Here is a 62,682-nt window from a genome sequence, read left to right as displayed (position 1 = left end):
ATTTTTAAAAAAACATAAAAAATATGTTAAGTATCTGTATGGTTTTTGTGGAAGTCCTAGCAGGAAACATATTTTTAGCTTAGCTGTATATTTTCATCACAAAGTTATTATCATGTGAATGTTTATATTAGAACTAATAAGCACAACCTTAATTTTTTTTAAAAAAACGCCTAATGTGAACTACTAGAGACAACACTGTAACATAGTTGGACCTCTGGTTGATGCAAGTTTCTGCTTTAAATGAGAATTTCTTTGCTTACAAACTTAGTCTTTCAAGTTCCATAACTCATTGTTTCAAATGTTTTATGTTTCTCCCTAACAAAAAACCATTCTCACTTATTTCCATTATTGTAATCTACAGAGATGACATGTAGACATAATTCTTTTGAAGGTAAATAATAAGCTGTGAAAATACTTTTCTCTACAAGGTACCTCTCCACCACAAAACACCATTATTAAATTTATTGGATTTCCATAGTACTTTTTTTCAATAAAAATATAAAGTATTTCATGCTCATCCTAGAATATATAAAATAATAAATATAATCTTTTTAAAAGTAAGGAATGTAATAATTACATTCATCTTAATAAAACCTTTAACATTTAGTGACAAAATAACACATACCTCTTTTGAGTCTGCAAAAGAACACTGGAATTGTTATATAACATAATTAAATGATAACCAGGCAGTCTTGGTAATCTTGAATTGGTCTCTTGTAAATGAGATGTCGTTAAGTCCAGAGTCTTTATGTTTGGTATCCATCCCATTACGTTAAAATAATTTTGTTATTAAAGTTTATGTTCCAGAGATCCTTTATGTTAAGGGATAGCCTTTACAATATGCTTTGCCTCAGTAATTGGTATGCTAACATAATCAGTGTTGAACACTCCTAGCTTATGTGTGCCCAGATGAAACAGACCAATTTATTAAAATGGGAGAATATATAAGCTTTTTGAGATGGTCCCCTAAAGGGTTCTGATGACCCAGCCATGTTATGATAGGGAGGTGGTGCTGGAATCTAGGATGACAGGGTTTTGGACTCAGGAGGTGACTGGGACATACATTATGGGTTAAAAAGGATAGTTTCAATATTGCCAATTGGTCCATATTTTAAAACAGAGTAGCGTTCTCTTTGGAATACTCAGATAATGCTCAATAGAAAGGGATAGCAACTGGAACAAGGCATAGGAAAACATTTTTAGTTCAGGGTACCTAGTGCTAGACCATTGACTCTACAAATTATACAATTTCTTCTGTGAGGCCTCCAAATTCCAAATAACAATATCCACTTCTCATTCTAGGATCCAAGGTTCTTAGACCTTTCTTAAACAGTATCAACTTTACAAAGCTAATTCTTTTGGAAGGACAGGGTGAACCTGAACAAAGTTGGTAAGATTCTCTAATCCAATGATATTCTACGGTTTTAATTTAGTTCTGTGTTTTCTCTAAGTGAAGCCTTATTAGTCTCAAGAACATTATTGAATAGAATTCCAAGTCTAGCCAGTTTTTTTTTCCTTGATTCTCACAAGGGGAATAGAAAGATCTGAATAAGAGGATTCTTTTGTTCCTCCACCGTCATGAGACATAATTTTTTTTCCCCTGGAAGTAGGCATATTTAAGAATTGTCCTATATTTTCCTTCAAAAACTTTTAAAAAGATGTCAGGGATTTAGTTCAAATTAAACCACTGGGAAAAGGGGATCTTAAATTAAACCAGTGAGGGGTAGGTAGGTAGGTAGGTAGGTGAGGGGAAGGGTGAGGAAGAATACAAATGAGACAAAACTGGCCATGAAGTGATGATTGCTGAAGCTGGTTGATAGCTATCTAGGGCTTCATTATATTCTATCTTTGCAAATGGTTGAAAGTTTTCTGCAATAAAAGCTATCATATCATATATATGTGTATATATATATATACACATTTCTATACATATATTATACATATACATATATATAATACATATCTCTAAGGGAAGTTCAAAGTACAAACTGGTGGTTGTCCTGTATGAGATACGAGTTGAATTTGAAAGTCCTACCTGAGTAACAATTTCCTCTGCATCATGGTATAGGTCATTTAGAAGTGACAATCATACAAATCCATCTCCACATAATGACTGTGAACTGTTCTGGAAGAATTATTTTGTGGCAATTCCCAAATTATTTCTCCTTCTCTAAGGGTACTTTGACCTGCATTTTTAGATGAAATCTGTTTTACCATATAAGGTGAGCCTTGCTGGTAAAATGTGTATTTTTTTTAAATGTGTATTTTTTAAGAAAATCTTGTTTGTAACATGGACTGAATACTTTTTTGATTTTTAACTATATGCTTAAGTAATTTATTTTTTTTATATAATTTATTGTCAAATTGGCTTACATACAGTACCCAGTGTTCATCCCAACGAATGCTCTGAATTCTTATCTGTTGTATCTTGACTGAAGTTTTCTAGACCAAATTCATAAGTGAAAGAAAGAAAATGCATCTATTTTTCTCCAGCTACACTGTAACTATGAACTGGAATAACCTCTTCACATGGCTCTCTGCTTCTTTCAGCTTCTCTACAATGCCTTCCTCACATAACCTCCAGAGTGATCTTCAAAATGTAAATCATATTAATCCCGTAAAATCCTCTAATGGTTTCCCATATCAATTTCTCATCTCTTATCAGTCAGTCTCCCTCACTGTGGTCCAGCCAAAGCTTGTTCTATCAGGTTATTTGTATTTGCATGCTTCTTTGCCTTGTATGCTCTTCCACAAGATCTTAATGACTCGTTCCTTCTTGTCACTCATGTCTCAGCTGAAAATCCATGTCTTCAGTACAGATTGCCTCTATCCACTCATGCACAGCTATCTATTTAAGCAAATTTGCCAAAGCATACCAGAATTACACTGGAGGATTTTGTCTACCACATTATTAATCCTATGGTGGTAACACATGGGAGCTTACTAGAAATGCAGAATTGTATGTCCCATCCCACACCCACTGAATCAGAACATGTATTTTAACAAGATCCCTAGGTGAACCCCATTAAAATTAAAGCTTAAAAAGCACTGGTCTAACATGTAATGACTAAATGATTTCTTCTTTTTCTGTTAGTGATCACTAAAGAATAATTAACCCAATTGACAGTTTTAAGCAATAGGGCTATATATCTAAGTACATGAATTCTATTAAATGTTGACTGCTTTAAATATAGCAGGTTAAGTGTCATTTGCAAAAATCTTTCCCAAATACTTGATTTAATGCTTTTCCTTTTGTTTTTTTTTGTTTTTTTTTATATGAAGTTTATTGACAAATTGGTTTCCATACAACACCCAGTGCTCATCCCAAAAGGTGCCCTCCTCAATACCCATCACCCACCCGCCCCTCCCTCCCACCCCCCATCAACCCTCAGTTTGTTCTCAGTTTTTAACAGTCTCTTATGCTTTGGCTCTCTCCCACTCTAACCTCTTTTTTTTTTTTTTCTTCCCCTCCCCCATGGGTTCCTGTTAAGTTTCTCAGGATCCACATAAGAGTGAAACCATATGGTATCTGTCTTTCTCTGTATGGCTTATTTCACTTAGCATTACACTCTCCAGTTCCATCCACGTTGCTACAAAAGGCCCTATTTCATTTTTTCTCATTGCCACGTAGTATTCCATTGTGTATATAAACCACAATTTCTTTATCCATTCATCAGTTGATGGACATTTAGGCTCTTTCCATAATTTGGCTATTGTTGAGAGTGCTGCTATGAACATTGGGGTACAAGTGCCCCTATGCATCAGTACTCCTGTATCCCTTGGGTAGATTCCTAGCAGTGCTATTGCTGGGTCATAGGGTAGGTCTATTTTTAATTTTCTGAGGAACCTCCACACTGCTTTCCAGAGCGGCTGCACCAATTTGCATTCCCACCAACAGTGCAAGAGGGTTCCCGTTTCTCCACATCCTCTCCAGCATCTATAGTCTCCTGATTTGTTCATTTTGGCCACTCTGACTGGCGTGAGGTGATACCTGAGTGTGGTTTTGATTTGTATTTCCCTGATAAGGAGCGACGCTGAACATCTTTTCATGTGCCTGTTGGCCATCTGGATGTCTTCTTTAGAGAAGTGTCTATTCATGTTTTCTGCCCATTTCTTCACTGGGTTATTTGTTTTTCGGGTGTGGAGTTTGGTGAGCTCTTTATAGATTTTAGATACTAGCCCTTTGTCCGATATGTCATTTGCAAATATCTTTTCCCATTCCGTTGGTTGCCTTTTAGTTTTGTTGGTTGTTTCCTTTGCTGTGCAGAAGCTTTTTATCTTCATAAGGTCCCAGTAATTCACTTTTGCTTTTAATTCCCTTGCCTTTGGGGATGTGTCGAGTAAGAGATTGCTACGGCTGAGGTCAGAGAGGTCTTTTCCTGCTTTCTCCTCTAAGGTTCTGATGGTTTCCTGTCTCACATTTAGGTCCTTTATCCATTTTGAGTTTATTTTTGTAAATGGTGTGAGAAAGTGGTCTAGTTTCAACCTTCTGCATGTTGCTGTCCAGTTCTCCCAGCACCATTTGTTAAAGAGGCTGTCTTTTTTCCATTGGATGTTCTTTCCTGCTTTGTCAAAGATGAGTTGGCCATAGGTTTGTGGGTCTAGTTCTGGGGTTTCTATTCTATTCCATTGGTCTGTGTGTCTGTTTTTGTGCCAATACCATGCTGTCTTGATGATGACAGCTTTGTAGTAGAGGCTAACGTCTGGGATTGTGATGCCTCCTGCTTTGGTCTTCTTCTTCAAAATTCCTTTGGCTATTCGGGGCCTTTTGTGGTTCCATATGAATTTTAGGATTGCTTGTTCTAGTTTCGAGAAGAATGCTGGTGCAATTTTGATTGGGATTGCATTGAATGTGTAGATAGCTTTGGGTAGTATTGACATTTTGACAATATTTATTTTTCCAATCCATGAGCAGGGAATGTCTTTCCATTTCTTTAAATCTTCTTCAATTACCTTCATAAGCTTTCTATAGTTTTCAGCATACAGATCCTTCTCATCTTTGGTTAGATTTATTCCTAGGTATTTTATGCTTCTTGGTGCAATTGTGAATGGGATCAGTTTCTTTATTTGTCTTTCTGTTGCTTCATTGTTAGTGTATACGAATGCAACTGATTTCTGTACATTGATTTTGTATCCTGCAACTTTGCTGAATTCATGTATCAGTTCTAGCAGACTTTTGGTGGAGTCTATCGGATTTTCCATGTATAATATCATGTCATCTGCAAAAAGCGAAAGCTTGACTTCATCTTTGCCAATTTTGATGCCTTTGATTTCCTTTTGTTGTCTGATTGCTGATGCTAGAACTTCCAGCACTATGTTAAACAACAACGGTGAGAGTGGGCATCCCTGTCGTGTTCCTGATCTCAGGGAAAAAGCTCTCAGTTTGTCCCCGTTGAGGATGATGTTAGCTGTGGGCTTTTCATAAATGGCTTTTATGATCTTTAAGTATGTTCCTTCTATCCCGACTTTCTCAAGGGTTTTTATTAAGAAAGGGTGCTGGATTTTGTCAAAGGCCTTTTCTGCATCGATTGACAGGATCATATGGTTCTTCTCTTTTTTTTTTGTTAATGTGATGTATCACGTTGATTGATTTGCGAATGTTGAACCAGCCCTGCATCCCAGGAATGAATCCCACTTGATCATGGTGAATAATTCTTTTTATATGCTGTTGAATTCGATTTGCTAGTATCTTATTGAGAATTTTGGCATCCATATTCATCAGGGATATTGGCCTGTAGTTCTCTTTTTTTACTGGGTCTCTGTCTGGTTTAGGAATCAAAGTAATACTGGCTTCATAGAATGAGTCTGGAAGTTTTCCTTCCCTTTCTATTTCTTGGAATAGCTTGAGAAGGATAGGTATTATCTCTGCTTTAAACGTCTGGTAGAACTCCCCTGGGAAGCCATCTGGTCGTGGACTCTTATTTGTTGGGAGATTTTTGATAACCGATTCAATTTCTTCGCTGGTTATGGGTCTGTTCAAGCTTTCTCTTTCCTCCTGATTGAGTTTTGGAAGAGTGTGGGTGTTCAGGAATTTGTCCATTTCTTCCAGGTTGTCCAATTTGTTGGCATATAATTCTTCATAGTATTCCCTGATAATTGTTTGTATCTCTGAGGGATTGGTTGTAATAATTCCATTTTCATTCATGATTTTATCTATTTGGGTCCTCTCCCTTTTCTTTTTGAGAAGCCTGGCTAGAGGTTTGTCAATTTTGTTTATTTTTTCAAAAAACCAACTCTTGGTTTCGTTGATCTGCTCTACAGTTTTTTTAGATTCTATATTGTTTATTTCTGCTCTGATCTTTATTATTTCTCTTCTTCTGCTGGGTTTAGGCTGCCTTTGCTGTTCTGCTTCTAGTTCCTTTAGGTGTGCTGTTAGATTTTGTATTTGGGATTTTTCTTGTTTCTGGAGATAGGCCTGGATTGCAATGTATTTTCCTCTCAGGACTGCCTTCGCTGCGTCCCAAAGCGTTTGGATTGTTGTATTTTCATTTTCGTTTGTTTCCATATATTTTTTGATTTCTTCTCTAATTGCCTGGTTGACCCACTCATTCGTTAGTAGGGTGTTCTTTAACCTCCATGCTTTTGGAGGTTTTCCAGACTTTTTCCTGTGGTTGATTTCAAGCTTCATAGCATTGTGGTCTGAAAGTATGCATGGTATAATTTCAATTCTTGTAAACTTATGAAGGGCTGTTTTGTGACCCAGTATATGATCTATCTTGGAGAATGTTCCATGTGCACTCGAGAAGAAAGTATATTCTGTTGCTTTGGGATGCAGAGTTCTAAATAGATCTGTCAAGTCCATCTGATCCAGTGTCTCATTCAGGGCCCTTGTTTCTTTATTGACCGTGTGTCTAGATGATCTATCCATTTCTGTAAGTGGGGTGTTAAAGTCCCCAGCAATTACCACATTCTTATCAATAAGGTTGCTTCTGTTTATGAGGAATTGTTTTATATATTTGGGGGCTCCGGTATTCGGCGCATAGACATTTATAATTGTTAGCTCTTCCTGATGGATAGACCCTGTAACTATTATATAATGTCCTTCTTCATCTCTTGTTACAGCCTTTAATTTAAAGTCTAGTTTGTCTGATAGAAGTATGGCTACTCCAGCTTTCTTCTGGCTTCCAGTAGCATGATAAATAGTTCTCCATCCCCTCACTCTCAATCTAAAGGTGTCCTCAGGTCTAAAATGAGTCTCTTGTAGACAGCAAATAGATGGGTCTTGTTTTTTTATCCATTCTGATACCCTATGTCTTTTGGTTGGCGCATTTAATCCATTTACATTCAGTGTTATTATAGAAAGATACGGGTTTAGAGTCATTGTGATGTCTGTATGTTTTATGCTTGTAGTGATGTCTCTGGTACCTTGTCTCACAGGGTCCCCCTTAGGATCTCTTGTAGGGCTGGTTTAGTGGTGACAAATTCCTTCAGTTTTTGTTTGTTTGGGAAGACCTTTATCTCTCCTTCTATTCTAAATGACAGACTTGCTGGATAAAGGATTCTTGGCTGCATATTTTTTCTGTCTAGCACACTGAAAATCTCGTGCCAATTCTTTCTGGCCTGCCAAGTTTCAAAAGAGAGATCAGTCACGAGTCTTATAGGTCTCCCTTTATATGTGAGGGCACGTTTACCCTTTGCTGCTTTCAGAATTTTCTCTTTATCCTTGTATTTTGCCAGTTTCACTATGATATGTCGTGCAGAAGATCGATTCAAGTTACGTCTGAAGGGAGTTCTCTGTGCCTCTTGGATTTCAATGCCTTTTTCCTTCCCCAGTTCAGGGAAGTTCTCAGCTATTATTTCTTCAAGTACCCCTTCAGCACCTTTCCCTCTCTCTTCCTCCTCTGGGATACCAATTATGCATATATTATTTCTTTTTAGTGTATCACTTAGTTCTCTAATTTTCCCCTCATACTCCTGGATTTTTTTATCTCTCTTTTTCTCAGCTTCCTCTTTTTCCATAACTTTATCTTCTAGTTCACCTATTCTCTCCTCTGCCTCTTCCATCCGAGCCGTGGTGGTTTGCATTTTGTTTTGCATTTCCTTTAAAGCGTTTTTCAGCTCCTCGTGACTGTTCCTTAGTCCCCTGATGTCTGTAGCAAGAGATTCTCTGCTGTTCTGTATGCTGTTTTCCAGCCCAGCGATTAATTTTATGACTATTATTCTAAATTCACTTTCTGTTATATTATTTAAATCCTTTTTGATCAGCTCATTAGCTGTTGTTATTTCCTGGAGATTCTTCTGAGGGGAATTCTTCCGCTTGGTCATTTTGGATAGTCCCTGGTGTGGTGAGGGCCTGCAGGGCACTTCCCCTGTGCTGTGGTGTATAACTGGAGTTGGTGGGCGGGGCCGCAGTCCGACCTGATGTCTGCCCCCAGCCCACCACTGGGGCCACAGTCAGACTGGTGTGTGCCTTCTCTTCCCCTCTCCTAGGGGCGGGATTCACTGTGGGGTGGCGTGGCCCGTCTGGGCTACTTGCACACTGCCAGGCTTGTGATGCTGGGGATCTGGCGTATTAGCTGGGGTGGGAAGGCAAGGTGCACGGCGGCAGGGGGGGGCAGGCTTAGCTCGCTTCTCCTTAGGTGATCCACTTCAGGAGGGGCCCTGTGGCAGCCGGAGGGAGTCAGATCGCTGCCGGAGGTTTGGCTCCGCAGAAGCACAGAGTTGGGTGTTCGCGCGGAACGAGCAATTTCCCTGGCCGGAGCCGGTTCCCTTTGGGATTTTGGCTGGGGGATGGGCGGGGGAGATGGCGCTGGCGAGCGCCTTTGTTCCCCGCCAAACTGAGCTCTGTCGTCTGGGGGCTCCGCAGCTCACCCTCCCTTTGTCCTCCAGCCTTCCCGCTGTCCGAGCAGAGCTGTTAACTTATGACCTCCCAGACGCTAAGTCGCGCTTGCTGTCGGAACACAGTCCGTCAGGCCCCTCCGCTTTTGCAAGCCGGACTCAGGGGCTCTGCTTGGCCGGCGAGCCGCCCCTCCGCCCCGGCTCCCTCCCGCCAGTCCGTGGAGCGCGCACCGCCTCGCCGCCCTTCCTACCCTCTTCCATGGGCCTCTCGTCTGCACTTGGGTCCGGTGACTCTGTTCTGCTAATCCTCTGGCGGTTTTCTGGGTTATTTAGGCAGGTGTAGGTGGAATCTAAGTGATCAGCAGGACGCGCGGTGAGCCCAGCGTCCTCCTACGCCGCCATCTTCCCAGAATCCCTCTAATGCTTTTCCTTTTGAATGTATATTGGTCTATTTGGAACATAATTAAATTCTTTTCTCAGGATTGTGTTACTTAAGCAGGTTAGGAATTTTCAGTTTTCTCTAATCTCAAGTCTTAAGATGAACACCTTTATAGCATTTCATCATGGTTTTAGCAGAAATATACATTTTTAAGGACTAATCATGCCATAGTCATCATAATTATTTAAGTTCTTAGCTCGTGTTGTTTTGAATGCACAAAATCTATTAGACATTACATTATGGACCAAATTACCTGTAACAATTTTAAGTAAAAAGTCTTTTAATAAAGAGTGAACATTACAACATACTTTAAATAAATTCATAAAACCCTGAAGTGCAATAAATGCTTTTTATTGTATGCTCATTTCAATGAGTAACATTTAGAAATAATAATCCCACATAACAATGACAATCTTATTTTACAGCGTGTACATCATTTACAGCCACATAACACACTATTTTAGATTTTCCAAATTTAATATTCTGAAGTTAAGAAAGATAAAAAATTTATTCTCAAGGAACAGATCCTTATCTGGTGCAAAAACAGAAAGGTGAACATTATTTAAAACACAAAGTCACAATATAGCATAAAGTAAAATTACATTTTAGTTATGTTGAACAGCTGAGTGTAAACATGAAGCAACTATAACTTAAAAGTACACATCATATGCATTACATTTATGAACAGGAGTTTCATTAAATTTCCCTAAACCAGCTTTTTATATTAAGCGCCATTTTGATTTGCAGCATGCTAACACAAAGCATTGTTAAAGGGATGCATATTTTAAATTTATACACTGTAAACTGAATATCCACCTCCAAACTCTACTGGCAGCATAGTGTTTTGTTAAATACTGCATATATACTGCATCATATTGAAAATTCATGTTAATAATATGGTATATAGATTTTAAAAAATCAACATTTCCAATAATGGCATAAAATTGCACCTTTAAACATTAGAGCAAGTACAAATAGAACAATCATACTTGCTAAGACTGCCCTAAAAAGAAACTTCTAAACATAGTATTTAAGAAAACTGTTCTCCCAGTTTAAACTTTAGATCATTAAGAAATATAGTGCTAACTTTATTTGCAACACTACTGTTGCATCTGTTTTAGAAAGCCACATTTGACTCAAACATACTTTTGTCATATATGCCATACTGAAAAATCAACCTGAACATCAGAAAAAAGAGAACTGTAATCCTAAACTTCACTTTACACTTCAGGAAAGAATGCTATATTTTAAACATCCTATCCTGTGATAAAATCTTAGCAGCTCTGAAATTCTTTTTAATAGTACTGAATTAATATAAGCTGTTTTCCAGTGGAATTTCTTTTAATGGATACATAAAACTTTTGCCATTTCTGGAATTCAATTTTCAGGTACCATAAAAAAGGCCCAATGACTAAGTGACTGATGCATGACTAAATTTTATTTCCCCACTTCATTTCTAAAATCACATAAAAGTGAGGCTTGCTTGCCATAGCAAAGCATTGTTAAACTCAATTATGTATGATCTTTTCAGAAGTATTGATCTCTAGTATGATCAGCCAATAAAGTCATTGTCTTTGCTCTTCCCTTCTGTAGTTTATGCATATAACACTATTAAATAGACACTTAAGAGTTTTTCTGCAACCATTCTATGGTGCTTCTTGAATTCTTTAAGTAATTTTCAAAGGGGTATAAGATCCCCTGTCATTTCAAATATTTCAAGATCTCTAATACAAAGAATGTAAAGTTATGATTTACTATCAAGCTTTGGAACTAGATGAAACAGTTCATGAAATTTTCATCCCATGTAGTGTATCATATTTTCTAAATAGCTTCTTTCTTTATATTGATCTTATTACATAAGAGCCTCCTTGTGGTGCCTCATAATATGCTGATTTTTTTCTGATGGTCTTCGGAATCCCTTCTTGCAGAATTCACACCTGTGTGGATAGTCTTTTGTATGTATTGATATCACATGTCGTTTAAAGCCCGATGCATCTGTAGTGCTGTATTCACAATACTCACATTGGTAAATCTTCCTTCCAGTGTGGGTCTTCATATGTTTTTTGAGTTCATTTTGTTGCCTGAACCCTCTTTTGCACCTTTTACACTTCAATGACTGATCCTTAGTATGAACTGAAAGGATATGACCACTAAGAATAAATGGATCTGATGTTTTAAAGTCACAGTGCCTACACTGATGAATCTTCCTACCCTTATGGATATCACTATGCTTTTTGAGCTCAGAAGGACGATGGAAACCTTTTTCGCAGACCTCACATTTGTGAGGAAAATCCTTAGTATGGACAGATATGATGTGCCGCTTAAGGTCACTTGAGTTGGTGCTCTTATGGTCACAATGAGGACACTGGTGTGTCTTATGTCCTTGAAACAAATCCAGATGGCGTTGAAGCTCCCTCTCATCACCAAATGCTTGAGGACAATGCTCACATTTATATGGCAAATTGTTACCATGTTTAGACTTAATGTGAGTTTTCAGATTTGACTGATCTGCACACCTGAAGACACAATACTGACACTGATATGGCTTCTCACCAGTATGGGTTCTCATGTGTTTCTTGAGTTCAGAAGGATGTCGAAAGCCCTTACCACACTCAACACAAACATGAGGAAAATTTTTGCTATGAACAGCCAGTAAATGTCTGTTTAACAGTCCTTGTTCTGCAGTTTCATAGTCACAGTATTTGCACTTGTGCATCTTCGGCTCCTTGTCTCTTAATATAAGTTTATTTGAACTCAGTGGACTAGCCTCTCTGTATCTTCGTGTGTATTCTGTAAATTCATGGGTTTTGTCAACTTTGTTTATAAGCTTATGGCTTTCCAAGTGGTTATGGAAACTCACTTTCTTGTTAGTTGTGAAGTCACAATCTGTACACTGGTATTTTTTTCTCATCAAATGATCAGGATGATTCTTCATGTGTCTTTTCAAGAATCCCCTGGATTTAAACTTTTTTGTGCAAATATGGCAAGGGTATACTGTCAGGGGCTGTCCATCAGGGCCTATTATAACAGCTAGATAAAAAAAAAGGAAGTTATGACAGTTGGCCAGATTGTTTTAAAGGGTTTTACAACAAAGGTGCCAAAATTAACTGACATTCACAATGTGAGAACTATACTAGTAGAATAAAATCCTGTAGAATAAAATGCACATTAAAAGTGATTTGTGATAAAATACCTCATTTAAAAAGTAATGAGCATCACCATAGTATAGACCATTCACCTGTCAAAATGTTATATACATTTTGTAAACCAGAAATAGGCAACCTCTGTGAAACCAACCTGAAAATTCTCTTTGAAAACAACATTTGGGTAAAGAGCATACAAGCATAGTTTTACTAAATGTCAAGCACTTAAAAAAAAACCCAACTATTTAAATCAAACGCAAACAGGTATATGGGAATAGGACTACTCTGTAACAATGGACTCCTTTTCCTTTGTTTACCAAAAAATGTTTCCACGTTTCAAATCATTATAATATTCATAAAGTATTAGTATTTTTACCTGTTTGCCACTGCCTGGTTTCTCCCCTTCTCCTCTTCTTGGCTTTTTGTTTAAGTACTTTATTTGTATTAATGCTATCACAAATTTGAAGGTACTGTGCTGCTGTACTACTTCTGCTTTCTAATGTTGAGTCCAAAGTATTTCCTGAAAAAAAAATGATACACTATTAAATTACATAATATTTATACTTTTTGGTTTTGGATAGATGAATTACTAGAGATGACATGGCATTAAGTTACCATTGCGGTACTAAATTCACAAAGTATACCCATATTCTTTCTTTTATACCCTTACACACACACACACACACACACACAACTACAAACACTTTAAATATCATGTGAAATTAACTTTAAACTATCTCAATTTATTCATCCTAACAGAATAAACTAATAAGGTGAATGTAACATGAGACAATGAATTTTATGACCCAAACAAAATATTGGCATCAGATCAATTTCTCACCAATGAAGGCCGATGATGTCAGGCTCTGCGCTGACAACGCAGAACCTATTTGGAATTTTCTCACCCTGCCCGCCTCCCGACCCTCTCCCTCTCTCTGAAAATGAACGAATAAACAAACAAACAAAAAAAACTTAAAAAAAGAAAATAGTTCTGCCCCAAAGAAGACATTAACAAGCAAATGGTATCAAGGAGAATTTTTACTTTAAAATAATTTCTATTTTAACCTTGGCTGCAGCAACTTTTTACTAGACATGTCTCTGGAGGCAAGGGAAACAAAACAGAAGCAAAAATCAACTATTGGGACCTCATCAAGATAAGAAGCTTCTGCACAGCAAAGGAAACAATCAACAAAACAAAAAGGCAACTGACGGAATGGGAGAAAATATTTGCAAATGACATATCGGAAAAAGGGTTAGTATCCAAAAATCTATAAAGAACCTATCAAACTCAACACCCAAAAAACAATCCAGTGAAGAAATGGGCAAAAGACATGAACACACTTTTCCAAAGAAGACATCCAGATGGCTAACAGACACATGAAAAGATGCTCAACATCATTTATCATTAGGGAAACACAAATCAAAACCACAATGAGAGGGGCGCCTGGGTGGCGCAGTCGGTTAAGCGTCCGACTTCAGCCAGGTCACGATCTCGCGGTCCGTGAGTTCGAGCCCCGCGTCAGGCTCTGGGCTGATGGCTCAGAGCCTGGAGCCTGTTTCCGATTCTGTGTCTCCCTCTCTCTCTGCCCCTCCCCCGTTCATGCTCTGTCTCTCTCTGTCCCAAAAATAAATAAAAACGTTGAAAAAAAATTAAAAAAAAAAAAAAAACCACAATGAGGTATCACCTCACACTTGTCAGAATGGCTAAAACTAACAACACAGGAAACAACAGATGTTGGCCGGGATGCGGAGATACGGAACACTTTAGTGAGAATGCAAACTGTGCAACCATTCTGAAAAACAGTATGGAGGTTCCTCAAAAAAGTAAAAATAGAACTAACCCATGACCCAGCAATTGCACTACTAGGTATGTATCCAAAGGATACAAAAATGCTGATTTGAAGGGGCTCATGTACCCCAATGTTTATAGCAGCACTACCAACAATAGCCAAATTATGAAAAGAGCCCAAATATCCACTGAGTGATGAATGGATAAAGAAGATGTGGTATATATATACAATGGAATATTACCCAGCATCAATCAAAGAGGATGAAATCTTGCCATTTGCAACAACATGGAAGGAATTTGAATGTATTATGCTAAGTAAAATCAGAGAAAGATAAATATCATGTGATTTCACTCATATGTGTATTTAAGAAACAAAACAGGTGGACAAAGGGGAAAGGAAAAAAATAAGATAAAAAGAGAGAGGAGGTAAAAAGAGACTTTAATACAGAGAACAAACTGAGGGTTGCTAGAGGGCTGTTGGGTGGGAGGATGGGCTAAATGGGTAATGGGCATTAAGGAGGGCATTTGTTGGGATGAACACTGGGAGTTTTATGTAAGTGATGAATCATTAAATTCTACTCCTGAAATCGTTATTACATTATATGGTAACTAACTTGGATTTAAATAAAATTAAAAAAATTTTAAATAAATAAAAAAACACCATTACATTTAAAAAAACAAATAAAATAAAATAATTTCTATTTTATAATTTTCTCCATAGCAGCCTTTTATGATTCATATTGTAAGTTGCCCAACATCTGTATCATGAGATAAAGCTAAAATGAACTGCACTTGCAGAATACCATGCATTATGTTTGTACCTAAATTAATCAATTCCCCAAAGAGGAAAACTCTTATGTAACTAACTAGATAAGATATGACCAGGCAAGTAAGAGTCTAACCTATGTGTCCATACACACAAACCAGTAACTGGTTATTTTCCAAACACTATATAAAAACTGGCTATTTAACTTATATGTCGCATATAATGTTCTCTTACCTGATGCTTGACAATCTTCATACCTCCGGGAAACTCTTCTTTCATCTCCTAAAAAAAAAAGGCTAATTAAAAACTGATATGCTGAGTATAATGATTACTAGTGGATCACATCTTAATCTACAAAACTCTTACTTTGACCATTGTTCCTTGGATTAAACTTTTTTGTTGTTGAGTTCTTCCACTCCCATAGATTAGATATAATTTCACGCACTGAAAATAAGGGCTACTGTTAGCATCCTTGGAACTGTTAAAATCTAGAACAATCTTATTTTTAAAATAAAAATTGAGTATATATTTCTGCAGAATACACTCAAAATTGAAGATGTTCAATAAATGACTGTTGAATGAATGAACCTTTGGAAAAACTGAGATAAGATAATGCATTTGAACACCAAAACTTTTCAAAATAAAGAGTATACCTGGACCATCTTGTAAATTAAGTAGGAATGAGGTTACATAGAAAGAAAAAAAAAAAACCCTGATAAATTTACCTTCCGTTAGATCAATTTACCTTCCATTAGATACTTTCTAGAAGAGCACACCTGGTTTCCTGTTTCTTTTCAAACCCCCCAAATCTTATTTGTGGTGTTAATACATGAAATAAGTTTTTGAAAAAGGGGAAGGATCAATTTTCAAAGGATATTCCTATTTTAGAAAAATAAAACTTTTTATGACACTCACTTATACAGGTAGGATTTTGAATAAAGCCTACTGAAAAACAATAATGCATTAAGCAAGGCTTATTTTAAATAACACAAGATATATGGTAGGAAAATCACGTATGTAACTAGAGATTAATCAGTCCACAGCAAAACATTTTATATTAGTCAACTCATGAGGGCCATTAGCACAGCATATTTAATGACCTAAAGGCTGATCAAATAGATATGTTATGTACTTAGCAGGTGAAAAAATGCCAGTGTCCTACCATATGCCGCAGCCCAGACAACAGGGACAATTGTTTTATTAACATCAGAGTCCTCAAGCTGAGTCTCAGGGAGAGAAGTTCCTTCCTCTTCCCCTACAATGACTTCCATGTAAACTTCATCTGCTATTTCAGCGCAACCTAAATTTTAGAAATAATTGCTTGTTTATAACCCCAAATATTTAATAAATGGGTAAAAAAATTCCAAACAATTAAAATTTTTCCAACTGTCAAGATTTCAATTTTGTTAATTTTAAAATTACATTAGGCACTTGGGAGACGAGTGCCTCTAGGAGACAATCATTTATTAAAACTCTTATTCTCCTCTTAGAACCTATCCTATGAAAATGACTTTTAGATTATATAAAACATTTGCGCTTGGAATATATTGACTAATTTTATAGTCCACTGGGCATTACGAGCTTGTAAAAAATGCTGCAGTCCGTAATTGTGCTTGACTGATCTTTAGAACTCAGAAAGCATTTCCCATAGAATCAATACTAGAAAGTGATCCTTGCTACCCCATATACTATAACTTAAATGCAGTTCTGTACACGCATTGAAAAGTAGTCAAAAATACTAGTAATTGAAAAAAATTTAAATAAAAATAATCAAAGTCATATATATGTATATATAAAACATAATGTATATATAAAGTGGTCTTCATGAGTATGTGGACATCCTTTAACAGGCAGGATTTTCAGAGACTCTACTGAGAAAAGAAGCATTAAGTGAGACTCACTTTTTAAAAATATAGTATTGGAGTAAAAAAATATAAACCTAGAGAATCATTTAGTATATTTTATGTGACATAATCATTTCGATTTAAGCTGTTAGGTAAAAAAGTGGCTTTGAATTTATGCTTTTCCTTTGATTCACATATTGGGAGCTTCTATTCACTATGGAAGCAATGTGGAAAAAATGTGAGAAAAAAGTGTCCCTTTTCTCCCAAGTTTCCCTTCTTTCAATTAACGAGAAAGAGACACTGGTCTAAGCTTTCCACTTAGACAAGGAATTCTGGCATCAGTTAACTTAAGCTTCAGTCTCCCAACTTTTATTGTGCCCCTTTACTGACCAATGAGTAAAAAATAATAATAAAGAATTTAAAGACCAAATAGAAATTACTTCATTTAACACTTTTCCTCTCCAATCAAATCCTCTAGACTTACTTGTTTTTAGATTATCAACTGTGGTGTATTATTCATGTTTGGGATTGGAATTCAGCTTCCCATGGCTTCTAAGGAAGGAAATCTGAGGCGTGGAGGTCAGAGCACAGTCTAGGAAAAGCTGAGTATTATCTAGGTAATGCACTCAAGTGGAGGCTTTTGCCCTTCCAGGGCAAAACAGTTTTGTCTCAGCATGGAAAGAAGACAGAAAAAGCCATAGTGAAGGGCTGCATTCCTACACTGAGGTGAGAAGAAAATAGGCAGAGTATAACGTGCCCTCATAAGGAAATGGGCAGCATGGCAGGAAAGGAAATCTGAGGAGTTATTTTCACCGTATGGTACTCAGCCCCAAGAAACCTTAAGCAGCAACTACTTGGAGACCATCAAAGGCATAATAAGTAAAGATCCTGGGAGCTTAACTTACTTGGGAGAATACTTACTCATCTAATCCTTCAGTGACAGAAGGAGAACAACCAGTTAGCCTTTCCACTGCTAAATCCAGAGAGGCCAATGGTGTTCACTGCCATGTGGAAAGAACACTGGCAGTAGAGTTAGATAGCTAAGAGTTGAAATTGTACATTCCTCCCTTAATATTATAATGATCTTGGGCAATTACTTAAGTTCCCTGAGCACTTTTTTCCTCCCATAAAACAAAGATAATACCACCTACCTCGGAGACGAGTTGTGAGTATTAAACATTTATGCAACATATCCAGTAACACAGACAAAATAGATGCCCAATAATTACCTATGTATTTGTGGGCTCTAATGAAGTCAGGAACTCTATGTTGTGTGTCTCTGTATCCCTAGTATCTGAGACATAGTATTTCATGTTTGCTGATTTGAATAATACATGTATGCATGAATGGTCAAAAGGACTGTTTTCTTTTAAATTAATTACAGCAAAGGTCTGACTTATTTTATTGAACTTTGCTCCTATATAGTGCTTGTATCTCTGAGATTGCTTATTTTTTTTTAAAGAACGCATGATGGCTACTGATAAGTCACTACAGTGCCCCTTTTTCTTACTAATATCATCTTCTTCTTGAGAAGAATCTTTAACTGCCATGTAAACCATCTTCTCCCGCTGCATTCGACTCTGGTCAAGCACTCCAGCTACAGAATGTCCATTGGTGTACTCACTCTCTGTGACAATTTCTGTTCCACCTTAAAAATTAAATCACATATCAATATAAAGAAATATCATGAAATAATTCCCTAAGTCAATAAGGAAGATATATAAGAAATATTTTCCTTTGGAAAAATATTCCCCAAAATATTCCAATATAATGTCTAAGTGTCAAGAGAATTTTGTTATAAAATACACTCTGAATTTTCAGTAACCACTGAGAAATAACAACAAATGTTAACATTTACATCATACTTATATGCAAAGCACTATAGAAGTCTTTAATATGTATTTTACCCATTTAGTCTTCACAATAGCCCTATGAGGTAGTTACTATCATCATGGCCATTTCATGGATGAGGGAACTAAGGCAGAAAAAGGTTAAGTAACTCACCAATAACCACTCAGCTAAATGGCAGAACTAGGATTAAAATCCAAGCAGCCTGCCTCTAAGCCTGCCCTTAGATACTCATTATAACTTCCTACTCTAAATCAAAGCCTCTCCACTCATTTGTTTTGATAATCCCAACCATAACATTCTACTTATGTTGAAAGAATCCAAGAATGATATATTCTGCATTCCTGCTTATTCACATACAATTTTTTAATATTCCATCCCCAAAGAAGTCTATAAAAATCTGCACTGGGGTGCTGGGGTGGCTCAGTCGTTAAGCATCTGACTTTGCCTCAGATCATGATTTCACAGCTCATGGGTTCGAGCTCCGGGCTCTGTGTTGACAGCTCAGAGCCTGGAGCCTGTTTTGGATTCTGTGTCTCCCTCTCTCTCTGCCCCTTCCCCTCTTGTGCTCCATCTATCTCTCTCAAAAATAAATAAACATTAAAAAAATCTGCAGTTTATGGGGCGCCTGGGTGGCTCAGTCAGTTAGGTGTCTGACTTTGGCTCAGGTCATGATCTCGCAGTTAGTGAGTTCAAGCCCCGCATTGGGTTCTGTGCTGACAGCTCAGAGCCTGGAGCCTGCTTCAGATTCTGTGTCACCCTCTCTCTGCCCCTCCCTTGCTTGCACTCTGTGCCTCTCTCTCAAAAATTAAAAAAAAAAATAAATAAAAATTTAAAAATCTTCACTTTAAAAGATAGTCACCAGAAAAGAGTAAGTTTTCATTCATAACTATTACAGCAATAAATTAAAATTAGTCTTTGTACCTATTTCAACATCATCTTCAGCCTCAGCTTTAAATATATACACTTTTATTACTTCTGAACCAAATCCATCTTCTTTAACATCTTCCTGTGAACCATCACTGCCAATTTTTAATGGTGTGTTCCCCATATGCTCTAATTTTTCCCCAACATCATCCACTGTAAAATATAAAGAAGAAACTATTTTAGACAAAAGTATAACTGACATTTAGTGGATGTCATAAGAGCAACATGAAATGTGTTGATCACCTATCCACTGTATTCACTTTATGACCTATTATGCAACTACTGAAAGTGCTTTGTTTCATGAAAAAACAATATACAACATCAGATATACTACACAATTGTAACTACAGAAAAAATTTATTCAGAGATTTTAATTTATATATATGAAATACTTAATAACCACAGAGCCTTAATTAAGATGGCTTTGGAAACAAATAATCTTCCATTACATTCAACATTTTAAGTTAAATCCTAACACCAAAATTAATAACAGAAAAAATCAGAACATAAAAATACATAGTACTCATAAAATAAGCTCACATAAACAATTCCCAAACTAAATAGCAGTATTTTTAAAACCAATCAGCATATGAAATTTAGAATTGGGAAAAGAGTAAACATCACCTGAATGATTTTATAAAAAGGCCTTTTCAGAAACTATAAAAACAATATCTTAATACTCTTAATTTCTGTAGAGTCAATGGAAGACAACTTCAAACCAGAAATTTTGTATACTTCTATATTCACAAACATATGCTAGACTTAAAAATCATATAGAAAGGTAAAGCAACAATATTTGAGAGTATTACTTACATTTTAAGTATACATAACATTTTTATTCTCTACAGTGTTTAAGAATAACATTTATTTTCACATGAATACTATGCACAAACTATGCGATAAGTACATATCAATAAACTTTGTTCTTTAATCATAAATATTAATATATTCCTTCAAATATTATATGACTACCATTTTTTATTTCAATGCTATACCTATAAAAACTGAAATATAATCTAATTGAAAATCTGCTTCTACCTATTATGTATATTATAGCATCATATATGAAACATAAAATCCTAAAGCCTCTGACTATATCTAAACAATTCCAGAGCTACTGAAAAAAGAATAAACTGACATAAAAATTATTAATTCAGTATTCTTAAAAAACGAATTTCAAGAAGATCTAAATAGGTCGAAGTCTAGATTTCCTGTACCTCCATTTTAAATTGATACATGCAAATTCAAAAATATTCTTTTGGCCTTTCAAAATGGTGGAAAACACATTTCAGAAATTCTTTTTACAATGCAAACCTACTTCAACTCTGTGATTAAATATAAATTATTCCATACTATTTAAGAGTTCAAAGAGTTTGTCTATGAAAGAAAGGACCTAAATAATCAAAATAAATTGACTAAATATGTTCATTCCAACATAGCCCCTAATTCTATTACTGCATTTCCTGGAAATTTTTTTTTACAATGGGACAGATTAAAATGAAAGAAAAAAAGATGAAGTATCTTATATTATCGATTTAATAATAGCTTCTCTTTTAAAACATGTTGAATAAAGCAATGACATCACAGAAAAAAATTAAAAGATGCAAGTTAAGATTTCAGAAAATGTTTTCTCATTCTTGAAAATAAAGACATAAGATATACAAAACCTCAAAAAGTGTCCAAAATATGAATTTCTTAAGTTGGAATAACTTATAGTAAATAAATGAAATACTGAAAATACTCTCATTTGATAAATACTGCTTTATTATCATTGAATGGTTTAAAGTGATCATAGCTACTTCTGGAACAAATGGAATTAAAACTATAATTCACAAAATTAAAGCTCATGAAATGAAATACACATTTTTTTGGTCACTTCTCAATAATTTTGTACCATAGTTTTTGCTTTAAATATTGAAATAACTGTTGCTATCCTGATTCCATTTATACCTTAAGGTCATCCATGGTTTAACGTATCCATTATTTTCTACTTAGATTCCTCAGAATGAGCAACTTTGAAATGTATTGAGTAACCAAACTTGTTTTGTATTTTAAGATTATAGAAGGTTATAAGGTTATTAAAATGTTACTATGCAGTTTTAAGAGATAAACCATCAACTTCACCAAGATTTATTCTATATTCTTTGTTACAGAAAGTACAAAGGTAACAAAGATTTAATGGTCAATCAAGCAATTTTAGAAATGGATCCTCAAAGACTCTTAATGCAAATACTAAAAATACCCCAAATTAAGGCTTGCAATATCCAAGTCCCACAGTGTTGTTTCTTAACCCACAGGACATTCCAGACGGTAATAGCAAGTAATATTATCCACATCACAGAATTCTACTGGTGCTAAATGTAACATAAAACAGTAAGATGCATTGTTGGTAAGTCTGCTAATGTTTGATATTCCTTTATAGAACTCAATAGCACAATTTGATTAAAAATTCAATATAACATTCCTTTTAAAAGCTAAGTAGGCTTTTTACTGCACCCCTTTTATGTTACATCTACCAAAATTATATTATGGATATGTTATTATCAGTATAGAGTATACTGATGTACTACAGAGATTATTAGATCAGGCAATATGTAAAGAATCTGTATTTCACAGCACTAAAACAAACACAAGTTACTAACATTTAGATTACAAAAGTGTTCCAGTTCCAAGTGTATACCCAAGAGATCTGAAAGCATGTCTGCACAAAATCTTGTACATGAATCTTCATAGCAGCATTATTGATAACCAAAAAATAGAAACACCATATGTTTATCAACTGATGGATAACTAAAATGTTTATCCTTATAATTTAATATTAGTAATGAAAAGGAATGAAGTACTGACACATGCTACAATATGAATGATCCTTGAAAGATTATGCTAAATGAAAGAAGCCAGACACAAAAGGCCACAAATTACATGACTCCCTTTATATGAAATGTTGAGAATAGGTAAATCTATACAGACAGAAATTGGATTAGTTGTTGCCAGAGGAGGGGGAGTGGTATGTGGCAGAGAGGTGACTGCTAAAGGGCATGGGGTTTCCTTTTGGAGTGAAGAAAAAATTGTAAAATTGATTGTGGTGATGTTTATACAATGCTGTGGAATATACTAAAAATCACTGCACACCTTAAATGGTGAACTTTATGGCATATGAATCATATCTCAATAAAGTTGTTATGTTAAAAAAAACACAAAGGTGTTAACTTTTCTTTTTTATCCTTGAAATTGCTGAGGTTTGATGACATCTCCCATAATGACTATACCAAGACATTTTGCTTTTTACAAGATTATGTTCCCAAAAGAAATATACAGTAAAACCTTGGTTTGGGAGCATAATTCATTCCAGAAGCATGCTTGCAATCCAAAGTAATCACATATCAAAGCGAATTTCAAGAACCACTGGCTCAGTTGTGATCATGTGACATTCAGCATCACATACTACTCATATTGCAAGACATTGCTTGTTTATCAAGTTAAAATTTGTTAGAAATGTTTGCTCCCCTGGCAGAACACTTGCAAAACAAGTTACCTGCAATCCAAGATTTTACTATAAACTGATTTTATAGGTAAAAAACAATTTGAAAGCATTATATTGGTTCATTATTTAATGGAACTTCCTTCTTCCAGTGAAGCCTTTATAAAGATATTATGGATGTTAGTTATTTTTAAAGAGCACACCTAGGATAATTTTAGACAGATATAGTTACTCTACATTACTTTACAAGTTACTTAGCACAAGTGGGAGAGCTCAGCCATCTGTTAAGATAAACAATTTGTGATGTTTGGCTTAAAAGGGGAAAAAGCTCAGATGCACCTCAGATATGAGACAAAACAAATTCCCTACCTCTAAAACTTAGCTATGGTAAGAGTTCCTTATAGGAATATTAAGGGACTCAGAAATAAGACAAATGTCTGTTTTAAGTCCTCAACTTTATCTCTTAAACATTTTGAAAATCTCTATCTTGGAAAGAAAAACAGAGAAGAGGACTTTTTAAATTAACACTGAGGCCTTTAAGGTAATTTATTCTCTTCACTCCTATAAGATTCAAGGGCCAAGAGAAACCAAGAGGTAAAGAAAATGAAGTGAAGATTAAGAGATGAAGGGAAAAAAGGGAAAAACTAAATCAAAAGAGAATAAAATAAAACAAATGAAAATGGTAAGGAAGAGCAACTAGTTCCAATTTGAGTAAAATAATCATTATAAAAATGGTCAAAGAACTGGGTGGTAGGAAAATGGGTGATATAAAAAAATATTTAATTTTTGTATATTCCATGTTCCACAATAAAAAAAACTGCTTAAGTTTGTTGTTGTTGTCCTTACTAATGATTAAGGAGTTCATTAATTCTCAGACTAAATTTCCCCTAAAATGATCCCACAGCAATCCCAGTATTTGAGCAATACAATGTTCTTTATAATCTTCAGTTTACTCCTATTAGAGTAGAAAGACAGAAGTCCTTTGCATTTGACATATAGGGCAATATAAAAATAAATACTGTGAATTAAAATATTCTAGAAACTCTTTCAAAAAAAAACTTCTGCAGAATCAAATCACATAAGACATGTTAAGGTATGACAATTCACAAAACATATAATGTCTAAATTTTAAACTATTTTAATATCAGAGTTTGACTTGACAAGTACTCTCTTTTAAAATATTTATTTATTTGGAGAGAGAGAGAGAGAGCAGGGGAGGGGCAGAGAGAGAGAGAGAGAGAGAATCCTAAGCAGGCTCTGTGCTGTCAGTGCAGAGCCCAACATGGGGCATGATCCTATGAACTGTGAGATCATGACCTGAGCCGAAATCAAGAGTTGGGCACTTAACTGACTGAGCCACCCAGGCACACTGACAAGTACTCTTTTAAAGGCACAATATTATTTTGGTACTAGAAAGGCTACCAACTTTTGTCACACCATTTTATATAATCATAACCATAGTTGTTTTTTTTTAAACATCAGGTTAAGATATAAATATGGAATTGCTTTAGTAATGGACATCAATTTAAAAAGACGTAATAACAGTTTGCACAGTCTTTTAGTGACTTAAATCATTCCCTTAAAAACAATGTAAATATTCACCTCCAAAAGTGGTTGTAGAGGGAAAAAGTTAACATGCTATACTTCAGAATCATATTTACAAATTAAATCTAATGTTTTTAGTTTTAAATTCACTGATACATATATCACCACTTCATGCACACATACACATTCCTCTACTTGTTGATGCACTTCCCAATCAGTCCTTTTTTATTTTAAAAATAAAAGAAAAATCCACCATGAAAAAGTGAACTTTATCTAATTTTTATTACTTCCAACATGATCCCTCCAAATTGTATAAAGAACAGACCTACTTCTTCCTCAAGTTCCATCAATAACTCATCATGAGATTTTTATTATTGTTGCTGTTCAGGCAAACCCACCACTTAAAATGAGAACAAGATATTTCTATCTTCCTCCTTCAGATAGAATGTCTTAAAGACATCATAAAGCAATCTGAAATAAACACATCAAGGCATTTTTCGCACAGAATATACACACGCATATTTAGACAAAAAATAAACACAGGGAGAACTGCAGAATACAATCTGAGTTTAAGATTTCCTTTTCAAGTATTTGATAAAAAATTAATTACACATTCCTTGATATATTATACTTAAATTCCTAAGCAAAACTTAACTGACAACTCCAGTACCTACCACATTAAAAAGCAAGCAGTGGTTGCATAAAATAAACTTCCTATTTTGAAATATACATATTTACCATTAAAAATTTTATCAGTTAATGTTCTTGTTGAACCTTCCTTTTGGTGCTAATGTATTAATAAATTACATTAATTTACCTAATTGTGGTATGAACTTTCATTGAGTAAATTAAAAATATGAGCAAGTTCAAAAAGCATCTCAACAATACAGCTTTGTAAAAAAATATTTTGCAAAATGATTATCCTCGTGTCTTTTATTGACTAGATCCCCCATCCCAGAAAACCTTTCCAGGTTATATATAAATAAATCTCCCAAGTAATTATGTACTTTTGTTTCACTTACAAGATATCATTAAGTAGTCTTCAGAAGTGCTCTTGACATCATCATCATCATCATCATCATCATCATCATCATCTTCGGTTTTAATAGTAACTGAAGAACCAGGAACACCACCAGCTGCTTGAATCACAGTTTCTGTATCTGAATTAGTTACAAGAACCTCCTCTGATACCATTGTGGGAGAGTCAACTCCTGAAACACAATCTTGGACCACATGTTCTAAGTGTCCATCAGGACCAGTAACAAGGTCAGCCACAAAAACCTGCTCAGGTACTCTAACGGTTTCTGTAATTAGCTCAGAAGTCAAGATATGATCACTATCATCTTCCTCTAAATCTTCTTCAATAGCAACATCAGCTTCAAGTACAGCTTCAGGAACAATTACCCCTTCTGTTACTACATCAGTCTCAGTGATGATATCAGGCCCATGGACAACTTCAGCTGCAAGGCCATGATCAAGAGTTATCCCATCATCTGTGACAACATCAGAAACTAATACAGCCTCAGGAACCGAAACAACAATATGGTCTCCATCGATATGCGCAGTACCAGCCATTCCAGCCACTATAATACAAACAATTATCCAAAAAAAGTAAAGTTATTTTATTAATTAAAAGTACTATATTTAATATATCAGATGACATAAAGCATTTCAAAATATGAAGTAGTCCATGCAAACTATCATCTTAAAAATCACTGACAATTTAAATGCAATAAAAACCATCACCAGGAGCATCTGGCTGGCTCAGTTGGTAAAGCATGTGACTCTTCATCTTGGGGGTTGTGAGTTCAAGCCCCACATTGGGTGTAGAGCTTACATTAAAGTAAAAAAATAAAAACAAAAATAAAAACAAAAACACAAAACATCACCAACCAGGAACTGGGGTGGAGGCAGGTGAAAACAATGTTAGTAAAATCTAAATTAAGAGCTTAAAAACAATGCACTTTATTTTCAAGTAAAACGTAAAAGCCACAATGAGATATCACTACATTAGAACAGCTAACATAAATGAACAATAACACCACAGGTTGGTGAGGATACAAAGAAACGATCTCTCATACATTGATGGCAGAAATGTAAAATGGTAGCAACCACTCTGGAAAATATATGGCAGTTTCTTAAAAAACTGAACATGTATTTACCATAAAACCCAACATTTACACTCTAGGGCATTTTCCCTAGAGATATTAAAACATATGTTTACACAAAAAACTGTAGATAAAAATTCATAACAGGTCATTGTGGCTATTACACATAATTGCAAAAAAATAGAAAACAACCCAATTGTACTTCCAGCAGATAAATGGTTGGTAAAACCAACTCTGGCACATCTCTATCATGGAATACTACTCAGCAATAAAAAAAGGTGACAGACTATTGATACATTCAACACCTGAATGAATCTCCAGAAAATTAAAGCAAATTACTAAAGATTATGATACTATATAATGTATAAATGGAATCATTAATGTAACATTCTCAAAATTACAAATTATAGAGATAGACAACAGATTCAAAGTTGCCAAAGGTGAGGGTATGTGTAAATATATTGGCATAGCATATATATGGTAATGGAATAGTTCTAGATCTTTATTGTGGTGGTGTTTACAAAAATCTATATATAGGGTAAAACTACACAGAACTATATACACTTACACAAATATATGTAAAAATAATGGTGATAACTTCAGAAGGTCTTTAGTCTAGTTGACAGTAATGCACCAATGTTAACTTCCTACTTTTGATACTGTAGTACAGTTATATAAGATGTCACCATTCCAAGAGGAGGAGTACAAGCTACATGGGACTCTATGTACTATTTTTTCTACTTCTTGTAAGTATAGTATTTCAACAAAATTAAAATCAAAATAAGAAGGACACACAAACATAAATGCGTACTAATATGTTAAATTAAGTTTGTAAAATATGGCAAGCTTAATACATTATAAAATATGCATTAGAAGCATAAAAGTCCCTAGAATTCTTTATCTTATAAGAATTACTATATTCAAAAGTGGAAAGCATCTTTTAACACCTGATTTGGGGGGAAAAACCCAACTCACTGTAGACAAAGATTTGGTTTGATAAAATTCATACATAGGGACTCTAAATTTCACTAAGTTCTAAACCAGTAAGTCTAAAGGAACAAAGCTTTAAACAATGTTTTTCTTGAGCACCAACTCCTACCTTCTTTACAAATATTATAAAAGTATAAAATCACTTCATGAAGAACTCTTAAGTTTTGCCTCACTGAAGTGTACAGGAAGCAAATTAATAGAGTCTATAGTCCAGGTTATAACAAAATCATCTACATTAAATAATCTAATACAAAGCCTTCTCCACATAATGATCACTTTCTATAAAGTCATACCTGAAAGAGTGCTATACAGTGTTCACTATTATTAACCAATTCATTATGGAAGTTAGTTAACAAGTTAATATGGAAACCAGTACACTATCAAAAGATAAAGTGAGAAAGGAAAACTACCTTTCAGGATTATCTTCCTTTCTACCCCTCTGTACTGTCCTCAATATTCTCAAACTCTTACCTAAACCACCATATTACCCCAAAAGGAGAGAGCTTCAATCTTGAAAATCTGGTAAGCAAAGGGAGTATGTATAAAACAAGTACTTTCTATTCACTGGTTACTCCACCAGCCATTTTGGAGATGGGGAGTTGGTGGAGGTTCAAATCGAACATTCAACCAGACTAGAAATGTGGTTTTTAACAAGGAAAAATTAAATGTTAAGCCTATAAAATTCATAGTATTGGAGTTCTATGTATATAAACAATAAAATTAATATTTTATAAAATCCTTCCACAAGTCAGACTTAAAATATGGAAAATTCTGGAGGTTAGTTTGGTTCCTGAGAGTACACACTAGGGAATGATGGAAAGATAGAATAACACCAAATGCTGGCCTGGGTTCAGATTAACCTGACTGGGAAGATTCTAGCCTCTACTCTAGTAGGAACTTACAGGTCAAAATAAACCAGATGTAAGCATTAAAATAAATCCAAATATGCTTGTTCACACTGAACTAAATAAATAATATCAAGGATCCTAGACCAAGAATTGACAAGTTTCCCACCGGGTGCTGACATATTACTCAGACCAAGATCCAAGATGTCACCTATTAAATTTTGCTTTTTCCTCTCATCAGCTCATCTGCTTAGTTAGATCTCATGAGCTTAGTTAAGCTCATCTGCTTAGTTTTCCTCTCATCTGCTTAGTTAGATCTCATTAAACTTCTAAACAAAGTCACTTATTTACGCACTAGCTGTATTTATTGCTTCCTGACTATGCATCAAGCAACCTACTAATATTTTTACAAATAGTATCTTATTTAAGCCTCAGAACAACTGTATGATGTATTATTATCTCCTTTTTAAATATGAAAGAACTATGGTTTAGAGAAGTTAAATAAACTTGCCCAAGGTTCAAGCTGAGGACTGAGCTTATTGTTTAATTCTAGACTGGCTGTTTTCTACCTGTCTACAGGAGGAGAATAGAGTTTATTTACTCTACATACTGTTTTTAAGAGATTTATAGGGTTAACCAAGTGAGTCACTATTAAAGAAACAGTTTGAGAGAGAGAGTAAAAAGATCTATCACAAAGTCACTCAATTAAATTTTAAAGCATTTAATAAGCAGCATTAAATGGTATTAAAAATGTATCTCACTAGGTAACAAATTATAAATGGTAAAAAATCATCATTTAAAAAGTGTGAAATCAATGAGGTAACCAAATAACAATAAGAAATAAGTCATCATTTCAAGAATTTCCCATTTCACTAAAGTTATTTCATTTAAATGTGAATACCTGAAACTTCACCAGAGGTATAGCATAAAATTTGGTATTTGTTGGGTCTGTCTTGGGCCACATGTAAGGCTGTTTTGCTATTTAAATCACTGAGCAACCAACATACTTTTTGCATCAATAAAATCTTAACTATTAAATTCAATGGAACAGATTCCAAAGAGAACCATTGTACCGAGACACAAGCAAAGTTATACAAACCGTTTTGTAAATTTAAAAATCTCAAATATCCTTCAAAAGAAACTGGCCTACTAAGTTTCTGAATTAATGTTTCAGGTTCTTAATATAATAGCCAGCCCATCCTGACCAAGAACATTATAGAATTTAGAGATCCTCTGACACAGTATATTTACTTGACTAGCTCTACTTGTGTATGCCAACTCTGTTTCACAAAGATCATTAATTTTAGGGATTCCAAATATCTAAGTTTCTATGTTGACAGAAATTTAATTTTTTTTTTACATTTATTCATTTTTGAGAGACAGAGAGAGAGCACAAGCGGGGGAGGGGCAGAGAGAGAGGGAGACACAGAATCCGTAGCAGGTTCCAGGTTCTGAGCTGTCAGCACAGAGCCTGATGTGGGGCTCGAACCCACAAACTGCAAGATCATGACCTGAGCCAACATCGGACGCTTAACCGACCGAGCCACCTAGGCGCCCCAATTTGAAGAGAAACTGATACAGGCTGCAACATGGATGAAACTTGAAAACCAGGCTAAGTGAAAGAAGCCAGACACAAAAAGGCCACATATGGTATGATTCAATTTATGTGAAATGTCTGGAATAGGTAAATCCATACAAATATTAGTGGTTGCCTAGGTCTGGAGCAGGGTAGGGGGTGACCACTAATGAGTATTAGGTTTTATTTCTTCAATGACAAAATGTTCTAAAATTAGGTAGTGGTGATGTTTGTACAACTCTGTGAGTATAATAAAACCACTGAATTGTATTCTTTAAAATGGGTAGGCTGTATGATATATGGATTATTAACTCAATACGAAAAAAAAAGGATGTACATAATATATTTCAACATGCATGTTCTACTTCCCTACCAACTAAAAGGAAGTAAAGTATTAGATGTAATAAGGGGTTGATTAAACCTTAAAACACTGAAGAAGACTAAGGAAAAAGAAGGTAAGAGGAGCATCAAGGAAATATTCACCAGCAGTAAATGGACATTTTTTCCCCAATCTTTGAAAGGAATCAGGCTTTACTTGCTAATACGCAACTTCTTCAGGAGTGAGGGGGGTCTGGAAGTTCACCAAATGCTACAGGGTGGATTAAATTTTGTATCATATGGAGACAATACTGTATTTTTTCCATTTCTAAGGTATCTTATTTTTAAAATTTTTAAAGGTTTATTTATTTTTGAGAGAGAGAGAGAGACAGAGTGAGAGTGGGGGAGGAGCAGAGAGAGCGGGGGACAGAATCTGAAGCGGGTTCCAGGCTCCAGGTTCCAAGCTGTCAGCACAGAGCCTCATGTGGGGCTTGAACTCACGGACCGTGAGATCATGACTTGAGCTGAAGTCAGAGGCTTAACTGACTGAGCCGCCCAGGTGCCTCATAAGATATCTTATTTTTAAAAAGCAAAAAATTAAAGGTGACATTTCAACCAAAACTTATTAACATACTGAAGTTAAAGTGTTCCAGTATTTTAAAAACTACCTCTAAGCAAAGAATTCACAACATTCGTTGTGAAAGCTTTACTCTTGAATTCTTTGTCCTTCTTGTAGAATTTATTCCTGTACTTTTTACACCCAAATCACTTCTAAGTCATTCATAATCAACACAATTGACTTCTGATTCACTTAGCAGAATAAATTAATGACTGCTTTCTACTTCATCAATTGACTATATTGTCATCTTGATCTCAACCATATTCAATCTTGATCTGTGCACCACATCTTTATTCATCAGACAGAAGTGTCATGGAATCAGAACTGGAGAAGACCTTAAATGTTATCTAGTCCAATCCCCGCACAAATCTGAATTAAGTAATTTGCCCAAGTTTACACAGATAGTTAATAGGACAGCCAAGACTAGAATCCAGTTCTTCTGATTCTTAACATTGTGGGCTTTACAACAGGGGAGAAAATAACATATTCAACCACATTAATGTGAAAACAGTAGTAACATTTTCTTAATTGAGAAAAGTATCACTAGTTGTAATCCTCCATCCCTAATATCCTCTTTGACAATTCCACAATACCTTGTGTTTGTTTATCCCAATTTACTATTTGTTTTTTCTACTCTCACTCCACTTTTCCTCAATTCTTACCACTCTATCCTTGCCTCTAATAGTTCAGATACCTCAATCTCTTCTATAATTCAGACTGACCCTACCCAAATTCAGTTTCTTTGTTGACTGTTATACAGTCTTAACATCTTCATGAAAATAACTACTGTTAAGAGGCTACTGAAAAACCTGGCCACAAAAGCAGAGAATCTTTTCTTTTTTAAAAAAAGAAAAATGTAATGCTATTAGAAACAACTTTCTGAAGATACTGCATCAGAATATAATTAACCACCTAATGCATGACTTTCCTATATCACAATATAAGCATCTAACTTCTTTGAAATGATTAAAGTAGTTCCTTTACTAGTTTTATTAACAAAAGCAATTTAAAATGTATTTTAGAAAACCAATTTAAAATTCCCTATATTCAAGAACTAATGTGGTTAGTTATGTAAGCTGAATTTTTTCATTTTCAATGCCATATTATTACTATATTCCAAGTTTCCTTACCTCAACCTTCCCACAAAATTTTAAGAATGACTTTAAGCAGACTACTGACACATAGCTTTACTTTAAGAAAATGAACCCTACAAATGGATTTTCCCAGCAAAAGAACAACTTTTCATAAATTCTCCCCTTCCTCAACATAGTTTTGACATTTAATATGCTCTGATTTTAAAAAGAAAAAAAATATAACAAAGAAAATGCTTTACCAAAATCCTGCATAATCATGGTATGGGCCATTCTACAGTCTGATGTGTGCAATCCAAGACTTCCACCACCTGAATCCATACTTAGCAAAGTTCATTCACAAATCTCTGTAAAAGAAATGGTTTTAAAATAGTTTAAATATGTTTAGGCCAAAGTCAGTTGTTCTGAGAAAAAAAAAATGCAATGGAAAGTATGCCTCAGAACCAGGTATGCAAATCTCATTACAAAAGAAAAGAAAACAAACCATAAACCTCAATTAGATGCTTTATGTGAAAAACATAAGTAAAAGAAGGGCTAAATGAAAGGAAATAAATCAAATGGATAATAAGACACAGTAAAGGTGAGGAGCCACAGGGGAAGTGATAGAAGCAAGCAAAAGAACAAAACTGTAGCACTGACATTCCAGTTAAAATGTAGGTTATAAGAGAAGAAAAAGAACAAGATGACAACAAACAATAGTTGGGATATTTATACATTACTAGAGGACTCAGGTGTCTAGTATTAGTGAATTTCATCCAGTGGCTCTCATCCATTTCTTCCAGACCCAGATCAGCCCTGCAGCGGAGCTCTGCAGATAAACTTGTGTTCCACCTCTGGCTCCCGGGATTCTACTTATAATGTAAAATGTTCTATCCCAGTTTCCCTGGAGTTCTTTGAGCCAGTAAGGACTTCTGGCCTCACTCTACTACATTCTCTTGTCACATAGTTTTGAGGACTCATGGAAACATGACTGCTTCCTAAATATGGTAGAGATAAGATCAATCACATATAAACATTTAGCAAATTGTTCCTTTCAGAATATCATTTACTTGTAATTGTACAACTGATTTTTTTCCTTAGTGATTAATAAAGTCATGTTAGCTTCATGTTAGTTTTGAAAGCAAGGATTCAATCTATTTCACTTCAAGTGATGTATCCTATATTTAGGATCCACAGACAGTATGGAACCTAAAGTCGGATGCTATCACTAAACATTATTTCTTACAATTACATAGGTGTATTTCCCATTCAAACATAAGATTCTAAGTATATCAATCAAAGTAATCTGTCAATTTTATAAAACATTTGTCTCATTTTTATTTAGGAGTGTTTAATAAATTAGGCTATACTGCACAAAAGATGAGATTATCATTAAAGTTTTAGAAAGCTGCCATGTAAAGCAACTTAATCTATCCTTAAATAAGGAGATTACCAAGATTTTTTTCCTTGCCTTAAAGTTCTGTAGGAGGCAGAAGAGTATAACATTTGAATGGTGCAGATAAAAATCCTACAGTAGTAGGTGTCATTTCTGTGTATCAATTGATTGGACAAAATCACTTTATGTATGAACAAAATTACAAATTTTTAGAAACTCTTCTGTATTTTTCAAATATCACATTGTTTTCTGTCTCCAAAATGAAGTCATCAGAGGCAAGAGAGTTCATGATAAACTATCCATATGTTCACAGAGATATATCAAAATGTCATAAGGACTGATTTTAACATTTAAAACAGTGTACTATATCAACTTTAGAGTATTGTTTTCTTTATCACATAACTAATAGAACTACAAATGCCTTAAAATGTTTTAAACACTTAATTTTAATTATTAAGTAAGATAAAATATTAAATTGTTAATCACCTTAATATGACTGTCTTGAAGAAATTGTAGATTTTCTTACATATTGTAAAATAAAATCTGCAGCAATTTGTTTTTGTTATTTTTCCTTTTGAACTATGTTATTTTCTTTGGAAAAGCGTTCTCTTTACCTATTGTAAAAATACATTCAAAATTAGACATTTTAAAACATTTTCAACCAAATCTCTTACACAACTTAAGAATTTTCTTTACACTTTAACGTGCAGAGTGAGGTAAAGAACGGCTCAAATGCTCAAATCTGTTCATCTAAAAAGCATCCGGAGGGATTCCAACAGAAATAACTACCTACTACGATATTAACAACATTATTACAATTGAAATTCGACCACTTCATTAAACCAAAATCTTCTTTCTCTAAAGCACATTTAAAAAATCACTAGCTATACCTTATTTTGTAAAGTGAAAGACAACCAACCAAGGGCAAGCTTTATCCTTGCCCAATCGATAGAGAAAAATCTGCACTAGTGCTCAAAGAAGTGTAAAAATTTTAACACATAGTGTAACTACTGTGGGAAGTATTATACTGTATGAATACCCAATAAATAAACTGGAGCACCTTTTCCCATATAGGACGTTGAAATAAGATCAATAATAAATGAGGTATGAGTACAGCAGTGTGTTAAGTATTCAATAGCCAATAGATAGCTGGGCTTCTCAACATTCTCAAGAGTGTATCTTACATCCTGATTGAATGGAGCGAACCACTAAGTACGCTTCAAGTAAACATCTTTCTATCAATGTACGGGGAGCAGAAATCACAAAACAAACAACAACAAAAAACATTTTACTCTCATCTGTCTCCTCCAAACAGCTCACTCAGGACCTAGCTTCTTGATGATGTAAACAGGGTGAGAGGTAGAAGAGAAATCTTAAGGCAGCAGAGCAAGAGAATGCGAAAGTAGTATTTGCAGATAGGAAACAAAGGAGCCCTGGCAAGTAGCAGTATTGCAGCTTTGGACGCAACCAGCTTCCCGCATAAGTCTCCCTTCCCGTGACCATGCCAAGTTTCAATCATTTCGAGCAGAACGCACAGACGTGCCCTCTTATATATTACCCATCTGACTGGATCTTAAGTCAAACAAGAGAACCTTCTCCGTGGAAAGGCAGGAGGCGAAGAGACAAGAATACCCTTTCCCCTCCTCCCTCCTCTCACTTGGTGCAGCGGTCGCTACCGCTGCTACCCACGCCGTGCTGCCCAGCCCCTCATCCTCCTCCCGCTCTCTCTGCCCCGCTACATGGGAGACGGCTGGGAACCAAAATGGTGGTGTTTTAACGGAGGCGACAACTGCCGCACACACCCGCCCCCCCCCCCCCCAGGCTCTGGCTGTTCCCTATTCCCTAAAATGCCCGATTCTGTGCCACCTCCTCGCAAACGCCACCATAACTCGCGCATTCCAAGGTTACCATAAGCAGAGGAAGGGGTGGGGGGGGGGGGGCAGAGAGGTGGAAGAGAGACGAGAGTGAAAGGAATATGGGGGGGTGGGGGTCGCCGGGAGAAAATGCCAGGGGGACGCCGCATTCTTCAATTCACCGTTTTGTTTTCCGCCATTTTCCCGTTACCCTAAACCACCGACGGTCTCAACGACGGCTCTAGACCTTAGGGGCTCTGGCCTAGTAGAAGGAGAGGTTGCCTGAGGGGGAAAACACTCACTTCCCTCAATTCCTCCAGTCACCAGCTGTGGCTGAGGAGAAAAACTGTCAGACCGAGAGGGAGGCAAAGCTTAGGGACTAGACGCCCCTTCCATTGTTCCCTTCGCCCTACACTACAGGCTGGGTGTGAGCCTCTCCTCTCACAGGAGCGACACTGAGCGCAGCGGACCCAAATCCCTCTACTTTCTCTTCAGGAGTCTCCTTACCTGCTGCCACTGCTCCTCCACCGCCGCCGTTGGATTGTGACCGCGCTCCAGATTTCTGCGGGGGTCGCCAGCTGTGGATCTGTAAGGTCCTCACATTCGGGTTTCCGAGGTTCCGTAGCCCGAGCCAATCACAAGCTACTCTGCGTCTGGGAGGCGCGCCGCCTAGTCCTTCTTTTTATCGCCGCCGACATGCTGAGGTTGCATTACGTCACGCTGCCCTTGCTGCAGGGTAGGGGGCCAAAGGGAGAGCGCGCGCGCGCGCGCGCGCGCGATCTGGAGATCAAGAATCCCGCGCAGAGTTTGTGCTTGGAGACGCCAGGGACTTGCAGGGGGTGGGGGTGAGGGTGCAGCACGGGCGAGTCCAAGTAAAGAAGCTTGGATCTTGGGGCGCCCCTGAGGAGTTTCCGTGGGAAGATTTTCAGTTTTCCAGGTTTCCCAAGGGAAAGGAAGAGGGGGAGGGGGAAAAATCAATGACTGAAAGGCCATTCACTGAACCTCTAATACAAGCTGAAGACATTAAAAAAAATCGGCCCTGCTCTCGAGGATTTGACCAATTAGGCGGTCCAGAGTGGTAAGAGGTATGCCACCCCCCCAAATTACCTCTGTGTGTTTTGCAGTTTCCCTCCCTCCCTTCATTCTTTTTTATATTTCATAATGGTAGGCAATTAGATCAAGAAAGTAAAGAAGGAAGAAAGGCATAGAAAGGAAAGGTGGATAAGGGACCTAAATGAAATGAACGCTAAATATCTCTTCAGCGTGTCACTTTCAGCTTGTGTCTGCACAAAATGGGAGAACAGTGAGAAATTCAGTGGTGATGGGTGGGGAAAAGAGAGATGAGATATGACTAAAAGGTTGCATTTGCAAAGGGCTTTATATTCTGAAAATTTAGCTTTAGTACTGTAAGCATTTGGATTGAATAGCAGTGTTTAAACAGGGAAAGGATAGGATCCTAAAACAATAAGCGAAGGTGACTAAGTACCTTTGCATGAATAATTGGAATATTTTATAAATAAAACATGTTATTGTTCTCAATTAGCTAATTTCACCAGTTCCCTATAACCTAATATACCACTAAAGGATTTGACAAAATTAGAGGAGGCACTATGTGAAAGCCCTAGCACAGTACCTGGCTCATAGTAGACTAGGAGTCAGCGACCAGGACCAGATAGTAAACATTTTAGGCTTTGATAGCTGTAGGGTCTCTGTCACAAATATTCAAGTCTGCAGTTGTAGTCCCAAAGCAGCCATAGACTGCTTGTATACATAGTATGTACACAAATGAGCATGGCTCTATGCCAATAGAACTTTTATTTGTGGACACGGACTTTTGAATTTGTATCGTTTTAAGGTGTCATGAAAAATTATTTTTCTTTGAATTATTTGAAATGTGAACACCGTTCTTAGTTACAATCCATTAAAAATATAGGCAATGCTCCAGATTTGGCCTGTGTCCGGTAGTTTTCCAACTCCTGTAGGTGTTATACTTTTAGGTTCCCTCCTAAATGAGGAAGGTATTTTTATGAGTGTAGTCCCATATGTGACGTGTTCTACATTGGCTACTCTGGCAAATACTACTTGAAATGTCTTCTCCCAGCGACAATTCCAGTAGGTCACTGATGGAAGAAAACTAAGAAAGATGTGAAGTTTTTTTTTAACATAAATCACCTTTGTGAAAAATTGTGATATATAATTTTTAAAACCTGAAGATCATCCTTGTTCCTCCCTCTTTGTTGAATCATCTGATCCATCAAAATGTTCGGAGAATTCTATTTCCTTAATATTTGTGGAATTCATCCCTTTTGTTTCATTCCTAATATCAATCATTACCTTATTCAGGTTCACATCCCTTCTTACCTGGATTACTGCCATACCTTTCTAACTAGTTTCTCTGTAGTCATTTGCTCATCAAATCCTGAAATCAGAAATCACCAAATGTGAAAAATATCTCAAATCAAGCCTCCCCCTTCGATTTTCACTTTAGTTGAGGTTCTCAGCCAATAGGACTATGCAATACCTTCCTGACTCATTTTTCTGCCACAATTACCTCTTTACTACACTTGATAGCTTTTACAGAGTCTACACCACCACAGGGTCACTTGCATAACAAAACAAAGGAAATTGATTATCTCACTCTCCTGCTTGAACATTGCTGTCAAATCCCTCTAGAAGTCAAAGATGGCACCCTGTCAAGGACAGAAATGGACTTGTGGGAATCCCAGCTGGGCAACAATGTAGAAGACCATCCAACATATGTTCTTTATATATTTGGTCAGTATTTATTTAGAGGAGTAAATTGAATGCTATGTTAAGGATGGCTGTGCTATTATTTTAAATAGTAAGTGTTTTTATATCCATGCTTCAGCATTTTTGCAGTTTCATATTAGCACCAAGACCAATAATATTAATTAGGTGCTATAAACTCTTTTTAATTTGTAGCCTTCTTTGTTTTGTAGCTTCTTCACTTCACTCCTTCTACTTCACCCATTAATCTTGGCCAACCAGTAGTGTTTTGCTGTGGAATATTTAGATGCCACATATTGCTGTCTCTTCTTCCTCATATGCCTCTGGAATCACAGTTTGTTGTCAGCTATATTCCAATATCAACCTCTTTGAAAAGTTAACCTTCTGTCTTTAACTGTAACTTGATCTAAATAATCTAAAATAAATGTGGTTCGTGGGTTTGAAATAATCTAAATATCTAAAATAAATAATCTAAAATAAATGAACTAAATAATCTAAAAAATCTAAAATAAATGAACCAAGGAATAATCTAAATAAATAATCTAAATAAAGGAAATAATCTAAAATAAATGAACATGAGCAATATTCTGGGTCATCTAAAAGACCACCTTATAATTGAACCCTGTCATACATTATCAACACTTACATTTGTGTTTACAAGCACATTGACACTAGATAATACCACTTTAATTATTTGATTTGAAATGAATGAGTCAGATGTTGTAAATTATATGGTCCTATATAGGTATGCTATGCATAATACAGTTTCTTTATAGTTGGAATTAAGTGGTGAGAAGTGAGTCATCCCATAGCATACCAGACCAGCTGCACCTTAATACACTATCACTGTGGAGTCGTATTCATGTTGTGAACTGTAATTTAGTTTTGGCAAAACAATATAATGCCTAACTTTAATGCTGTTAATTCATTAGGTTTTTGTTTATTGTTTTGATTTTATAATTATAAACACCCAAGGTGTTTACTTACACATAGCTCCACTGATGTTTATGTTTAAGTAACATAATAAAACTAATTTAAATCAACATTGAGAGGACAAATTTTCTTCTGTAATAAAAAAAATACAAAATGATGCACAAAAGGTCTCTAAATACTATTCTACATAAAAAGCAGCAGGACTTCTTCAGGGAGGGGGGAGAATAGTTAATCCCAGGTTTGAGATAGGAAATAAATAAGATAAATTGTGTTAAATTGTGTCAGTGAGCAAAAACCATCAAAGATGAATGGGAGCATGTCAAAAGTACACAAAAGCATCAAATAATAATAGTAAGTAGAAGTAATTGAAACACACGGAATATATAAAAAATCATGAGATTATTAAGAATATAGAAAGAGAAATAGAGAGAGATCCCCCCATTCCCAGAGAAAAACCTCACTCGATACCATTTGAAGTAAATATCAACTTCTTACTCTGAAAATTAGCAATTAAAAGAAAAAGAACTTAGTATTTTATTCTGCTTTTCTTTTTTTTTAAGTTTTTTAAAAAAATTTTTTACATTTATTCATTTTTGGGATAGAGAGAGAGAGAGAGAGAGAGAGCATGAGTGGGGGAGGGGCAGAGAGAGAGGGAGACACAGAATCTGAAGCAGACTCCAGGCTCTGAGCTGTCAGCACAGAGCCCGACGTGGGGCTCGAACCCACGAACCGTGAGATCATGACCTAAGCCGAAGTCGGACGCTTAACCAACTGAGCCACCCAGGCACCCCTTATTCTGCTTTTCTTGTACAAACTATTTCAGGGAAACCAAATAGCCCTAACTTGATGAGAGAAAGTTCTTCTTTTCATAAGAAATAAAATTAATAACTGTAAAAGAAATGTTGAAATAAATGTAGAAAATCACCATTTTACAACCTCCATTGAAGTAATAGGTCCAGACAGTGATCACAGGTGGGTGAAACATAAGATGAAACACTGATGGAAAAATAGTAAAGGAGTTTGAGCTATCATCACCTGAACCCTCTAATCAGCTTCTCTGTATCCTCAGCAGCATTTGGTATTATAACTATTTTTTACTTCAGCTTGTCTAATAGGTGTGTTGTGATATCACATTGTGGTGTTAATTTGCATTTATCTGATAGCAAATGGTGTTAAACATCTTTTTGTGCACTCATTTGCTATAACCTCTTTGGTGAAGTGTCTGTCCAGGTTGTTTGCCCATCTTTTAATTTGGTTGTTTCCTTAGTGTTGAGTTTCAGAGCTTTAAAAATATGTACTGTGGAGCAAGTCCTTTATCAGATATGTTACTTGTAGGTATTTTCTACCCATCGTCACCTGGTCTTTCCTTTTTCTTTATAGTATATATACTATACTATATACTATACCCTAGATATGGCAGAGCAAAGTTTTTAATTTTGATAGTCTAATTTATTGATTTTTTTCTTATATAGATTGTGATTTGATATGGATTTTAAGAATTCTTTGCCTACTTTCAGCTCACAAACATCTATTTTTTTCTAAAGGTTTTATTGTTTTAGGCTTTACATTTACTTCTATGATCTATTTTGAGTTAGTCTTTATATAAAGTGTGAGATTTAGATTGTAGTTCATTTTTATGCATATCAGTGACTAGAGGTTCCAACAACACTTGTTAAAAAGACTGTCCTTTCTTTCTCTGACTGACTTCACTCATATGAGGACTTTAAGAGACAAAACAGATGAAATTAGAGAAGGGAAACAAAAATAATATAAAAACAGTGAGGGGGACAAAACAGAAGAGACTCATAAATATGGAGAACAAACTGAGGGTTACGGGAGGGGTTGTAGGAGGGGGGATGGGATAAATGGGTAAGGGGCACTAAGGAATCTACTCCTGAAATCATTGTTGTACTATATGCTAACTAATTTGGATGTAAATTTTAAAAAACAAAAAATAAAATTAAAAAAATCAACTAAAAAAAAAGACTGTCCTTTCTTCAATGAGATTTTGCACCTTTGTAAAAAATCAAATGGCCATATTTATGGAGGTCTATATCTGTCGTATTTATTAGGTTCCATAGAGCTATGTGTATATATCCTTTCACCTGTACCACACTGACTTGATTACTTTAGCTTTTTAGCACTAAAATTGGGTTATTCAATTCTTTAATTTTTTTTCAAAATTGGACTAACTATTCTTGTTACTCTTAGTATCACCATGCCTATAACTATAAAAAAATCTGTTGAAGTTTTGATTGATATTGCGTGAATCCATAGATCTTTGAGGAAAATTGACATCTTTACTATTTCAATTTTTCTAATATATATAGCACAGTATGTCCATTTATTTAGGTCTTCTTGGGTAATTTCATCAGCATTTTGTAGTCCTTAGCATTCAGATTCTGTACGTGTTTTGTTATATATACACCTAAGTATTTCACTTTTTGGAATTATTGTAAATATTTTCTTTAATTTTGGTTTCCAGTTGTTTTCTTTAGTATTAATCAGGTTGATTATAATGTATCTGGGCTTGTACTTTTTTGGATTTACTGTTCAGAGTCCATTCAACTAATTTTTTGCATATTTATGTCAGATAATTTGCCAAATTTGAGACATTTTCAGCCATTATTTCTTTGAATACTCTTTCAGCACCATCGTATTTTTCCAGTCCTTCTGAGACTTTGATTATATAAAGTTGAGACTTTTTTTGTCACCCAGTTCCCTGAGGCTTTGCTCATTTTTTCAATCATTTTTCTTTTTGCTGTTCAAGTTGGATAATTTCTACTGGTCTAACTTAAAGTTCGCCAACTTCTTTTGTCATCTCTATTCTGTTGTTGATTCCAGAAAGTGAGGTCTTGTGGGTTTTAGACTTTTTGGTTATTTTATTTTTAGGTTATAAAATTTCCATTTGATTCTTCTTTATATATTCTATTTCTTTGCTGATACTTTATTTTAATATTTGATTCAGGAGGGTTCATGATTGCTTATTTTTTCATGTTAATTCCAGTATAGTTAACATAGTGTTATATTAGTTTCAGGTGTACAACATAGTGATTCAACAATCTCACACATCACCCAGTGCTCATCACAACAAATGCACTCCCTAATCCCCATCATCTATTTCATGCATTCCCCCACCTACTTCCCCTTTGATAACCATCAGTTTGTTCTCTATAGTTAAGAGTCTGTTTCTTGGTTTGTCTCTCTCTCCTTCTCTCTCTTTTTCCCTTGCTCATCTGTTTGGTTTCTTAAATTCCACATATGAGTGAGATGGTCAACAGACACATGAGAAGATACTCAACATCACTCATCGTCAGGGAAATGAAAATCAAAACTACAATGAGATACCACCTCACACCTGTCAGAATGTCTAAAATCAAAAATACAAGAAACAACAAGTGTTGGTGAGGATGTAGAGAAAAAGAAACCCTCTTTCACTGTTGGTGGGAATGCAAACTGGTGTAGCCACTGTAGAAAACAGTATGGAAGTTTCTCAAAAAGTTAAAGCTAGAACTATCCTACTATCCAGTGATTGCATTACTGGGTATTTACAAAAACAAACAAAAAAACAAAAAACAAAAAACCAGAAACACAAATTCAAAGGGATACATAAACCCTTATGTTTACAGCAGCGTTATTTACAATAGCCAGATTATGGAAGCATTTTCACTTGTTTCCATGTATTTTTTACTTCTTTAATATACTGGTTGATCCATTCAATATTTAGTAACATGTTTAACCTCCATGTATTTGTGGACTTTCCAAATTTTTCCTTGTGCTTGACTTCAAGTTTCATAGCATTGTGGTCAGAAAAGATGCATGGTATGATCTCAATCTTTTTGTACTTGTTAAAGACTGATTTATAACATGGTATGTTATCTATTCTGGAGAATTTCCCATGTGCACTTGAAAAGAATGTGTATTCTTCTGTTTTAGAGTAGAATGTTCTGAATATATCTGTTATGTCCATCTGGTCCAGTGATTGTAAGCCATTGTTTCCTTATTGATTTTCTGCTTAGATGATCTGTCCATTGCTGTAAGTGGGGTGTTAAAATCCCACTATTTGTATTATTATCATTGAGTTCCTTTATGTTTATTATTAATTGATTTCTATATTTGGGTGATTTCATATTGGGTGCATAAATATTTACAATTGTTAGATCTTCTTGTTAGAGTGTACCCTTTATTATAATATAGTGCCCTTTTTCACCTCTTATTACACTCTTTTATTTAAAATCTAGTTTGTCTGATATAAATATTGCTACTCTGGCATTCTTTTGACATTCGTTTGCATGATAAATGTTTCTCCATCCACTCACTCTCAATCTGCAGGTGTCTTTAAATCTAAAATGAGCCTCTTGTTGGTAGCATACAGATGGGTCTTGGTTTTTATTCATTCTGACACTGTATGTCTTTTTATTACAGCATTCAGTCCGTTTGCATCCTTAATGCAAATTATTGATTTGCATTATTGATAGATATGCATTTTGTGCCATTTTATTACTTGTTTATTACTTGTTTCTGGAAATTTCCCATGTTCCTTTCTTGTCTTTGTCACTTTTGGTCTCTCATTTTTACTCAAAGAGTCATTATTTGAGTTAGCCAAAAACTGGAAACAAACCAAATGTCATCAAGTCATTCATACATTCATAATCTCTGAGTGCCTATCACATGCCAGCCATTTGCCTAGTGTGTCTTTGCCTCTTGGAGCTTACATTCTCGTTGAGACATATAGATAATAAATAAACTAACAAGCAAATTTTGGGAAGTGCTATGAAGGAAATGGTGTGAGTGCTTACATAATGTCTCTCTGAGGAAGTAACAAATTGAAACCTAAAGTTTGAGAAATTTTTCGTCAGAAAATGAGTTGACGAAAAAGTAGCACACAGAGAGCAAACATAGGCAAAGGCCCTGAAGCTGGAAAAATATTGATGCATTTAAGAAATTGAAAGAAGGGGCGCCTGGGTGGCTCAGTGGGCTGAGCGTCCGACTTCAGCTCAGGTCATGATCTCATGGCCTGTGGGTTCAAGCCCCGCGTCCGGCTCTGTGCTGACGGCTCAGAGCCTGGAGCCTGCTTCGGATTCTGTGTCTCCCTCTCTCTCTGCCCCTCCCCTGCTCGTGTACTGTCTCTCTCTGTCTCAAAAATAAATAAACATTTAAAAAATTTAAAAAATAGATTGAAAGAAGGCCTATGTAGCTGGATCATGGTAGGTGAGGGGGAGAACAGTACAAGATGAAATTGAAGGCACACAGAGCCCAGATCATTCAGGGTCTTGTAATGAGTTTGGATTTTATTTTATTCACAATGAGAAGTCATTGAAAGATCCGATTGATGCTAACTTCTAAATATTTTTTGTATTCTTCATCCCCCAGGGCCTATACTATATTTCAATCTGTCATCATCTCTTACCTTGATCACCGGAATAGTTTCCTAACAGGTCTCTTAACTTGTTCTGCCCCTTTCTTCAATCTATCCTTTCATGTCCATAAAAGAGCTCTTTTAAAAATGAAAATCTAATCATTCTGATATTTTCTTATATCCTTTGCTTGTTCCTTTTTATTCTAAAGTTCAATTCCTTAACTATGCTTATAAAATTTAGTATGCAATAGCACATCATGACTTTCATAGGCCCTGGGCATTTTTGCCTTCCTCCCTAAGAATATGAGAAAAATTACATTTTGCGACTGCATTAGTGTAAAGACTAATATTATATATTCACTTTTATTCTATTCCTTTTTTCTTCTGATTTTAAAATAAAGTAAAGCATTTTTATGATCTTTAAAGGTATCGTGGGGTCATAGGCATGGTGACTATTGTACTTAATGAATATGTCAACCCTGCTAGTGTGATTTAATTCCAGCCTAACTCTTTATATACATTCACTGATTAATTTGATAGTATCTATTGAGTGCCTTCTGTATGCCAGACACTGTTCTAGGAACTGAGTATTAGTACATCAGTAAACAAAAAAGAAAAATAAACATGACTTCATATCATGTTCATTCTATTAAGAAGGAAGAGAGACAAAGGTTAAGCAAATGAATAAGTAAAATGAGTACTATGATAGACAGTGATGAAGTAGGTTAGAAGGATAAGAATTTGGGGAATGGCTTGCAATTTGAAATATGATGTTCAGGGAAAACTTTACTGAGAATATGTTATTTAAGCTAGCACCTGAAAGAGATAAAGGAGTGAGATAGGTGGATGTCTGGAAGAAAAACATTCCAAGTAAGGGAACAGCAAATATAAAGGTCTTGAGACAGGAATTTGGCTAGTGTATCTCTGAGTAGCAAGGAAGCCAGTGTGGTTGGAATCAGAGAGATAAAGGTTGTTCAGATCGTGGGTTTTTTATCATTATAATAACTTTGACTTTTTGCCTGAAGGAAATGGAAACCTAATGGAAGACTTTTACTATGGAAATGACATGATTTGACATATATTTTTTTAAAGGATGATCCTGTCTGCTGTGTTGAAGGTAGACTATAGCAGTGCAAAATATGAAGCAAGCAAACCATTTAGGAAGTAATGACGATAATTCAGATGAGAAATAATGATGGCTTTGACCATGTTGGTAGCAATGGGTGGTGAGAAATGGTCAGATTGTAGATATATTTTTTAGGTAGACCTAATACATTTCACTGATAGATTAAATGTGAGGCAGAGACAAAGAGGGAAGTCAATAATGAAGAGAAAAAAGGATGATTCCAAAGTTTTCAGCCTGAACAAATAGAAGGATGGAGTTTCTATCAACTGCAATGGGGAAATCTATAGAAAGGAAGCATGTTTTTAGTGAGTTAGTTTTGGGCCTTTCAAGTTCATGGTGTCTGTTAAATATGCAAGCGGATTGTGGATTTTAGGGGAAAAGTTCAGGATAGAAATATAAAATTTAGAGATGATCAAGACAGAGCATAGATACAAAAGAAAAGGACTAAACTCTAGGGAAGCAAATTGTTTAGAGACCAGAAAAATTAGAATAAACTAGCAAAGGAGACTGTGAAGGAGAGAATGGCAAACAAGGAGGAAAATCAGTAGAGTACATCATTTTGGAAGCCAAATGAAGAAAGCTTTTTGAGAAGGGAGTGATTAACTGCATCAGACGCTCCTGATAGTTCAAGTAATAGGAGGACTGAGAATTGATCAGTAGATTTAACAACATCACGGTCATTGGTGACCTTAATAAAAACATTTCCAATTGAGTGGTAGTAGTAAAAGCCTAGTTAGAATGGATTCTAGAAGGAATGGGATGGGAGGAACTGGAAATCATGAATGTAGAAAATTCTTTTCTGTTTTACTGTAAAAGGGGCAGAAAAATGGGGCAATAGTTGGAGGGGGGTACAAGGTGTCTAATGAGGACTTTTTAATGTTAGAAATGAGAGTAATGTTAATATAATGATTGGGGTTGATCCACTAGAAAGGGGATAATTAATCATGCAAGTGGGAAAAATGAGAATTTTTGGAATGATATCTTTGAATAAGTGAGAAGGGATGGGTCGTAATGCACAAAAGGATATGCAGGGATAATGGCAAGGGGAAGAGAGAATATGTGTGCACTGTTGCAGGTGGGTCAGTAGGAATCTTTTTTCCAATTGGTTGTGGAAAATCTCTCTTTTAAAATGTGCTGTATTAATCCTAAAATTTGTATGGAACCACAAAAGACCCCGAATAGCCAAAGTAGTATTGAAGAAGAACCAAAGCAGGAGGCATCACAATCCCAGACTTTAGCCTCTACTACAAAGTTGTAATCATCAAGACAGCATGGTATTGGCACAAAAACAGACACATAGACAAATGGAATACAATAGAGATCCAGAATTGGACCCACAAAAGTATGGCCAACTAATCTTTGACAACGCAGGAAAGAATATCCAATGGAAAAAAGACAGTCTCTTTTACAAATGTTGCTGGGAGAACTGGACAACAACATGCAGAAGAATGAAACTAGAACATTTTCTTACACCATTCACAAAAATAAACTCAAATTGGATAAAGGACCTGAATGTGAGACAGGAAACGATCAAAACCCTAGAGGAGAAAGCAGGAAAAAACCTCTCTGACCTCAGCCGCAGCAATTTCTTACTTGACACATCTCCAAAGGCAAGAGAATTAAAAGCAAAAATGAACTACTGGGACCTCATGAAGATAAAAAGCTTCTGTGCAGCAAAGGAAACAATCAACAAAACTAAAAGGCAACGGACGGAATCGGAAAACATTTGCAAATGACATATCGGACTAGTATCCAAAATCTATAAAGAACTCACCAAACTCCACACCCAAAAAACAAACAATCCAGTGAAGAAACGGGCAGAAGACATGAATAGACACTTCTCTAAAGGAGACATCCAGATGGCCAACAGGCACATGAAAAGATGCTGAACGTCACTCCTCATCAGGGAAACACAAATAAAAATCACACGCAGATACCACTTCACGCCAGTCAGAGTGGCTAAAATGAACAAATCAGGAGACGATAGATGCTAGAGAGGATGTGGAGAAACGGGAATCCTCTTGCACTGTTGGTGGGAATGCAAACTGATGCAGCCGCTCTGGAAAACATTGTAGGGGTTCCTCAAAAAATTAAAAATAGATCTACCCTATGACCCAGCAATAGCACTGCTAGGAATTTACCCAAGGGATACAGGAGTACTGATGCATAGGGGCACTTGTACCCCAATGTTTATAGCAGCACTTTCAACAATAGCCAAATTAAGGAAAGAGCCTAAATGTCCATCAACTGATGAATGGATAAAGAAATTGCAGTTTATATACACAATGGAATACTACATGGCAATGAAAAAGAATGAAATATAGCCTTTTGTAGCAACATGGATGGAACTGGAGAGTGTTATGCTAACTGAAATAAGTCATACAGAGAAAGACAGATACCATATGTTTTCACTCTTATGTGGATCTTGAGAAACTTAACAGAAGACCATGGGGGTGGGAAAGGAAAAAAAAAAAGAGAGGGAGGAAGCCAAACCATAAGAGACTCTTAAAAACTGAGAACAAACTGAGGGCTGATGGGGGGTGGGAGGGCAGGGAGGGTGGGTGATGGGTATCAAGGAGGGCACCTTTTGGGATGAGCACTGGGTGTTGTAGGGAAACCAATTTGACAAAAAATTTCAAAAAAGAAAGTAAAAAAAAATAAAAATAAAATGTGCCTTATAGATGAATTGGTAAAGAAAATGTGGTTTATATATACAATGGAATACTACTTGGCAATGAGAAAGAATGAAATTATGCCATTTGCAGCAATGTGGAATAAGTCAGAGGAGGACAGATATCATATGTTTTCACTCATATGTGGATCTTAAGAAACTTAAAAGAAGACCATGGTGGGGGAAGGGGAAAAATAGGTACAAACAGAGAGGGAGGGAGGCAAACCATAAGAGACTCTTTTTTTTTAATGTTTATTCATTTTTGAGAGAGAGAGAAACAGAGTACAAGTGGGGGAGGGGCCGAGAGAGAGAGAGGCACAGAATCCGAAGCAGGCTCCAGGCTCAGAGCTGTCAGCACAGAGCCGGATTCGGGGCTCAAACCTACAAGCTGTGAGATCATGACCTGAGCTTAAGTCAGACACTTAACCAACTGAGCCACCCAGGCACCCCAAGAGACTCTTTTTTTTTATGTTCTATTTTATTTTTGAGAGAGAGAGAGAGAGAGAGAGAGAGAGAGAGACAGAGCATGAGTGGGGGAGGGGCAGGAAGAGAGGGAGATACAGACTCCAAAGCAGGCTCCAGGCTCTGAGCTGTCATCACAGAGCCCAATGTGGGGCTCGAACTCACAAGCCGGAGATCATGACCTGAGCCGAAGTCAGATGCTCTACCGACTGAGCCACCCAGGCACCCCCATAAGAGACTCTTAAATACAGAGAACAAACTGAGGGTGAATGGGGGTGTGTGGGAGAGGGGAAAATAGGTGATGGGCATTGAGAAGGGCACTTGTTGGGATGAGCACTAGGTGTTGTATGTAAGCAATGAACCATGGGAATCCACCCCAAAAACCAAGAACACACTTTACACACTGTATGTTAGCCAATTTGACAATAAATTATATTAAAAATTAAAAAAATAAAATGTGCTTTATTATGGAAAAGTTCAAACATATACAAAAGTAAAAAGAACAAGATAATGAACCTCTATGTTGCCATTACCCAGCTTAAAAAAAAATGTTTCCTTGTTTACTTAGAGAGAGAAAGGTACAGCATGAGCGACAGGGGAGCAAGAGAGACAGAGACAGAGAATCCCAAGCAGGCTTTGCAGCTTTAACAATTATCTGTTCATCACCTATCATTTCTCTTATATCCCCACCTACAGTCTCTCTTTTCCTCAGATTATTTTGAAGGAAATCCGTATGTCATATTATTACAGCCGTAAACACTTCATTATATGTCCCTAAAAGATGGCTCTTTAAAAAATATAACCACATTACCACACTTAAAAGGTTAATAATAATTCCTTAATATCACTAAGTGTCCAATCACAATTCCCCAATTGCCTTTTAGCAATGTTCTTTTTTTTTTGAAACAAGATATCTGAATAAGGTCCATTCATTGCAATTGATCAATATGTATCTTAAGTCACTGTTAATTTATAGATTCTCTTTCCATCTATTTTCTCCACTTTGTTGAACAAAACGGAATTATTTGTCCTATACAATCTCCTAGTCTAGATGATTCTGTTCACATCCTCATGGTGACTTTTCACATGTGTTTGAAAATTAAGCATGCTATTACCAACTAACTGCCAACTTTCTTAAAAGAAAAACAACTCATGAATTGCAGGCTCCTAACACAGAGATTTTGTCTCTCATTTGGGGACCATAGCTGGACCTTTGTCTGGTTTAATAAAGGAGAGAAATAAGTTTAGCAGGACTTGAGTTTCAAGAACTTCTTGAAAAGATGAAACATGTTCTGATTTCTTTACCAATGTTAAGAGATTCAGACTTTTAAAATCCGTTTATAATGGAAAACTACAAAATTGGGTGCTTTTAAGATCATGATAATGTAAAACATCTTGTACTATTTATCAGGAGAAAGTCATTGCTCGTGTACCTGGGTGGCTCAGATGGTTAAGCGTCCAACTCTTGATTTCAGCTCAGGTCATGATCTCACCATTTGTGAGTTCGAGACCCATGTCAGGCTGTGCACTGACAGCACAGAGCTTGCTTGGGATTCTCTGTTTCCCTCTCTCTCTGTCCCTCCCCCATTTGCGCTTTCTCTCTCTCTCTCTCTCAAAATTAAATAATTTTTAAAAAGAAAGTTATTGCTAAAAGAAAAAATTATTTTCTTCCTATAAATAAAATATGGTAATTTTCAGGCTTTTAATAACTCACTCAGAAACATAATTTTTATTTAGGAACTTTCCTTTTGAACTTACCTTCAATCCCTGACAAAGACCATTTCTATTATGGTCATTATCTAGAATTATCTTTTCCCATCCTCCTCCAGTCCATTTCTTCAAATAGTTACTCCTGCTTTTGTGTATAGATTTAAGCCTGTACCTATGTTGAAAACGATCCTGAGTGACCCTGGGAAGGAGGCATGTAAGAAGTTCCTTCCTAAAAGTGTTTTTGGCTCAGTATCAAGCATCTCTGCTGATATCTTGCTGATGTCCTATGCCTATCTCATAGATCCCTAATTAGATAGCAACATTTTGTGGCCCTGATTCTTTGGTATAAGATCTTTATTTCCCAATTAGCAAGCCTGAGTTTCTTTTCTCTAATTGTCCTCTTCTATTTGACCCACTTTCTGGACCAGGGTCCTATCTTGGCTCACCCGCCAGGATTTGGATGATGCAATATAATGGCTGGGAGGGAACTGAAAGGTCATCTAGTCTAACCTTGTCATTTTACAGAGGAGGAACCCCAAAATTTGACCTGTCTTTTCTCTTTGGTTCTATCATATCTCCCTTTTCTTTTCTTTTTAATTTTTAAATGTTTGTTTTTAATTTATTTGAGAGAGAGAGAGAGAGAGAGAATGATCAGGGGAGGGGCAGAGATAGAGGGAGACAGAATCCAAAGCAGGCTTCAGGCTCTGAACTGTCAACACAGAGCCCAACGCGGGGCTCAAACTCGTGAACTGTGCGATCATGACCTGAGCTGAAGTTGGACACTCAACCAACTGAGCCACCCAGGTGCCTCTATTGCCTTTTCTTTGTCTTAGATAGCTTCCCTGAAATTCTCTTTTCTGCCTTACTCAAAATATTACCCCCTTTTCCAATCTAATAAAACTTCCAGCCAAGCACTCACCTAATACCAAGAATTCTCTAAGTTACAAGTGTCATAACACAACCTTTGTGGGCAAGGACATGGGATAATTCCTAAGATAAAATAGTTTTACCGTGTATCTCACAGTATCTCAACTAGATGATATGAAGGCACAAACCTTGAACATGTACTACCTAGACCAATGATAACTGAATGCACAATGTGTTCGAAATATCTATTAAGATAAAATACTGAGGAAAAATAGAAAACTCCTCTTAAACTATTAAAAATCCCAGAAGGGATGAATATTGCTTCAGGAAAGACCATGAAAACTTTGTATATAAGACTATAAAGTTGTAGCCATCTTAAGGATAACTAAAACAAGAGCTATTGTGTATAAACTTGAAAATAATATTAGCTAGATATTTCTAGTTTAAAAAGTAATGTAAAGTGGAATATTTTATTCCTTAAGAGTTTAGTAAAAAATTCTCTCCTGCTTGAGGAGAACCTATTTGTGTGGGTACTTACTCTCTTAAACTCTTATCTATGTTATTTTTTGTCTTTTTTAGCTGTGAGGAGCAAGGGATATAAGGACATGTGTATTGTTTGACAGTGTCAGAAAGGCAAACCAAAATCATACTTGTGCCTAGAAAGAAGCAATTTAAAAACAAATTGTCTTTATCACTGTGAGATATAGGAGTCAACAAAACAGACCTGGTCATATTAATAATTAGGTAGTTAAATAAGACAGTCCAGGTGGCATACACCAGAGGAATAGACAGGATTGGAAATCGCTAAGGACGGTATAATGAAGCATATACTGTAAATTCAAATGTGATATTTGTTCCTTAGAGGGTCAAAAGCATAAAGGATAAGTCACTTACCCAATTTCCCATAGCTAGTAAGTGGAGAAGCTAGGACTTTAATGCAGAAGGCTGACTACAGAGCTGTCTAGGCTGTTAGCCACTATGCTACATTATCTTCTGTGTATAGACTATACCTTTGAACATCCTAGGTCTTTCCTGCTCTAACTCCGAAGTTTCCAGCAATTTTGGAACTCTTCAGTACATACAGACAAAATTTTTAACTATCTAGAATAGTTCTTATGCCGGCCTCATGAAGAGACCAATACTGAACATACCCAACATATATTACTGCTTACACCTCTAAAAGCCAGATAGAGCCTGCTCTTGTGTTGTATTACATACCTACAGAAGTTCTACCATCCAGGGTCTTGTCCTACACAACTATTGAAAGGAAGCTTTCAATAACCCAAAGCCTGTTCCTGTTCAGGACTATATGGCATTTCATACAAAACTTTTAGCCATCCAGGAACTCTTTCAGGGTCAGCCTAACTTAGAGGCTTCTTTCTGGGATGGCTACATTTTCCAGAGAAGAAACATCTGCATGCCAGGGACTTATTTCTGATTAGGTTATCTATGTATAGGGAACTACATGTATAAAGGTTCTGAAAGAGAAACAGAAAGCCCAGTATGATTAGAGCAGAGAGCAAGATGGAGAATGATGTGTGAAGAAACTGGAAACTTAAAAAAAAAAAAAAGCACTGCAATAGTTACAGACTTTGGAGTCAAGCTTGTTGGGTTTGAATCCTGGCTCTGATACTAATTGTGGGGCCTTGGGCAATTAAAGCCTCAATTTCCTTATTTGTAAATCAGTAAAAATAATACTATCTACCTCATAGGGATTTTGTGAGGACTTTATAAGATGATGCATGTAAAACATTTCAGTACTTACATCATAGTAAGTATTCTGTAAGTATTATACACTAACACACACTTGATAGATACAGATATAAATAGATTAGATAGATAGATGATAGATAGATAGATAGATGTTAGAGAAATAGAGACCCTAGGTATTGGGGTTTTGGAGGGCCTTATGAACTATGGTAAGGGTTTGAAGCCTTATTCTAGGGTAATTGGAAAATATTGAAGGTTTTTAAGGGAGAAGTAACAAGGTTAGGTTAGCATTTTAAAATATTACTCTGGCTGTACTGTGGCAAAAAGGATTAGATGGAGGGAAGTGAAGATGTAGAGAGTTTAATTAATAATCTGTTATGATAGTCCAGGGGAAAGATAGTTGTGTCTTAGACTAGGACAGTGTGCCTAGAGATAAAGGTAGTAAAAGGAACATATTAGAGATATACTTAGGAAGGAGAAGAGATAGGGAGTGGAGGCAAGTGAAATAAGACTTGCCAGCTAATTCTTCACCCCCTCCTCACTTCTCCTCAGAAGATTAAGGAGGGATGACTGAAGAACAGGAACAGTAATTGAAAAGTTAGTGCAGGACACTTTGTGATGTAAATGTAGGAGGGGCAATTGCTCTCTTACTATAATAGTTTTGGCAGATAAATGTGTTTGATTTTAGATTTTTTAAAGAACAATTAGCCTCACTGAAGCCCACACTGGAAGACCTCTATATTTTTTTCATCCCCACTCCATCCATGAAATCTGAAGAGATGCTACATTCAACACTGGAGGCTATGAAATTTGCGAATCCAAAAAGGGTCTTAGGATTTGTTCATTTCTGTAGGACTTTTTGTAGGAGACACTGACATAGAAAGTTGGCTGGGGAGGGAAGGGGCAAAAAGGGAAAGGGGTGCTGGAAGCCTGGGTAGAGCAAGAGAGTAATGGAGACAAAGAGACAGAATGAGATAGAGATATTGAGTAATTAAGGAATGAGGGGATGCACTTGGTTTATTCTTCCAAGGCTTAAGGAGGAGATACATGATCCCATAACCTCTACAAAGGAGGCCTAATCAGATCTTATCCATTATGCAATAAAGGGGGTAGAGTAACTGCCAAAAGTACTATGCTAGATTCTTCCTCCCCCAACATTGGAATAATCATATGAATCCCTTCTCTCCAGTTGTTGACAAGAGTGACAGCATCTTTCCTGTGGAATACTAAGTAGCAATTGAACATTTTCTTGAAACAATAGCCTAAATGGAGAAACTGTTAAGTCAATTCCCCATTTACCCATCCCCATATGCCTTTCTAAAAACAAGTGCTACGTGGATGGAACTGGAGAGTGTGATCCTAAGTGAAATAAGCCATACAAAGAAAGACAGATACCATATGGTTTCACTCTTATGTGGATCCTGAGAAACTTAACAGGAACCCATGGGGGAGGGGAAGGAAAAAAAAAAAAAAAAAAGGACGTTAGAGTGGGAGAGAGCCAAAGCATAAGAGACTGTTAAAAACTGAGAACAAACTGAGGGTTGATGGGGGGTGGGAGGGAGGGGCGGGTGGGTGATGGGTATTGAGGAGGGCACCTTTTGGGATGAGCACTGGGTGTTGTATGGAAACCAATTTGTCAATAAACTTCATATATAAAAAAAAAAAAACAAGTGCTGCATGGGTCAGAATTGTATGTGGGGAATGCGTCAGACACAGCATACCATTCCAATATCCATTCTCTCCTTCCCTCTTGCTAACACAACTCTCACTGTGATCAAAGCAACTTATTTATTTAGAAATTTAGAAAATCTTGCAATTAGGACTAGCTGTCTGACTAGTTCTGACCAATGAAATTTAAGGGGAAATTGCTGACCAGGACATCCAGGAAGGTTTCCGAAAAGAGACAGACAGCTGACAAATACTTTGTCTTTCACCCTTTACTCATTTGCCACTACCCATTCCTCCTAAACATTTATGTGAAGCTATAGGTGAAGCAGCCACCCTGTAACTATGGATGGTTGTCACATGCTAAGGATGAAAGCCACATGTTGAGAAGTGTGAACTAGAAAGATGATATTCTTGAAATATTCTGCACCAGCGATAGGCTGTTGAGCTCTGGACTTCATGTTATATGAGATAAATAAATCCATCTGTTGAAGCTATTGGAATTAGGTTTTCTCTTACTTGCAATCAAATGAGACCCTAAAAGACATAGGATACAAAGAGATTAATGAGTAAATTATGACTCTTAAGTTTCTGGCTTAAACAATGGAACAGTAGAATAATGCCTTTCCCCCAAAGACGTCCATGTCATAATCCCTGGAACCCGTTAATGTTACCTTAAATAGTAAAAGAGAATTAAGGTTGCAGAGGGAATGAAGATTGCTAATCAGCTCACCTCAAGATAAGGAGATTATCCTAGATTTATCAGGGTAGGCCCAATGTAATTCTTAAAAGTGAAAGAGGGAGACAGAAGAGGAATTTGGAGTGATGCAATATGAAAGGTCAACCCACCATTGTTGGAGGCCATGGAGGCCATGAGCTAAGGGATTTTGGCAGCCTCTAGAAACTGGAAAAGTAAAATAAATGGATTTTCTCCTAAAGCAGAAGGAATGAAACAACATCTGTACCTTTATTTTAACCCAGTGAGACTCATGTCAGACTTCTGACCTATATAGATTTCAAGATAATAAATATGTGTTATAAGCCAATTAAATTCCTGATAATTTGTTACAGTAGCTATGGTAAAATAATACATGCAACTAGATAGATGAGCTCACTTTTAGAAATATTGAGATTTCAATGTTTTTGAGATATACAAGTGGAGATGTCCAATAGGCAAATGGCTACATGGGAAGGTCAGGAAGATGTCTAGACTGCAAATATGGACTTGAGAGTTAGTGCAGATAATTAAAACAATGGGGGAAAATTAAATTACTTATGGAGAATGAATAGTGTTAGAAGAAAAAAAAAGGCCTAATTCTAATAGAGAATTGAGTAAGGGGAGAAGCCAACAAAAGAAGATGAGAAAGAGCAAAGAGTTATATATAAGACAAGGAGAACATAGCCTCACAAAATCAAAGGAAGAAAATGTTTCAAGGAGGGTCATTAATAATGAATGCTGATGACTAGTAAAATAACAGATTAGAAATCATATATTAGATTTTATGACACAGGTAATTTATGACCTTAGTGAGAACATTGTGGATGTAATAGTAGGTATAGTAGGTATTGAAGATAAATTGATGTGAATTGAGGGATGAGACAGAGAGAAAGAAATGAAAAAAGGGAGTAAAGATAACTTATTCTAGAGGCCTGACTGTGAAGGTGAATAGACAAGTTGCAGAAGAAAATGATGTTGAGAAAGTATGTTTAACTAGTCCCTCCCAGAAGTAAACATCAGGACGGGATTAGACTGTGCAAAGATTTTTTTTATTAGAGTAAACACCTGTTGAGAGAAAATGGGAAAGGATTTGGAAAAGGTTGAGAGAATCTTACCCTGAGTGAAGGAGAGAAGTAAGGAAAGTTGGGAGGAAGTGTTCTAGACACCTGTGCAGTCTGAAGAATGTTCAGAAAGCCATTAGGGAATCCTCAAACCAGTCAGCATTCAGAGTAGTCCCATAACTCTTAGAGATGTCCTCACATGAGTATCCCTCTTTCTCTCTTGCCTAAACTAGGTGCAGCCTTGGGAAAGCATAGCCTCCAGGCAAGTGCAGGGATGTATTTCAGAGCACTGTAGCTTGGGCCCTTGGTTAAAGGTCTGCCATGCACATTCTCACAGCTTTCATAGAGGGATTTTCTTTTTTTTTCTTTTTTTAAAGTTTAGTGTATGTTTCAGCTGATCAGATGGAGCCAGTAGACAGGGAAAGGTTGAAGATGCCCAGAATAAAAAGAAGATAATTGATGCAGCAAGGGCCAGATAAATTCTGGGGAGGATGGAATTCAGAGAACAGGTAAAAGTGTTGCCCTTAAATGAGATGTGAGACACCTTGAAATAAGCGGGTGAATTCAGGACCATTTGTAGGTCTGGGAATTCCCATCTCTGGTTTCCATTTACCCTTTAAATTACAAAGTGAGGTCATCTCATAGGAAAGGGGGTGTAAGAATGGGAAACTGGTCAAAGTTCAAGGAAAGGCCAACAATCACTGTGGGGAGTTGTAGAGCGACCTATCTCATGGTCAGATGGCTGGTGGTGTTAATGGCCCAGCTAAATCTGAAGGTCATAGGTTTACAGTGACATTAATTTGCTGCTATCCTTCCAGCTCTTCCATTCTCTTACCCCCACCCTCTCTGCTCTCTTCTTCCTCTCATCTCTGACATCTCATGAGCCTCCTGCTCTGGTAAATTTACTTCCTAGAAGTTGCTTCAATATGCCTTTCTTCTCAGTCCTTTTTCTCACTGTTCCAGTTATAGTACTCATTATCTCTGCCTTCTAAATGGTTGCTCTGCCTCTCATTTTTGTTTCCTTCAAACCCATCCTTCACACAGCCATCAAAGTGATCAGTCTAAAACATAAAATCTGGCTATGACTATTTTAAACCATTCAATGGATCCCCATAACTAATAAGATTTAGTCTAAACTCCTTAACAAGGAATATGAAAGCCTCCATGACCTAGTCTTTAGCTACCTCCTCAGCCTCATCTCTTATCCTATTCTCTTCCTCTGTTTTACACTCCAGCAGTACTTTAAGTTCCCTGCATATTCCATGTTGTTTCTTACTTCCTTGCCTGTTGCTTTCCTCATGTCTCATGAAGCTACCATTTACCTTTTGTAAAATTTTATTTATTTGTTTGGAGAGAGAGAGAAGAGCAGGGGAGTGGCAGAGAAAGAGAGAGGGAGAGAGAAAATCCCAAGCAGGGCCTGAGCTATCATTGCGGAGCCCAATGCAAGGCTCAATCCTACAACCATGAGATCATGACCTGAGCCAAAATCAAAAGTCAGATGCTTACCCAACAGAGCCACCTCTACCTTCTATGACAGCTTAAGCATCATCCTTCTTTATCTCCTTCTTCCTTCACCTTTATCAGCGCATTTTGCCCCTAGATTTGGTTAATTGTTCTTTGATTTCCCACTTTCTTGTATACATTTTTATCATTCTATTGATCACACTGAATAATAAGTGATTTTTTTAATTTTAAAAGTTTAGGTTTTATTATTTTTTAGCTTGTATGTATACATTTTATTCATTCATTTATTCATTCATTTATAAAGTATTAAGTAAGGGCTGGAAGTTTTTTTTTTTTTCAAGTTTTTATTTAAATTCCAGTTAGTTAACATATAGTGTTATATTGGTTTCAGGAGTAGAATTTAGTGATTTATCACTTACATATAACACCCAGTGCTCAGGGGCACCTGGGTGGCTCAGGTCATGATCTCACAGTTTGTGAGTTCGAGTCTCGTGTCAGGCTCTGTGCTGACAGCTCAGAGCCTGGAGCCTGCTTCAGATTCTGTGTCTCCCTTTCTCTCTGACCCTCCCCCACTCACACTCTGTCTCTGTCTGTCTCTCTCTCTCAAGAATAAATAAACATTAAAAAAAATAACACCCAGTGCTCATCACGAGTACTCTCCTTAATATCCATCACCCATTTAGCCCTACCCCACCCACTTCCTCTCCAGCAATCTTAGGTTTGCCTCCCTCTCTTTTTTTCTTTCTTTACCTATGTTCATCTGTTTTGTTTCTTAAATTCCACATATTTTTGAAATATTTTATTTGTCTTTCTCTGACTGATTTAATCATTTAGCATAATATACTCAAGCTCCATCCACATTGTAAATGGCAAGATTTCATTCTTTTTTATATGGCTGAGTAATTTTCCATTGTATATATATACCACATCTTCTTTATCCATTCATCAGTCTATAGACATTTGGGCTCTTTCCATAATTTGGCTATTATGGTTAATGCTGCCATAAACATCAGGGTGATTGTGCCCCTTTGAATCAGTATTTTTTTTTTAATTTTTTTTTCAATGTTTATTTATTTTTTTGGGACAGAGAGAGACAGAGCATGAACGGGGGAGGGGCAGAGAGAGAGGGAGACACAGAATCGGAAACAGGCTCCAGGCTCTGAGCCATCAGCCCAGAGCCCGACGCGGGGCTCGAACTCACGGACCGCGAGATCGTGACCTGGCTGAAGTCGGACGCTTAACCGACTGCGCCACCCAGGCGCCCCTGAATCAGTATTTTTGTATCCTTTGAGTAAATACCTAGTAGTACAATTTCTATGTGACAGGATAATTCTGTTTTTAACTCCATACTGTTTTCCACAGTGGCTGCACTAGTTGGCATTCCCAGCAACAGTGTAAGAGGGTTCCCCTTTCTCTGTATCCTCGCCAGCATCTGTTGTTTCCTGTGTTGTTAATTTTAGCCATTCTGACAGGTGTGAGGTGTATTTCCCTGATGATGAGTGATGTTGTGCATTTTTTTCATGTGTCTGTTAGCCATTTATGAATAATAAGTGATTTTTGTCTGTGTCTCTTCTACCAGTCTTGAGCTGCAGGGACTGTCTCAGATTTGTCTTTGTACCTTAGCAACTAGCAAATGCTTGGCACATAGGTAGTGTGAAATAAGTGCCTTTTAAAGAAAAGAGAGATAAAGGGGAGAAGAAGGAATAGGGGAAGAAAGGGAAGAAGGAAAGGAGGAACATAGATCTAGGGATCACTCACCACTCAGTTTACAGAAATCATTTAGCAATCCTTACTTTATTTTAAGGAATTAGTTTAAAATCAAATTGCTTATTTCAAATAGAATTGATTACTTATATGCCTATGGTTTGGTGCAATTTCTTAGATTTATCCAGTAACTAAAAAGTATTTACTATTATTTATAAGCAATTTGCAACCAACCTTCAATGCATTTCACTAACCATTTTATGAAGATACATGTCTTAAATCAATAAGCAAGCATTATGCTGAATTCTGGAGTTAAGTATTTGCCATCTCTTCTGAGTTAATGAAGTTAGATATTGGAAATCAAAATTTTGCTCTGTAGTCATAGGGTGGGGGGAATGAAAAGTTAAAGGTATAAAGAAATAAGAATTAATAGCATAAATACAGAAATAAAGGCAAAGTATAATTGACAGCAGAGTCATACTCATAGTGTTTTCTTAAAGTATTATGAGTATGATTTTTAATAATCATATGTATGTGTGTATAAATATATATAAACATTTTTTTTCTGCAGGAGATTTTTTAATAGTTGGGTTTCATCTGCATATGTCCTACCTTATAAAGGATTTCTGGCTCTTCAGAACTTGGGTATCCAATTTGTTGTTTATCTTTTTGAATGTAGCTTGACTTTGGGACCTCTGGTGTGGAAAATCTCTGCAAGGAAGTTAAAAAATATCAATTGTAATTAAATGGCATTTAATAAAATTTTTATTCTTGTTTAGATACACTTATGTATTAGAAAATTGGTCATATAATATCTGAGTCATTTTAAAAACATATTTAATCACCATTATAAATTTTACTGATTTAAAACAACATACAAAAATAGTTTATTTTAGCAAATGAATTGTTGGCTATTTTTAAATAACCATTAAATACTGTAGTTGTAATACAGTTGCTCCAGACAAGTTTAAATATTGTACAATCCAGAATCTCTACTAAAGTAAGAAACAAACATTACAGGAACAAATTTACATAAAAAAACAAATATCTCTACTTTTCAAAAGTTATAATACTTCACACGCTGATCTTGCACAGTGATGACTGTTAGTACTGTAAAACTGCAAAATTAAATTTGTTGCTTTTACAAAGTATTCCACTTTTCTCTTAGTGTATGATTATTTGAACAAATGTTAAATTACATCATTAGTGTTTTCACATCATGTTATTATAGCAATATTGTTTATGTCATACTAACCAGACTTTTGTCACTGCTATAGAATTGTTTTATGATAGGGTTTCATGCTAAAACTTCATTTTTTCAGCATAACATGTTACTTAATTATTTTTATTTCAGTGTAGTTGATATGTTACTTTTTGACAATTAAAATTCTACACTCACAGAGTCACTTTTCTATTGCAGAGACCCAGATAAAACATGTTCATGAGCATTTTGAAATATCACTTAAAAATAGATTTGAGAAAGTATGAACACTGAAGGTCTTTATTTTTACAGTTCTCTATATTTTTTTTAAAACATAGTACTGGGGCACCTGGGTGGTTCAGTTGATTGAGCGTCTGACTTTGGCTCAGGTCATGATCTCACGGTTCGTGGGTTCAAGCTCCACGTCAGGCTCTGCACTGACTGCTCAGAACCTGGAGCCTGCTTTGGATTCTTGTCTCTGTCTCTCTCTGCCCCTCCCCCATGCATGCTTTCACTCAAAAGTAAATAAACATTTTTAAATTTTTTTAAAAGAAAAACAGTACTGATCACATTCTCCATTTCTAAAAGAATGATCCAAAGATAAATAAATACATAAAAATATTTAATTAATTATAATAAATAATTATAACATTATACCTTAGTACAAGAATGAAGGCAATAACAGCTGTTGGGAGGGCAGATGACAGAGCACTACCTCTGCTTAGACATTTGGGAAAGGCTTCAGGAAGAATGTGATGTTTAAAGTAGATATTTTAAGATGACTGAAAGTTTCCCAGTCATGGATCCATAAATGCTTGAGAACCATATACTTGGAAAACCATACATTTGACATGGCTGATACATAGGGCACAAGCCCAGGATCAGCAGGAGATGAAGCTGGAGAGCTGGAGAGATGAGGGAGGTTAAAATATTAAGGACTTTTATATTTTGAAGTAAATCTGTAGGCAATAAGAATTGTGTATGATATTTTAAACTGGATCACAATAAGATCGTATTTAGTTTTAGGATGATAACTTTGACAGCAGTGTGACAGTTAAGTCTGAAAGGGAGAGACAAATGTTAGGGAATTTAGTTAGCAATAATTGAGTAGGGACAAGATCAAGACTTAAATTAAGTCAATGGCAGAGGGAATGGGTTTTTCCAGGATAGAGGGAGTTCCTGTAGGACTTTCAGTTTTAAAACAAAAACTGTCCCAAACAAACTGTGATGATTTGGTCATCCTAGATTTAGGATAAAATAATCCATATGGCTTTGTGCATGATTAGATTTAGGGAGGGCAGTAAGGGAGTGAAGAGAGTCTTCTGGTGTTCACAGACTTCAGTTATAGAAAAATGGAAAAATGACAACACTCACTGAGGTACAGAATACTGGAGAGGAGGAACAGGATAGAGTGAAGAGACAATGACTTAGGTTTTTAAGAGGCCTGCTAGAAATAAAAATGTACAAATATCTTGTAAACTATTAAAATCACTGGTATAGATCTAGAGAGACTTTTATGGGTTGAAATTACTTGAAATCACCAGTAAGATGGAACCCTGAAAAATACCACCATTTAAGTTTGGACAGAGTTAAAGGTGTCTCAGAGTGAATTTGGGGAGTAATAGAGAGGTATGCAGACAACCAGGACAGTGGTGTCCAGGCAGTCGAAGGAAAAGTTCAGGAAGCAGTGAGTATCAAATGCCAAAAGACACATCAGGTTAGGTATAGTCTTAACAATAGACATTTAGGTTTGACAAATACGGAATTACAGGTATACTCAATGAGAACACTTTTAATAATATCGTTTAAGGGAATGTTTAGTTTGCTTTTCAAGTGTCCATTAAATCATAGTGCAATGAGAGATCTTTTTAAAAAATTTTTAAAAAGATTCTTTAATGTTTATTTATTATTTTTGAGAGAGAGATAGAGACAGATTGTGAACGGGGAG

At 36.1% G+C, this 62,682-nt stretch overlaps 1 protein-coding gene across 1 annotated transcript; it reads right to left on the bottom strand.

Annotated features, from left to right (window-relative positions):
- Window positions 1–9,552: 9,552 nt before the first annotated feature.
- Window positions 9,553–34,072, bottom strand: ZNF711 (zinc finger protein 711). Its single transcript, XM_047076286.1, has 11 exons — window positions 33,969–34,072; window positions 32,827–33,084; window positions 32,350–32,454; window positions 25,583–26,143; window positions 19,532–19,687; window positions 18,270–18,407; window positions 16,078–16,215; window positions 15,282–15,359; window positions 15,150–15,197; window positions 12,737–12,880; window positions 9,553–12,247 (listed from the first exon to the last, which is right to left on the bottom strand). Exons 3-11 carry the CDS (start codon window positions 32,426–32,428, stop codon window positions 11,070–11,072), a joined length of 2,520 nt encoding a protein of 839 aa, XP_046932242.1. The 5' UTR covers window positions 32,429–32,454; window positions 32,827–33,084; window positions 33,969–34,072; the 3' UTR covers window positions 9,553–11,069.
- Window positions 34,073–62,682: the final 28,610 nt, after the last annotated feature.

Source organism: Lynx rufus, unplaced genomic scaffold (assembly GCF_022079265.1).
Source record: "Lynx rufus isolate CCGP_SWC_20201006 ecotype Redwood Valley unplaced genomic scaffold, mLynRuf1.p SCAF_14, whole genome shotgun sequence".
Classification (NCBI taxonomy): domain Eukaryota; kingdom Metazoa; phylum Chordata; class Mammalia; order Carnivora; family Felidae; genus Lynx; species Lynx rufus.
The sequence above is the reverse complement of the archived record's forward strand: the minus strand, read 5'-3'. Positions and strand labels throughout refer to the sequence as shown.

What these genes read in the sequence shown, in the direction of transcription:
- ZNF711 (XM_047076286.1), bottom strand. Translation starts at nt 32,428, where the DNA reads ATGGATTCAGGTGGTGGAAGTCTTGGATTGCACACATCAGACTGTAGA. An exon ending in AGACTACTTAATGATATCTT is followed by an intron (nt 19,688 to 25,582) that starts GTAAGTGAAACA and finishes TATATTTTACAG; the next exon opens with TGGATGATGTTGGGGAAAAA. An exon ending in TGAAGATTGTCAAGCATCAG is followed by an intron (nt 12,881 to 15,149) that starts GTAAGAGAACAT and finishes TTTTTTTTTCAG; the next exon opens with GAAATACTTTGGACTCAACA.